This window comes from Cavia porcellus, unplaced genomic scaffold (assembly GCF_034190915.1).
Source record: "Cavia porcellus strain 051 isolate PalLab524CR breed Dunkin Hartley unplaced genomic scaffold, mCavPor4.1 scaffold_7, whole genome shotgun sequence".
NCBI lineage: Eukaryota > Metazoa > Chordata > Mammalia > Rodentia > Caviidae > Cavia > Cavia porcellus.
The window spans coordinates 29961308-30033396 of NW_026947490.1; the positions used below are offsets into that span (position 1 = coordinate 29961308).

At 39.0% G+C, this 72089-nt stretch overlaps 3 protein-coding genes and 1 long non-coding RNA gene across 10 annotated transcripts; 3 read left to right on the top strand and 1 right to left on the bottom strand.

Moving 5' to 3' along the window:
* Positions 1–16978: 16978 nt before the first annotated feature.
* Positions 16979–28598, bottom strand: LOC111755539 (uncharacterized). 5 transcript variants are annotated; one of them, XR_010048712.1, is made up of 8 exons: positions 27865–28598; positions 27035–27206; positions 26318–26468; positions 25662–25830; positions 23079–23178; positions 22578–22701; positions 22209–22304; positions 16979–19146 (listed from the first exon to the last, which is right to left on the bottom strand). It is a non-coding gene; the product is annotated as an uncharacterized LOC111755539 (long non-coding RNA). The 5 variants fall into 5 exon arrangements; XR_010048711.1 differs by lacking the exon at positions 26318–26468 and having other exon boundaries at positions 27865–28073; positions 28339–28594; XR_010048713.1 differs by lacking the exon at positions 26318–26468 and having other exon boundaries at positions 22504–22701; positions 27865–28596.
* Positions 28599–41569: 12971 nt separating this feature from the next.
* Positions 41570–42085, top strand: LOC100734885 (zinc finger protein 613). Its single transcript, XM_063253248.1, has 2 exons — positions 41570–41718; positions 41962–42085. The coding sequence occupies exons 1-2, from the start codon at positions 41586–41588 to the stop codon at positions 42060–42062; spliced, it is 234 nt and encodes a 77-aa protein (XP_063109318.1). The 5' UTR covers positions 41570–41585; the 3' UTR covers positions 42063–42085.
* A 4975-nt stretch (positions 42086–47060) lies between these two features.
* Positions 47061–48487, top strand: LOC134477082 (zinc finger protein 613-like). The gene has a single exon (XM_063254030.1). It carries the CDS (start codon positions 47061–47063, stop codon positions 48096–48098), a length of 1038 nt encoding a protein of 345 aa, XP_063110100.1. The 3' UTR covers positions 48099–48487.
* A 3623-nt stretch (positions 48488–52110) lies between these two features.
* Positions 52111–64437, top strand: Znf432 (zinc finger protein 432). Of its 3 annotated transcripts, none has more exons than XM_063253246.1 (5): positions 52111–52616; positions 54191–54626; positions 57127–57253; positions 57510–57599; positions 61229–64437. In XM_063253246.1, the coding sequence occupies exons 2-5, from the start codon at positions 54624–54626 to the stop codon at positions 62914–62916; spliced, it is 1908 nt and encodes a 635-aa protein (XP_063109316.1). In that variant the 5' UTR covers positions 52111–52616; positions 54191–54623; the 3' UTR covers positions 62917–64437. The 3 variants fall into 3 exon arrangements, with proteins under 3 accessions (XP_063109316.1, XP_013003294.1, XP_013003295.1); XM_013147840.3 differs by having other exon boundaries at positions 52112–52616; positions 54191–54365; XM_013147841.3 differs by having other exon boundaries at positions 52112–52316; positions 54191–54365.
* The last annotated feature ends 7652 nt before the right edge of the window (positions 64438–72089 follow it).

The following is a 72089-nucleotide window of genomic DNA, read 5'->3' on the forward strand; positions in this document are numbered from 1 at the left end:
CAGCTTGATGGGACTTCAAAACAAGATGATATTAAACCAGCACTAGCTTTTATGATGTGTTGTTTTCTTCAGAATAGCTATTCATACTATCACTGATACTAAAATCGAACAACCCATGTTACAAAACCATTGCAATTAATGAGTGAGAACATTATATGGATTAAAACCAATATGATTGGGATTCATGTTTACCATATAATTTTATGTACTCTTATCATTTCTTACACTAGGGAAACTATTTGGTATTTATACAGGTGAGTTTGATTTATTTCACTTATGAGTATGGTCTCAAGCTGCGTCCATTTATTTATAAATATTTCAATGTGATCATTCTTTATAGCTGAGTAGTACTCCATTGTATAAAAATACCACAACCTTTCTATCCATTCCTCAGTTGATGGACACTTAGGTTGTTTCCAAGATCTGGCTATTACAAATTGTGCTGCTATAAACATGGATGCACATATATCACTGTGGTATGATGCTTTCAGTTCTGGGAATATGCCTAGAAGTGGAATAGCTGGGTCAAATGGGGCTTCCAGTCCCAGCTTTTTGAGAAATCTCCAGACTGAACTCCACAATGGTTGTACTAGTCTAAACTCCCACCAACACTGTAGGAGAGCTCCTTTTGCGCACAGCCTCTCCAGCATTTGTTGTTGTTGGTTTTCTTGATCTTGGCCATTCTTTCAGGAGTAAGATGAAATCTCAGTGTGGTTTTAATTTGCATTTCTCTAATGACCAGTGATGGTGAGCATTTTTTCATGTATTTATTTGCCATTTCAATTTCTTCATCTGAAAATTGTTTATTCATCTCAGATGCCCATTTTTGGATTGGGTCTTTGAATTTTGGGGGTCTGATTTTTTAAAATTCTTTATATGTTTTAGACAGAAGTCCTTTGTCTGAGGGGCAGTTCACTAAGATTTTTTCCCAGTTTGCGGGGTTTTTTTTCACTATGTTGGAGATTTCTTTTGATGTGCAGAAACTTTTTAATAAGAGGCAATCCCAGTTATTGATTCAGGGAAATATTTCCCATGCGGTTTGAGTCTTGTTCATGAATTCTTTACCTACTCCTATGTCTTCAAGGTTTTTACCCAATTTGTCTTCCAATAGATTTAGTGTTTCTGTTTTAATATTAAGATCTTTGTCCATTTAGATTTTATTTTAGTACATGGTGATAGGCATGGGTCTAGTTTTAGTTTTCAGCATATGCAGAGCCAGTTTTTCCAACACCATTTATTAAAGAGACTGTCGTTTTTCCAGTGAACATGTTTGGCCCCTTTATCAAAGATAAGGTAGTTGAGTGTGTTTTTAGTTGTGGATGTGTCTTCTAATGTATTCCACTGATCTTTGGCTCCATTTTGGTTCCAGTACTATGTTGACTTTACTACAGTTGCCTTGTAGTATAACTTCAAGTCAGGGATTGTGATACCTCCTGCCTTGCCTTTGTTGCTGAGAACTGTCTTTGCTATTCTAGGTCTCTTCTCACTCCAGATAAATTTTAGGAGTGATTTCTCGAGTTCTATGAGGTATGTTAATGGTATCTTTATTGGGATTGCATTGAATCTGTGTAAAAGCTTTGGGAGGATGGCCATTTTCACGATATTTATTCTTCCTATCCATGAGCAAGGGATGTTTTTCCATTTTCTGAGATCATCTTCAATTTCATTTTTCAGTGTATTATAATTTTCCCTGTATAGGTCTTTCACTTCTTTCATAATTCCTAAATATTTCATTTTTTTGGTTGCTAGTGTGAAGGGTGCTGCCTCTCTTATTTCTCTCTCTGTGACTTTGCTGTTAGTGTATAGGAATGCTATTGATTTTTGAGTATTGATTTTATATCCAACTACATTACTGAATTTATTTATTATATCTAGGAGTCTTTCAATGGAGTTTAGTGGGTCTTCTATATAGAGTATCATGTCATCTGCAAATAATGACAATTTAACTTCTTCTTTTCCTATCTTTACACCTTTTATTTTTCTCTCTTGTCTAATTGCTCTGGCCAGTATTTCCAGTACTATATTAAATAGGAGTGGTGATAAGGGACATCCTTGTCTTGTGCCTGATTTTAAACTAAAGGCCTTCAATTTTTGGCCATTTAGTGTGGTACTGGCTGTTGGTTTGTCATAGATGGCCTTAATTATATTGAGGTAAAAGCCATCTATTTCAATGTTCTGTAAGGTTCTTATCATGAATGAATGTTGGACCTTATTGAAGGCTTTTTCTGCATCTATAGAAATGATCATGTGATTCTTACTTTTGGCTTTATTGATATGGTGGATTACATTTATTGATTTACGTATGTTTAACCATCCCTGCATGCCTGGGATGAATCCCGCTTGTTCAGGGTATATGATCTTCTTGATGATTTGCTGCATTCTATTTGCCAATATTTTATTGAGGATTTTTGCATCTGTGTTCATTAGGGAGATTGGTCTGTAGTTCTCTTTTTCAGTTGGGTCCTTCTATGTTTTTGGTACTAGAGTAATATTTGCTTCTAGGAATGATTTAGGAACGAATGCTTCCCTTTCAATTTCGTTGAAGAGTTTGAGGAGTGTTGCAATTAGGTCATCTTTGTATTTCTTGTAGAATTCTGCAGTGAATCCATCTGGGCCTGGGCTCTTCTTTGTAGGTAAAGATTTAATTATGTTTTTTATTTCATTAATAGAAATTGGGTTATTCAGTAGTTTTACATCTTCATGACCTAGCTTTGGTACTTGGTATGCTTCTAGGAATCTGTCTATTTCCTCTGTATTATCAAACCTTTGAGAGTAGAGGTTTTCGAAATAGGTGTTGATGATCTTCTATATTTCTATAGGATCTGTAGTAATTTCACCTCTTTCACTCCTTATTGCATGAATTTGAGCTTTTTCTTCTCTTTTTTTTTTAATAAGGTTGGCTAGGGGTTTGTCTATTTTATTTATTCATTCAAAGAACCAGCTCTTTAATTCGTTGATTTTTTTGGATTGTTCTTTTGGTCTCTATTGCATTGATTTCCGTTCTGATTTTTATAATTTCCTCTCTTTATTTGGCTTTGGGCTTCACTTGCTCTTCTTCTTCTAGATGTTTGAGGTGTAACATCAGATTATTTATTTGTATTCGTTCTGTTTTCCTGATGTGGGAACTCAGCGAAATAAATTTTCCTCTGAGGACAGCTTTCATTGCATCCCACAGATATCCAGTAAGTTGTATTTGTGTTTTCATTTGTTTGTAGGTATTGTTTAATTTCTTCTTTAATTTCCTCTGTGACCCACTAATTATTCAAGAGTGTGTTATTCAGTTTCCATGTGTTTGTGGGATTTTTGCAGTATCTTTTATTATTAATTTCTAATTCCACAGTGCTATCGTCCGATAGCATGCAAGGGATAATTTTGACCCTTCTGCATTTATTTAAATATGTTCTGTGAATTAATATATGATCTATTTTAGAGAAGGACCCATGTACTGCTGAGAAGAATGTGTATTCTGTTGTTGTTATCTGTTTATGTCTATTATGTTCATTTGTTCACAGGTGTGATTCAGTTCTTTTATTTCTTTGTTGATTTTCTGTCTAGTTGATCTGTCCATTGGTGTCAATGATGTGTTAAGATCTCCTGTTAGAATTGTGTTACTGCTAATTTGGTTTTTCATTTCTGTTTGTACTTGTTTTATATAACAGGGTGCTCTGGAGTTTGGTGCATATATATTTAAGATAGTTATCTCTTCCTCTTCAAGTTTTCCCCTAACCGGTATGTAGTCTCCTTCTTTAGCCCTTCTGATCATTATTGGTTTGAAATACAGGTTATCTGCAAACAGAATAGCTACCCCCACTTTTTAGGGTTCCTGTTGCATGAAGTATTGTTTTCCATCCTTTGACTTTTAGTCTGTGAGTATACTTTTGGGTTAGATGGGTTTCTTGTAGACAGCATATGGTTGGATTCTGTTTCTTGATCTATTCTGCCAGTCTGTTTCTTTTAATTGGTGCATTGAGACCATTTATATTAATGGTTATAACTGTTATATATTGGTTTGTTGTTGACATGTTATCTTTTTGCTGTTGCATCTTTATCTTTCTGCTCTGTTTAATTGTCTGCTTTTTTTTAGTGGTTTTTTCCTAAATGTATCTAGGCTGTCTTTCAGTATTCTTTGCAGTGTTGGCTTGGTGATCATGAAGTTTTTCAGCTGTTCTTGTTATGGAAGTATCTTATTTCTCCATCGATTTTGAAGGACAGTTTTGCAGGGTACATCAGCCTACGTTGGAAATCATTTTGCTTTAGGATCTGGAATACTTCACTCCATGCTCTTCTTGACTGTATTGTTTGTGCTGAGAAGTCTGTTGTGATTCTGATAGGTTTTCCTTTATAGGTGATCTGTCTTTTCTCTCTGACAGCTTTTAATATTCTATTCTTTTGTTCAATTTTTGGGATGTTCATTATTATATGTCTGGCTGTAGATTTATTTTGGGTATGGCTAATTGGAGTTCTATATGCTTCATTGATCTTGATCTCAGTTTCTAATCTTGTGTTTGGGAAATTTTCAGCTATTAGTTCTCTAAATATCCTCTTGACATCCTTTATGTTGACCCCTTCTTTTTCATTTATCCCTATCAACCTTATGTTGTTCCACTTTGCATCATCTTGCAGGTGTTGAATTGTTATTTCCTGCTTTCTTGTTAGTTTTAAAAGATCTTTCCTTTCCTGTTTGCTAGCTGCAATCTTGTCTTCGAGGTCTGAGATTCTATCTTCAGATTCATTGAGGTGGTTTTTACAACTTTCAGTGGAGTTTCTGATTTCCTGTATATCTCTTTGCATCTGCTTTATGTATTCTGTTTGTTTCTTATATTGTTCGTCCAGGGATTCTGTCTTTTTGTTTAGGTCCTCCAATTTTTTAACTGTGTCTTCTTTAGATATGTTCAGCATTTCCTTCATTTCTTTTATCATTGTTTCTTTTACCTGAGAGATTATTTCTAGTTTGAATTCCTTTAAGATTTCCCAGAGTTGCTTCTTTATTATTTCAGGTATTTCAGGTATGTGGAATGTGTTTTCTTCTATGCATGTGGTTCCTAGCCTTTCTTGAGATGGGCTGGATGTTTGATGTTGCATTTTGGCCTTTAGTTTTGTCATTTCCCTATTTTTTCCAAGCTTTAAGTGTTGTTCCAAGTGAGGGAGAGAGTTCCCCCAGACTGTGCCTAGGCCCCACAGGCTGCGCCCAGCAGTAAACCGCGCTGGTCCCCAGGTGACAAAGAGAGTTCCCCTAGACTGGGGCGGGATTCTGTGCCTACTGGACTCCCTGGTTCCAGCAGGAAACCACAGGCAGATTTCCCAGGCAACAAAGAGAGTTCCCTCAGACCTGGGCAGGATTCCTGGGGCAGGATTCCTTGCCTGGGCCCCACTGGCTGGTCCTGGCAGGAAACCGCAGGCAGATCCCCAGGCAATGAAGAGAGTTCCCCCAGACCAGGGTGGGATTCCTTCATACTGTTTTTAATTCAGCCCATTGACTACTTTTTCCTTCACCTGTGTCTAAGCAGATGCTGCGTACTGCTACTCCTGCCAATTCTTGTTTCATGACATCAGTATATTAAGAAAGGGACAATGTCTCTTCTAGCATCATATTTCATCCTACTGATTCAGCTGCTGGAGGTGGTTCAGTAAGTTGGAAGGATACTTTTTTCAATATGGCCTGCATGACATGTGTCACAAGGCTTGCAGATAAGTCTCTATGTTGCTGCAACGATGTATGTCACTTTTGTAAACTCTGATTTTGTGCTACCCCCCAAACAGGTGTAGCCAAAAGACTTTCATCCCAACTCTTTGATATATGTTGTCTGCTGTTGATTCTGTAATGAATGTCACCTGCTGCCAAGTCTTATGTAAAGCTAACAACTGGTGTTCCCATGCCATATATTGGACCTTGATTCATTTCCATGATTGGTGCCAGCAAAACCCCCATTGTAACGGTCTATTCAGGCTGTTTCTTCTCTAGAAAAAATCATCATAGAACTTTTTAGTCTGCCCAGCAAGAACCTTAACATGCTCAAAATCTCATATTTTTGTCCCAATCCTAAATATTACTTTTATCAAGTTGTATATGAGCAGGAAGCAGGGTCGGGTATGAAAGTGTACCAGTATCCTGAGTTCTAGAATAGTCATGCTTGCTTTACATTTTGGTAAGTTTGTTGTAAAATTTCAGTGACCTCAGAGTTCATGCCTTTTTGTACTCAACCACAGCACTCCAAAAACTTTTACAGCTATGGCAAACCCTTGCACATTATGGGAACTGGTCTCCCATCCCTGTTGCTTTGGGTGTGCTTGTTATCCTCCAGCTGTTTTTCTAAACTTGTGACACTGAGAGTTAAGTGTATCTTCCACATACCAAAATATTTTCACAGTAGGGGGGTAGGATAACAAATTAAGGTCCTAAGCCACCACTCCATGGCAAGTGCTGGGACTGTGCAGAAAGCATTTGGGGAGTAATTGAATGAGTCCATTCCAGGTGAATGCAAACAGTTCCTGGGACTTAGGGCTAAAGGAATCCTGAAGAAAGCATTAACAAGATCCAAAATAGCAAGGTAAGATAATAGCAAGAGAGCTTTCACCAGATCTTCAGAAAAGGGATCAGTGTTGTGTACAGCAGCATGGATGGTAGGTACAAGGCTCCTTTTAATCCACATTCCCCAGGAGTTACAACTTATTTACTGGCCATATGGCAATTGTTTAAATAACTGTAGTCTGGAAAGATGATTTCTTTTTCAATTCCTTGACATTAGTCATGGTTTATACATATTTCCTATCAGTCTATGCTGCTTTTTATGAGCTATTCTGCTTTAGGCAAGCAGGTAACCAGCTCCCATGGAAGGGTAATTGCCCTTCCCTTGGTACTGTAAGATAGGCATCAACCAAAGCTTCAACACTAACCAGGACATGGTTCAGGTGCACACGCTCCAAATGCCACTCACCATAATGGCTCGGGATTGGACTTCAGCTTTGATCCCAGTCAATGCTCTAACTGTCCTCTACCTCCATTTTCTTAGTGGCATCCACACCCAACACTAGCACTTTAACAGGTGTGTTGCAGTGTTCTTCCTCCTAAACATACTTAGTATGGGCTGGGTCCTCCTGTAACTCCTGGGAAGGGTTTTTATATGCATATCGTTAAGCATAGCAATCAAGAGAGTTGCAGCTCCCAGTCACATTTGCCTTTTTCACTGATAAAAGTTCCTACATTCCTTGTTATGCACACACAATGATGGTATTTGTGTTTAGAGAAAAACCCATACTCTTCAGCACCTGTGCTTTGACATCTGTGAGCTGTTCCAGTTGGGCTGAGACTCAGCCTGGATGAGAGTGGAGACCATGTGCTTCTGGAACCTGGCAAATAGTCATAGTGAAATATGACCGAAAAGTTCTGTAAGCCTCATAGAGTGGAGGAGCAATTAGGCAAATAAATTCCATATTGGACAACATACTCTATAACTGTCCACCTCAGGTACACTGATTACCTTACCAAGTCCACTGCTTTCTTCCCAGTTATTGAGGGCTCAGCTACCTAAACTGTCTACTGCTCTCCCCAATGTAACCTGTGCTCCTCAGTGCTGAAACTTCTCAGCAAGATCTTCCTCCACAATGCCTTCAGCCAAGACTATCTCATGTGGCCATTACCCACACAGTCAGTGTAGTAGACCATCCACCAAGAGCCCCAACTGTGATTGTTCCATGGGAGGGAGTAGTCCCTGATATCAAGACCTTCTCAACAGTGCTTCTGATTGTAGCACTATGAGAACCTGCAAGGTCCTATGCCAGGTTGTTGCACGGGAGGATACATTCAGACCTAATTCCCCAACCAGGATAAAATCTTGTATAACCATGGCTTTCCCCCAGATAGCATCACTGGGTTTGCTTAAATTGTTCACTTACTTTAATCTTGCAGCTCAGTGATTACAGCTCGGGTTGAAGTTACAAATGTTACTCTGTACACTTCTTGCCAATGCTTCTAAGGATTTCCATGCAGTTAATATCATCTTACACTTCCCAGAACACTTCCTTGCTTTCACTGTGTGGCAAAAATTTCTTTCTTGGCCTGAAAAAAGTGCTTAGTCACACAACAGTTACTTCTATTCTGTTATCTTCCTCTTCATTTTTATAGGTGGCTTTTTCACAATCTGAGCAAGTATATGGTTTCTTTCCTCTGATGTGCAATGAAGTGTGTCTGAACCACAAAGTCCTGATTACAGAACTTACATTGAATGATCCTGATTTCCCTGACATAAAATGATTTTTGACTTCCAGGACTCAAATTTCTCCTATATATTGCATAAGTAGACTTTCTCTTCTCTGTGATCTGATGATAGATGAGTAGTGGATTTGTACTAAAAGGATTCTCAGCAGACTTCAGCTCCTGTCATTCTCTAAGAGTTTAATGCAGAGTTGGAAGCTGTAATTCATTGTCTGTGGCTCTCCTATCCTTTTATGTATATACTTTTCTATATATAGTTAAATCAAAACATTTTCAATAAGTAAACAAACTGTTTAAGAATCATGAGCCCTTGAAAGAGGAGCCTGATAAAATTTGAGTCCTGTGCAAATAGTAACAGGATGTCATTCATAGTGATAGGGGGATGATGAGACACACTGGTTTTGAACTCAGAAACAGTGCTGTGTGTATGTATATCAGTCATCACACTGACAGATTCTTAAATACTATGACAGGAATACTACCTTTTAGGCTGTGAAATATGCCTAAGAATCACTAAATATGTGCCATTATCTCAGTAATCCAGCTTTCTGTCTTCCAACTCAGAAAACTAATCTTTCTACATGATGCTTTAAATTATCACTGATAACTTTTTTCCTACCAACTCATGACCAAAAAACCTGATGTGTTTAAGAACCCAGATATTTATGATGTTAATTTCATTTTCAAGAATTTGGGGTATTAAGGGTTAGAAAAAGTGGCTCATATTTACTTTACATATATAAAACTTCTTCAACATTGATGATGTGTCTCAGTGGTACAGCGCCTTGTCTAAAACACACAAGGCCCTGGGTTCACTCCCCAGCATCATGAAAACTAGAGAAAATTTAAAAGTCATTCTATCATGTCAAGAATAGACACAAAAGAAAGAAGGAAGAATATATCTGAGGAGAGTATCATAACTTTGGAAGAAATAATGAACACAGGCTAAAATGAAGAGTTAAAAGAACAGATGACCTCAGAATATAATGTGAAGATAACTAGTGTTGCTAGATTACATGTCTGGGGTGAGCAAAAAGGAAGAACTGAGAGTTATGTGGGTGCTTGAATCAGCTATTAGATCTCTAATACCTGAAGTCAAGCATGGTGGTGCGTGCCTCATCTCAGCACTTGAGAGGTTGTGGCAAGATTGCCACAAGTCTGAGGACAGTTTGAACTCATAGTGAGGTCGCTAGTCTAAACTACGTAACAAATCCTGCCTCCCCAAAAAGGTAGGGGCAATATCCAGGTAGGTGAATGTACAGAGATAAGGAAAGGAATGGCTTGTAGATATAAATTCGAAAGTTCTCAACATACAAATAGTACAGTTAGAGCTGTGAAAACCAAATGAGATTACACTGGGAAATGACAGAAATTCGCAATGACAAATTTTTATATACTTTGAGCCCAAATACTTTAGAAGGATATGTTCAAAGAATAGAGAAAATCCATCAGGTTCAAATAATGACTGCCAGGAAAGATGCTAACTTGTTCTAAGAACAAATATCTGTGAGAAGCTGACTAGAATGAAAGATCCTTGGCTCCCCACTTATAGGTAAGTGCATCTGGCTTACATTACTGAGGAGTTTTTCCTCTAATTTTCATATGCACAATGAAACTTCTCAAAGTTTTCTAGTATTATATATACAAGAACACCTGTGGTTAACATCTCCAAAATCTGCCTCATTTTTGCAGTCTCAATAATGTTCCCCTAACATCTAACTGAAATATAAAAACCATTCCCAGGACCAAATGCTCTGTATCCATGTGTCTCTTGTGACAATTTCTTGATCATGGTGAAAGGTGTGAAGAGCTGTGGGTATTTCTACAGTGAGATTTTCAGAGAAAGGATGAGGAAATCTGGGGAATTTTACGCAAAGAAAACAATATTCTAATGAACATCAATACAAAAGTGTTTTTAAAACACTAAGTACTTAAGAGGGTTGTCAAATAAAGTTTGGATAGAAAGGGACAAGAGGATAGATCTCTGGCAACAGGGAAGTGCAACAAGAAGAGGAAGGAAAATTACAGGAATAAAGGTGTGTATTCTATAGGAACTTAATAACCCCAATTAATGTAAACAATATATGCCATAACATGAGCTAAGACAAATAACATCAAAAAGGGGGTAGGGGAACTGGATGAGGAGAAGTGAGGGGTGAAATGAGCCCTGAAATGCATGGGCTTTGCACAGCATCTTCTCTTCAGCAGGGCTAGTTTCCATGTTTAAAATTAATGTTCACACCTGATTTTGTAGCTTGGTAGCCTGTATCCAGGCAATAACAAAAACATGGACACTTTTTTTTTTTTGTAGACAGGGTTTCACTGTATAGCTCAGGGTTACTGTTAACTCACTATGTAGCTCAGGCTGGCCTCAAACTCACAGTAACTCTCCTGCCTCAGACTCCCGAGTGCTGAGATTATAGGCATGCACCACCATGCCCAACACAGGCACTTTTATGATTGGATTTGCTGGAGAGGTGTCTATGAAAAGGACAGAATGCTTCAAATGGACACTGTTTTGACTTTACAGATAAAAGATCCATCATTCTGGAGGTAAAAGCACTATTTGGGAACAGAAAAGGGACTAAAACTCTATTGCTATTAAACAAGTTCAGTATCAGAAAGCAATTGGATGTCGCATCATCAAAGACACAGGTCAACTGTCATTAGCAGCATCATCAGGTCACTACAATTCTCCACAGTCACATGCTGGCAGAAGTTCTGAGAAGGACCAGTATTAATCCAAACAATAACACATTCCTCTTAAATTTGAGGTTAACATTACTGACATCAAAAAGAACTAAAGGTATATATTTCAGTTGTTTTTGTCATAAGTTATAAAGGCTATTAGGTTTAACATAATTTTCAATATGCATTATGAAAAGAATTTAAATGATATTAAGTATATTTTCAGTATGCACTTATTAGTAAGTTTGAAAATTAAGTTTTTGAAAACTGAATATGTTAAATCCTACAAGAAAAGTATTTCTAAGATTAAAACTTCTGAAAAATATTTTTAAATTCTATTTCAAAGGCGGAGAACTAAGTGTGAGATACATAAGTGTGGCACATACCTGTCATCAAACAGCTTTTATGAAGATCATGTTTCAACAGAAATAAGAGAATTAGATAACCAATCTATAGATAGGGAACAAGATATCATTAAACTGACCAGATACATGCTTGCAAATACACCTATTTGCTTAAATTTGTCTATGACCCCCAAATGATCATAGCACTTTCATAATCATTTTAAGACACGCAGAATAATGAAAGCTTTTAACTGTTCAATGTGGATCTGTCTTCTTCTGCACAAACTGAATAAGCTTGTAGATTTTTCCAGAGCCCTCTAGCCCCACATCCTGACTTAAGTTTTATGAAACACTGAGCAATCAGTCAAGCAAACCCAATTAAGCAAACTCCTAAAGAATTATGAGATAATAGGTCTACTGAAAGTTTTTGAGACCTGTCTTGGCACCAACAGAAAACTAACCCATTATGAAGCTAGGAGTATCAGCTTCAATATCTCATATGTTATTACTTACTTGTTCACCTGTATTTAAATTTGACGTACATAGTATGAACACTATGACTTGCATTTCCCCATTCTACATTTGTCCCATCACTTATCTTAAAGTTTATATTTACTGTTTCCCAAGGTTTGAATTTAACAATGTGTAAGTTTCCACCTGCATTAAGACTTTGCAAATCCATCAGGAAATGAGACAAAACAGAGAAACAAACAAACTTACAGAAGTCTTGTTCATTTTCTTCTGCTGTGAGGAAATGACCAACATTTCTAAGGTGTGATCTATGATGTAGTCTTTTCTGATTCTACAAATCTAACAGAAGATCTCTGCTCAAAGATAAAGGTGCCATTTTTTAAAAGTGGTTAGCTTTCAGACTTATTACTATTACTGAAATCTTCTGTATCAATTAGCTTTTTATCTCTGTGATCAAGTGCCCAATGGACACTTAATTCCAGTTAGAGAAAAACGCAATTCACTGCCAGCATTCAACCTTACATAAACATGCTCAGAGTCTGAAGCAAATATGACTAGTTTTCAACATGAACTTAAAATGAAACCAAACAAAACAGTGAGAAAATTCACATCTAGCTGTGAAGTAAATTTGGAAAACTGTGTTCCTAAAGAAGTTATTATGTAAAGTAACAATGATCCAAGTAATTAGCCTAGTTTTTATGACAGACTTTTACTCTGATTGGGAACATTGTAGAATGTCCTTGAAATGTATATATTACTAGCACTAGCAAAGGACCCATAAGTGTCTTAAAAGAATGTGCAATTTATCCTGTTTAAAATATTGCCAAACATAAATTTGCATCTATTTTGAAATTGTATAAATTAACATCAAGTCTGAATATGAAATCCATATACACTAGCACACTTTATTATTGACCAATATCTTTTTTTTTTTTTTTGCATTGGGAATTGAACTCAGGACCTTGCACTTGTCAGGCAGGTGCTGTGCTACTGAACCACATGCCTGACCCTTGACCAATATCTTTCAAAGCCAATTTTAATCACCCTTTTTCTTTAACAGCGAATTTCTAATGTGTATATCCTTCAACCTTGAACACTGAAAAATAAAATGTAAGCACTGGGCAAGAGGGAGCCAGGGACAGCTTTCCCAGAGACAAAGGACACAAATCAAATGAGACTTACAATTGCCTCAGTTTAGTATCTGGAGAACTTCTGATCAGAAGCACACAGAGGAAAAACCAAAACAGATCCCAGCTGTGTCTCTGAATTGAGTAAGAATTTCTGGGGATGTCAGCAGCTTAAATTCATGGATCATATTTACTGGAGCAGAGATATTTACACTGAATGAAGCATTCTATGGAAAAATTGTTAGGGTTAGGGTGGCAACAAGGTTAGTCAGGGACCAACGTGAAAAGCGAAGGCAGAAAGAACCTGAAATCAACCTGAGAAGAGACAGATTTCTCTTAAATATTAAGGCCCAACTGATTAATTAACCGATGAATTCAAAGGGCCAAACCTCCCCCTACAGTTATATAATTATAAAACTGTGCTCAGATAGTCTTTAAATTGACCCAATGTATAGTCTACTCAACATTTGTATCACCTTTGTACTCAACATGTATTTGTACTCATTTGTACTCAACATGTATCGCCTTTCTGTATGCTGGGTATATGAAAACTATGAACAGATAAAAGATCCCTTATGTATAGTATTTAAATTCTAGTAGAAATTTCAGATGAAATTGCTGGTTGAGTTTCATTATAGCAAATGTGTTGATTCCCACTAAAATGACAAGCAGGCAAAAAGGTAAATCACTGTCATGGTTTATGTCTGTGTCCCCCAGGCCTCATGAGTTTGTATTGTGTATTTGTGATTGGTTCATTGTCTAGTGCTTGGATTGATGGTGTCAGTGCTCCACCCACATAGGGGTGGAGCCAGGATGTGATGTAATGGCAGGAAGAAGGTGTGTCTTGCTCTTCTCTGGTTCTGGCTTGCTGTTTGCAGCTGCCATGAACTGCGGCCCAGCCATGCCCGCCTGTCTTGGAGCCAACTGAGTATGGACTGAAACCTCCAAAATCTTTCCTTTCCCAACTTTGGACTTCAGGTATTTTGTCTGAGTGATGAGTAAAAAGTAACTAAGACAATCACTTTAATATCATTCATGGACTGACTGCTAGTCTTTTCTCAAAACCAACTCCAATCAAACACACACCCACCCAAAACAATAAAAGGTCAAATTTAGAAGAAATCAAGAGTCACAGGTGAAAAGCCAACTGAGGAGATACAATATAATCATAAAACATATTTAGTTACTCTAGAAGATGGTAGAAAAAAGAAAAAATATAAAGAACAAACTGGATAAACAAAAAGCAACTAATTTTAACCTAAGCACATCAATATTCACATTAAATATAAATGAGCTAAATAACCAACTAAAGAGATGGCTAACTGGAACAAAATCAAGGCCACTATGTGCTGCCTACTACATACTCATTTTCAGTATGAAATTTAAAATAGGTTAAAAATTGAGGGGCTGTCAGCTCTCGAGCCTCCTCCCACATTTCATGATAGCTCTCTGTCCTTTCTTTTCCATCTTTTCCCCCCAAAAAACTTTTGTTATATTAAAAAAATTGAACCACACTAAAGAGATGTAAAAGAGATAAAAAGGAAAGGCCAGGGGCTGGGGATTTAGCTCAGCGGCATAAGCACCTGCCTTGCAAGCAGGCAGTCGTGAGTTCAATCCCTGGTACCGATAAAAAGGAAAAAGACAAAAAAAAAAAAAAAAAAAAAAGGAATGGCCAGTGTCAAGTTTCTAGAGATTAAAATATACAATTTCTGAAACTACGTACTGAATGAGATTAATGACACCTTGGATATTGCAGAAAAATATTGATAGTTCATATTGGATTGTTTTTCAGATGTCTTAAAGTTACTATTTGTGGTGTTGCTGGTATAACAAATCTACTACTTTGGCAGTCATACCAATATACTTATATGTATTTTACGTCACACAGTACCTGATAATAGCCATGTTACTGGTTGTATTATAATATTTATCATTTATTTTGTGGCACTGGAGATTGAACCCAGGACTTTGTTCATGCTAGGCAAGCACTTTACCATAGAAGCACACCTCAGCCTTTATCATTATTTCAGTGTTTCCTCCCTTTAATTAAAAAAAAAAAAAAACTACATCCCTGGCCCCACTTTGGCCCTTTTAGATATTTTTATCTTTATTAAAGAAGATCTGATTGCTTACTAAACAAGATTTGATCAAATAATATAACTATATACTGAATACATATTCAATGCATGGCAAATTTCTAGATATCTAACAAGGATGAACAAGTTTCTATCATGAAGTCTTTAGACTTAACAGTCTGTTACTTATGCTGAAGACTATATTTAAGAGCTAAAATTCAGCAATGGGAGATGCTCTGAAAGTAATGATTTTTTCATTATTAGCCTATGTAATCTATATAAAAATATTTAGAAAACATTTGAGATATTAACTCCCATGTGTTTCGAAGCATGGTAAATTGATTTTTTAAAACGACCTATGAAATCACCCTGACTACAATTCCATTCATCTATTTATAGGCCTAAAATATTTCAACACTTTCTTGAAATCTGTGTCCCAGAAACCGACTTAGCCTGAGCCTTACGCTGACATTAGCTTTGTGCCATTGCTTACTGACATTACCCATCGCATAATTCCATAATCACAGATCAGCCCCTGAACATATTCTAAAGGCCTGTATGCAGTACTCCAAGCTACTGTTAGGTTCAGCCCACTCATCCGGATCTCATTTGCCTCTCCCTATTCTAATAAATCTCATCAGCTCTCTATAGTGAGCTATGAGAACAAAGCTGTTTCACCTGTGAAGCTCCACTCCCCTAACTCAGTACTAGGATATGCAAGACTCCTTCAGAGCACCCCTGGATTGAGGCTGACAGGAAGAATGCTGAAGTTCCTGCATTAGAGGACTAAGGGTTCCACCAGAAAAAGTGCAGCTTCTTAACTGTTCAAGAGTTAAAACTTCTTATTCTGAGATCTCTGGCTACAATTTCAAAGACAGGGTAAAAGGAGATAGAAATTAAGAGTCTGAGAACTGATAATAGTTACCAATCTGTCTGAGTCTGGTGAAATAAAACTATACACATTATATGAAGTCAGCTTATTACTAACCGACAGTGGGGACCTATCAAAGCCCAGTGCGAGCCAGTATTCCAAGGCTCAGAAAAAATGTGGGTTGGGGGAGGGTCTCATCCACACATGTCCCACTTGCACTGCAGCTGAGGGACCCAAGAAAGCGTGCTTGGTTTAAAATTGCAGAAGATAGGACATTCTGGGCTACACAAGACGAAGGACATCTTGTTTGTACAGAAAGACTGGAACAGTATGCTTCATGAAGCTCCACAAGTAACTACCAACAATCCTGTCCTTTTGGTTTCACTGTTCCCACTGAGACACTCTTCTGGGTAAGGTGATACACTACAGTACCAGCCCACCTAGGTAGGTCTTGCTAGTTGTGGCTGTGACATTCTGCCACAGAACCAGGTAAGTTAAAGACAGGCACACCCAGCCCCCTTGTTTGAGGGGCAGGTGTGACTGTCATTTTGGCAAGCTTTGTTGGGTCTGTGAGTTGACACTGTGGTACTGGGAATGCTGGTGACATTTACCATGTTCATATGGTAGATCCAGCACTTTGCCAGGATATCTGAGACTGTCATTTTGGGATTAGCTAACAAAGAAATGCTGCAAGGTTTCTACTGCTATGGCCTTGTTGACAGATTAGTACCCATCCTCAAGACCCTATACATCAGGGGTTGGGCTAAATTACTGTGGTGTCTGTACCAGTTCCATTGCCTAATCCCAACATTTATGCATGTTGTATAGCTCAGTACATCACCCCTGTACACCTTTGTCTGATGACATCACCTACCTGATGATGTCAACACCAGAGGAGTTCCAGCAATGTAGTGTTCTCTGATTCTGTTCCTCACCCCATTTATTCAAAGGATTTCCAGTCTTGAAATATTGAGAGTTTAAGAAATGGAAGAGCTGAGTCAGGGGTTTAGCTCAGCAGCACAAGCACCTGCCTGGCAAGCATGAGATTGTGATTTCAATCCCCAGGACCAGAAAAAAAAGCACTGCTAGAAATATGAGCTAATTGAATCATCTTTGGTGAGGATGAGTAATTGAGAGGAAAAAATACAAAAGAACCCACAAATAGAAATGAATACAAAATGATAACCAAATAGTGGGAAATAGAGGTTTTCTTATTTTTGCAGTACTGACAGTCAAATACAAGGCCTTGGGCATGGTGGGCAAGGGCAAGAGCTGTATCTGAATTGTACTTCCTGTCTCTGAGGCTCTTAAATTATGGAATCACCAACATAGTAATAGGAATATATTTCAGTTATTCTGTTCAGAATAATTAGGTTTGGAAAAGAACAGAGTTTAAACATTTCTCCTTTTCACAGGATGTTTGTATCAAGATCACTTTAGAATTTTGCTAAAGGCTCTCCAGTTAATGTTTTCTTTGTAGTTTTTGGTACCAGGGATTGAACTCATGACCCTGTGCTTCCCAGGCAGATGCTTATGCCACTGAGCTAAATCCCTGACCCTGTTTTTTGTTTTTTAAATATGGTTTTATCTGCTAATGGGAACAGAAGGTATCACTTTAGTCCCTACCAGTCTGGTTTACTGCCTTCCCAGTTTCTCTCTGGTATGTAACACCACCTCTGGAAGGCAAAGGCTTTCTCACAATCAATTCATTATCATAAGCTCCACCATAATCCACAGTGATTATTCACTATAAGGTCCAGCTTCTAGAAAACTTTCCTAGTTTCCGTTTTCACAGGATTTCAAAGGTAGCACTTCAGTAAACATTCAGCAAGTTTTTTCCAAATTAATATACAGGCTTTTTTCTTACATGTTTGAGATATAAAATTAGACATAATTAATGACTGGAGGTACAACCACATTCATCACATTCAAGAGGTTTCTCTCAGGTATTGTTTTCTCCTGAGGGCAGACATTTGGCCTCTGGACGGTCCCACAGGCACCACATTCCTATTTCCTAGGAACCCACTGATATTTGACACCTTAGGGACCACAGAAGGTATTTGCACAGTTGTATTAACAAGGTTTTTCCCTTGCAGGAGTTTACTTCTGTCAGAGACGGTGTGACTCACTGAGGAATTAGCACCTTCTCTGCATCTCTGTAGTTCTCCCTGCTGTGTGTTCTTTTGTGTTTAACAAGGCAAGACATGTAGGAGTAAGCTCTCTCACACTCCTTACATGCATAGGGTTGCTCTCCCGCATGAGCTCTATGATGGGTAATCAGCTTGGCCTTTCCTACAGTCACTGCATTCATAGAGTTTCTCTCGGTGTGACCTCTCTGATGTCTAATGTGCACTGACTTCTGTGAATAGGACTGTCCACACTCTATACATACAAAAGATGTCTTTCCTGTGTGGTATCTCTGATGAGCTATGAGGCAGACCTTCTGGCTGAAGGCCTTACCACAGTCGGTACATCCATAGGGCTTCTCTCCCATGACAGTTTGCTGATGTATCAGAAGAATGCCCTTCTGCTGAATGAACCCTCTTCCACATTCACCACATAAGTGAGGCTTCTCTCCTATATGAATCCACATATGCACAATGAGTGGCGATTTCACGGCAAACTTTTCCCACATTTGGGGCACACATGGGGCTTACTTCCAGTATCTTCTGATGCTGAAAACCTGAGATTTCCTGAAGAAGGCTTTCGCACATTTACCAGTCAGAGTTTCTCTCTTGTGAACATTCAGATGTTTAGAGAACTTCTTGTAGGTTTTCCCATAGATACTACATTCACGAGATTTCTTTCCTAAATGAATCTTTTTATGTCCAGCGAGCTGAGACTTTTTTTTTTTTTCGTCTTTTTCCTTTTTATTGGTACCAGGAATCGAACTCACGACCCCCTGCTTGCAAGGCAGGTGCTTATGCCGCTGAGCTAAATCCCCAATCCCAAAGCTGAGACTTCTTGAGGAAAGCTTTCCCATATTTAGCACATGCATGTGCTTTCCCTATTTTATGTATTTCCTGGTCTTTAAAGAACTATGACTCAGTGATGATAGATTTTCTACTTTCATGGGGTTTAATTTTAGTATGAGTTTGCTCATGAGTATCATACAGAAAGGCTCTCCTCTCTACATTTAACTCAGCAAGCTCTTTTATGGTACATTTTCTATCCTGGTTGGATAAACCTAAATAAAGTTTCAAACTTTTTCCATGTAAATCAAACATATCCTGATTTGGGCCTAAAAGAAAATGGTGTTTATTTCCAAGTGCATTCTGTTCACAACACTGTTCCAGCGTCTTTGGTCTTCTTCAGTTTTATAATTGCTGCTGCAGATGATCATCAGCTTTCTTGCTTTCTAGGAAAGAAAGAACAATGAATCCTTTTGTGAACATCATTATGGAATAAAACTAAAGATTGCTGGCACTTCAGTGAAAACTATATGCTATTACCTGAAAGTAATTCCATATATAAATGTTTTTTATCTCCTTTCTAAAAAACTTTTTTATTACGGTTAGATACAACATTTGCCACTTAACCAGTTTTAAATGTGCAGACCTGTGCTAATAAGCACACTCACAATCATCGCCACCAGCCAACTCCAGAATATTTTCCTGCTTCTGAGGTAAGAAACTATAGCCATTAAATACAAAGCACTTTATCTCCTGGACATGGAAAAAACAGTGATATTCATGATAAACAATCACTAGTATAAAACACAGCCAGACAGTACTGGTTGCTTTCCAAAGAGGGCTTTGGCATTAACAACATACAAGAAAGTCACTGTGAGCACTGTACCACAGAGCTGGATCCAAAAGAGTGAGGGATTCATTCACTCAACAGTTTCTCATGAAGTGACTACTGCAAAATTCAGGTGTGGTGCGAGCACTGGAAAAACACACTATTCCTTAACCTCACCGAAGTGCTACCCTAGGGATAGAGAGAAAAACAAGATAAACAGAAAGAAAAGGCTAGGCAGTTGCAAATGTGATAACTGAAGAAAACGAAGTGATGGGAAATAGATGAAATCAGGATTTATGTGAGAAGATGAGAAGACTCACTCTGGGATGAGGGGCCATGAAGTAATGACACGGAATCAAAGGGGTCTCCTACATAGTTGGCTGGAGCTGAAGGGTAAGTGGGTGGTGCTTAACAGGATGAGACGGGAATGCAATGCATTACTGAATCCCAGCTATGCGAAGGCTATCGTGGGAGGATTCTAAGTTTAAGGCCAGTCTGGCAAGCTAGTGAGATCTTGTCTAAAAATTCAGAAAATAAAAAGTAAATGGTAGGAGTATAGCTAGTGGTAAAATGTTTCCCTAGCATGCAGAAGGCACTGGGTTCAATCTCCAACACCAGGAGAAAAAAAAAAAAAAAGACAGTGAGGAATATTGAGGATACCTGTGCTATATTTGACTTTGTCAATTACAACCATATCACAACCTCAGGCCCCCTAGCTTAACCACCTGCAACTATTTGTACTGTTCACACATGTTGTCCTTTTTTTGTATAGTTCATATGGTTTACACAATACTGTAATTTTTGCTGGCTGTACTGTATAGTACAACACTGTAGTTTTATGTCCTGTTACACATTACACAAAGCTGCATACAAATAAAACAAGGTCATCAAGTTGGAGTTTCCTTTGGCCATCTTTTGTTCTGAATATTATAATATACACACTATACATATAGACAGCTCCTCATTTAGCAACCAGTTCATTTAAGATCGTATGTCTAATTTTGTCATCAAACTGCAAAAACACGGGTCAGACCAACATTTATTCTTTAGAATATTTCTACTGATTAATCATTAATCTTAATTCTATGAGTTTTATTAGGAAATGAGTAGTAAGCAGAAAAAATATCACAAAAATAAAGTATTGAATTTCTATTTTTTATTATTATATTATTCACTGAGTGTTTATAAAAAGCACCAAAAAGTTCAACATCAACTGTTTTTTGGTGTACTAAGTCTAAAATAGAACAATAAAAATAAATTCTTATATGAACTACAATGAAAATACTGATAGCACTTTTCAAAAAAAAATAATCTTTACTTCAATTGTCACACCTGAGGCGGTCTGCACACATGACAACAGCATGATCCATACATATCCCTTACGCTGACAGCAAATGTGCTTTGATTTCCTGGCCTTTTTGGAGGACATCTGTGGTATCTCCATGGGCTAGCTGTTCTGTCAAGAGGTTTTTATTACACTATACAGTGTGTGGTTAACAAACATAACATATCAACTAAGAACGAGGAATCTTATGAAATCTTTCCTAATTACAAAGAATAGGAATAGCAGAGAACTCAAATATGGGACCCCAGAGAGCAGAAAATAGTCAAGAAAATACTAGGAATGCCAAAACAAGTACAAGAAAAATTCATTTTACAAAAGGATGAGGAAAGGAGTGCTGGGGACCATTCCATACCATTGTTGGGGAAAAAATCATTTTATAATGAAACTGTGATAGTGCTTGTCTGCAGCCTAGCACCTGGCCACATGGGCCTGCTGTGGTATTTGGGAACATAATTCCCTGTGCTTCCGGTCACAGTTGAGGCCTCAAAGGTCCTGTGATGATGTGATGCCCCAAAGCAAGATTATCATCAGCTGAAGACATCCTGGTTCCTTGAGAACCCAGTAGTAATGAAATAGTTTCACCCTGGGGAAAGGACAAACTCCATAGCCTGCAATCTCTTCAACATAAAGATCCTCCCTCATCAACATAAAGATCCACAGCAGCGTAAGGTCACTCTCTATGTCATCCAAAGTGACCCTCGTCAGCATAAGGCCTTCTCAGCATAGTCTCCGCCCTGAGTCATCTGTAAATCCTGATTATTATGTTCACCAAAAAAAAGAGTGGCCAGACCTATCTCTGCCCATCCTGTGGCATTGACCTCCCAGGCCTCCTGTCACAAAGTATTAAATTTGTCTGTTTCTTTCACTGTACCCCTCACAAGACAGATCAGGGGACTGATCGGCCCCTGATAAAGGCCTTTTCCCGTGAGGAAGATGATTCTCATTCCTCACATTAACAGTGTAACCTCAAGGGTAGTTGCCATGGAGATAGTTACATGGTACTAACTTTCGGATAGGACGATGTTAAGAAAGATATGGCTTGGGAAACCCCATGGGAAAACAGCTTATTACACACATGCAATGAGATCTTTTAAGACCTATGAGACAGAGCAGAGGGTGAAAACAGAACCTTTGGAAAAGCTCAGAGTATGGAGCAGCAGACTAAGAAGGCAGATAAATAGAATTAAAATTCCTACAGAGAAAAAGAACTCTCCTCTGGGGGGAAGGTTGTATGGAGGCTGTTTTGTATCTTCACACACTCATGAGTGCGTTGAGTTTTCCAATGAGCAGGAGGCAATGCGGCCTCCCCCTCCTGCTGCTCCGCTCTCACTTACCCAGATGGATCTGACTGCGGATTTCATCTTCTGATGTCCAGAGTGGCTCTCCTCATTCCAACGTGCAGAACGCATCTGGCCTGCTGGCTTGAAACACTGAAAGTGGGAAATGAACGAAGACGTGGGCTCACTTAGATGCAAGCGGCATCTCTGGTGAAAACATGGTACATTTTAGGGAATATACGAGGTATCTGGAGATTAAAAGCTTTTTCTAACATGAGGGAGGACTCCACCTCCGCCTTTGGGCCCAGATAATGGGCTGAGAATTTACAACTTGAAAGCATAGCAGACATACCAAAGCTTCCAGAAGCTAGGAAAGAAAGGCCACTGTCAGGCACCCTCCACGGGACATGGGAGAGCGGTCCTCACCCACTGACACTGGCTGCTGTAGTTCTCCAGCATCACATCCTGGTACAGGTCCTTCTGAGCAGGGCCCAGGAGCTGCCACTGCTCCCATATGAACCTCCTGGCCACGTCCTCCAGTCAGTGACTCCTGTAACAACACAGCCTATTAATGAGCGGTTCTCTACTTATGGAAGTGGAAGGAATATCAAAGAACTGTTTGCTCATCTTCATCATGTAGGCCACATGGATGAGCCTGGTAATTCCTATTTTGTGTAATATATTGTAAAAGACGCAGTTAAGACACTTTGTAATTGGGTGGTCACCCATTAATGCAATAAATCAAATTTTCTAGTGGACCCTCTTGTAGACCTGAACCACAGGCTACCAAGATATTCACATAGTCATATGGTCCACATAAAAAGACACAGTGTGACCCTATCATGTAAATAAAGCTATAGTATCAAGTTAAATGACAAGTATTCGCTAGCCATAAAGAAGTCATACCACATGCAAGTGACTACATACCTGGATGCATGTGTAAGAACATAAGCACACATGTGTACAGATACACACACACATAGATATGTACAGAAAGGCAGACCCAGGTATCCATGCAGATAACCACCTAGAGCAAAGGAAGGACAGGCATCTGTTAAATGAGCTACTAAAGAATGTGTACTATGTAATTTGAGTCTTTCCACTGACAATGTACCCATGAGTCTGCAGTTCTGACATCATGCAGTGCCTTCGCACAGCAGTTCTCCAATTCTGCCTCTCTGATGCCAACTGGGTGATGTACACTTTGACACTATTCTAACACTGCCTGGCATCATCACTCCACAGGTTTAATGGCTGCGTCCTACCAGACTGCAGTTCCATCAGATGCCAGTAGAAGCACTTTGGTCCAACTCCCTACAAATTTGAGGGTTCTGTCCCCTTAGGATATAAAATGACCTATAAAACTCAGGAAAATGTTCTACCTTCTGCTCTATACTACTATATGTAAGCAGATGAACAGGTAAGTAGGGTAAGGTCCCAAAAGGTCCCAAAAAGTCCCAAATGCATGGGGCTTGCTTTTGTGGAGTTGGGCTCCACCTCCCACGTGTTCCCCAATTCAGAAGCTCTCTGAATGCCCAGGAAGTTTACTTAGGGTAGGCAGGATTGATAAAATCAGGGACCACTGATGGTCCCTGGTATGAACCAGGGCAGGGGTGAGACTGACAGTTCCAAACTTCTGATGTTTCCACTGACAATGTACCCATGCCTTCAGGCTGCACTTCCCAGGGAGCCACCCTGAGTCCACTCAGGTATGGATAAAAGGGGCTGTTTTGTTTTTGTTAGGGTTGGTTTTATGACACCAGGGATTGAACACATGGTCTTTACACTGAACTGCCTCCAGCCTTTATTTTTTTAAATTTTGAGACAAGGTCTCACTAAATCACTGTTTCCCAGGCTGGTTTCAAATTTGTATTCCTCCTGTCTCAGGCTCTCAGAGTACTGGGATTACAGGCCAGGTCTGGGGGGCACATATTATGAATAAAGAAAGATACTCTTTCCAGGAATGGTAGTACATGCTTGTAATTCCAGCACTTGGAAAGCTGAGGCAGGAGGATCACCATGAGTTCAAGGCCACCCTGAGCTACATATGTGAGCACTATCTCAAAACAGTAACAAAAATCTATGCTTACCATTCAGGAAATTCCAAAGATTTTGTCAGAAGACAAAGACAAAGATATGTGTCTGTGCATGCATAAATACATAATGTATACATTTTATTGTACTGCAATGCGTTATTCATGTAATTTTAAAAATAAGGGCAATGAATGGGCTGCTATGATTTTGACGTGTTCCCAGGACTGTGCGTGTTAAAGGCTGGCACCACAGAGAGGGAGCAGAGCCATAAAGAGGTGGGCCCCAGCAGAAGGAAGTTAGATATTTTGCTATAGCAATGAAAAGCTGCCTAACATAAGACAGCAGAGGTTCACAACTGGATCTGAACACAAGGAAGGGCTTGCTCTGCATTTCCAAGACAAGGATCTAAAGCTAAAGCTCTGGATTAACAATGCAAGCCATTACCACACAGAACTTTTACCTCCTCGTGGCCAGGACTGTGTTCAGCACCAGCTCAGTAACGTTTTCATACAGAACCTATTGAAGCCAGTGAACCCTCTGTTTTCTAGGTAACTAGGTTTTATTCATGGATAAACCAAGGGGATACAGGTCACCAGGCTGTGTTTTCTTGCAAAACTGTGTCCAGTGAATTCCTCACCATTCAGTCCCCTTAGGAATATATGATAATCATCACGTAAAAGAAGGGCTGGAGGGACAGGTGGAGGCAAAAAAATTAAGATGTGTTGTACAAGTGTACAAATTCTACGTGATGAATGTGATCACTGTATATTGCAAACACAAACTAAAAAAAGTAAAATATAGGTTGGGCATGGTGGTGCACGCCTGTAATCCCAGCACTCAGGACACTGAGGCAGGAGGATCACTATGAGTTCGAGACCAGCCTGGGCTACAAAGTGAGCTCAAGGCCAGCTTGAACAGCATAGCAAGACCCTGTCTCAAAAAGACAAAAATAAGTAAGTAAAATAAAAAAAATTAAACAGCCAAACAAAACCTGCTTGTATGACTTTTACAAGAATGCTGTTAGGGACAGCCTACCACATCATATCTAGGGAAAACCAGAAAATATGACACCCTGTAACTTATGGTGATTCTCTGGTGGTAACAGCTGTTAGAGACACCAGATGCAAGCTGATTAATATAACAGGGTCCTGCAGTCACACATTATATTCCAATACACAGAGGTCACACAGCATTAACTCCGTGGAAAAATATACTTCTCTGTGTACACACCCATGTATGTATGTGTTTCTCTGGGGATGGAAGCCAGGGCCTCATGTACGCTAGGCAAGTGCTCCCCCACTGAGTTACAGCCCAAAAATATATTCCTCACCCTACTTTTTAAATTTTAAATATAGGTTATTTCTATTCACAGCTCATTTTCTCCACTGTAGACTTTTCATTTAATGAAGTGGTTTCTTTGGGCTACAACAAACCCATCAAGGAATCAAGTTAAGAATAAAAGAAACCAAAAGTCACCTGGGCCTTTGTCATTTTCCTCTGCTTCAGGAACAGCCAGGAACTGAGATGCTCTGTCTTTAGCGTCTTCTGGATCTGCCTTAAATTTTTACTTAAGCCAAGGATATCCCACGAAATGATATGCACATCCAGGAACCCCCTCTTCTCTTTCTTTACTCAAATGTTCTTGCTGTGGGATAAACAGCAAGTTCAGCTGGTGACACATTCCCCACGGCCCAGTACTGCTGCTGCTGCTAATACAATCTGAGTGAAGTCCAGTATTTCCAACCATTCCCTTTATTTAATGCCCTAAAATCTTGGGACAATAAAACATGGCAAACTGAACATGGGAGAGGTGTGCTTTGCTTCTAAGGACCAGAAGTAGTGTAAACGAGAAAGGAAAGGTGGAAAACAAGAAGCCAAATACCAGGAAGCCTCAAATGCAGGACTTCAGTTGGGCATGGTAGTACAGGCCCATAATGCTAGCTCTAGGGAGGCCGAGGCACGAGTGTGACAAGTCTGAGCCTGTCTCAAAACAGCGAGCCCCTTTCTCATGACAAAATAAAACAAAGGAAGGGAGAGGCAGGACTTCTCAGCCACATCAACTTGGGGAATCTTAGAAAAGATGAAAATCTGAGCTTTTCTTTTCTTTAAATCACATGTGCCCACATACTCACTTGTATGGGTGAAATGGTAGCTGCCCAAAAGATAGGTCCATGTCCTAACTCCCACAAACCTCTGGATGTGGCCTTTGGAATCTACACCTTTGCAGATATAACTGAGTTAAGGATCCCAAGATTAGTTTATCCCACTGATGGGCTCCATGTCCTTGTAAGAGACAGACAGACACAGCTCTCAGGAGAAAAGAAAACAGCAGGTAAAGACAAAAGCAGAGACTGGAGTGATGATGCCATAAAGCAAGGAACACTAGAGAATCTGCTACAAAAGGAGAAAGGTGAATGTTGGGCAGGGTTTTTCAGGACCTCCAAGGCCACTTGTAGGCACAGTGATACATGAAGAGGCCTCATAAGTCTCAGTAGATAACCCTATTCCTGCCTATGATGTACTCAATGACAGGATACAAAACAAAATAGCAAAGGCTAAAATTACACTTGAAGCCTGGAGGTCACCAGACACGTGTTCCAAAAGTCCTCTTTTCTTCAAGTAACACAGAACACATTTAATTCCCCAGCAATGAATTGTGACAATACTTGTGAAATGATGAAAACCATGGAAGCTTCTTACAGACGCAGTGACCCAGGGCTTTTTATCAGGGGCTGGTGATGTACGAAGTCACCTAACACACCAAAATGCCAGAATCTTGAGGGAAAGCAGGTGCTCAGCATAAAGCACACTGCTTGAAAGAACAACTGGACACAGTGAGCCACTCTTACCAGGGAAGGGCAGGAACATCTCCAAACATCTAAATTCCCAACCACTGCTGTGGATGGAAAGTTTGCATTCCTCTGGAATTCAGGCTGAAATGTAACTCCAGTGCAGTAGTGGGAGGAAGTAGGGCCTTTAGGAGATTGGGTCATGAAGGCTCCATAGGACTGGGATGACGGCCTGAAAGGGAGTGATAAACACATTCTCATGAAGAGGGAAGGTGGTAGTGATACAACACAATTATTATTTTTCACTTCTTAAAATGTTTGACAAGAGGAAGACGAATGATTGAATGGAAGACAAGGTAATCAATCAACTTATGAAGTGGAGGTCAGAAGCCAAAACAATCAGAAGACTTTCACACCAGGAGAGTAAATTCAACACTAACTCTTTATTCTTTTCATGTATAACTTACAGAGCAAGTGTAGAAGGCTCACCACTTCAGACTGGTTTAATCCTGGCTCTCCCTAACTTTCCCATCTGTGGGCTTGAAGAACAGAGGAGGAACACCCCCTTTACAGGGGTCAGTCCCAGGTAGGACAAGAAATAAGTAAAAAGAAAAGGGGAATTTTTCAAAACTTAAAACACACACACATTGTTAAGACTGCAACTTCTAGAACCAGCCAAAGTTACCCAGAGCAATATATGAACAGTCCTCTGGTCAAATAAGACTCCTTACCTACCAGACTCATCACACCCAAAATTCCTTGGGAATGCCAGTCTATAAATTGAATTAATAGAACAAGGGGCGGGAACCCGATCCCAAGAAAAAGAGCAGGTTGAGTAAATTCAAAGAATGTTCAAATTACTTACTATTTAAAAAAAAAATCATCCATACCTGTAGACGGGCTGACGTGTGGGAGGCGGGTATCTTTTGCCAAGACGAAAGACACAGATGGTCCCAGTTCCAACCTTGTAAAGCGCCTCATTTCTCCACCCCTGGGTGCGTCCTCCATCTCCATCCTAATGATCCTTTTTAGGGACTCCACTGATGCATCCTGAAAATTCTTTTTCCACGACGGGGGTCAGCAAGCCTGCAAATCTACGCTACAAAACGGTGGGACAGGCTGCTGATTTCAGGCTGGGGAGACCGCATACTTAGCCAGGCAGCCTGAGCCTGAGCCTTAACCCGACCCCCAGCCCGACTGCACCGAGACCTCCCGGGCCACGTGGCCTCCGATCTGCAATCCCCGGCCCCGGGATCCCGGGACGCTGCCCCCTTCGGACCCACAAACCCCCACAGGGAGGGCGCCGCCCCCGGCGTAATCGCGAAGTCCTAGGTGGAACCCAAACTAGGTTTGCATTGACATACTCGGATCCTCCGCAGTCTCCCACCTCGGCGCCCTTTTGAGGGACCCGCAAATCTGACCTGTGACCTCGCACCCCCGACTGCAGGGCGCCCCAACTTCCTTTCTACACAACCTCTCCGCTTCTAAACCTTCACCAGGGAAAAATTCACTTTCCTTCCCTCTGAACCCGCCACAATCTTCAAGAAGCTAAAGCGAGTCCTGAGAACACTTCCGATTTTTTGGCATTTAAACCCAGCGAGCCTACGGCGGCCGACGAGAGCGTAAAGACTTCGATTATTGGATTTCCTGTGCTCCTTAGCGAGCAATATGTCCACTCCCTCAGTGCGCCTCCCTGGGGGCGGCCATGTTGCAAGATTTTCCGTACAAAAGTGAAGCGAACAGATAACAGAGTCTTGGAGAGAATAAACTATGAGCTCTCGCTGTTGACTTGCCTGGGCTTTGTCCCCGTTTTGTAAGGTTTGAGTGTCATTTTCCTAGCCTAACAATCGGCTCCCAGCAGTAATCCTTGAGGACAAGCAGGGCCCTGTGTGAGGGTGAGATTTCTCAGAGCATCACTGAGCCAGGAGGGGAGAGGAGTGTGGGAAGATTCCGGCAAACGGAAGTCCACAGACAGGCAGAGAAGGCAAGGGCCACACTGGAGGGACCTTGAGAAGGAGAGATGGGCAGTGACATATGGCCTCATGGCATGGCTAACACGGCAGACGATTATAGAAAAGACCACCTGCTTAGGGAAATTGCCCTTTGTGAAACCTTTACAGGTGTAGAACAGTTATTTTTACACACCCACTTGTCTGCATTCACTGGAAAGGCCCAAGACCCCAAAACTTAGTTTACCCTAGCAACAGCTCATCCCAGCAAAGAAGGCTGGGATTCTGATGGGCCTAAAGCACATCAAACAGTGAGGACCCCATAATCCTTAACTCACCCCATACCTGTTTATCCCTCAAAGAGTGTCCAGAAACCCCATATATGGGCAAAAAATCCCAGCAGAGAAGCTCATTTCAAGCTTCTGCCTGCCCTGTGGCTTGCTGTTCAGCAGGCATCTCCCCACACTACTTCTGTTTCTGAGTTCCTTGTTCTGTGGCCAACGACCTGATTATCTCATTCTCCATTTGGGAGATCTTGAGATATCAGACAACCTACCCCGACCCTTGGATTCCTCACCTGGGAGAGGACAAGAAATCCAGAAAGATAGCGGGTCTTTTCAGAAGACCCCTAGGTTGCCTGACGTCCTACCTGGTGCCATACTTTCTGCTCTGGCTCTGCAATAAATACTTTGCTGTGTCCTCTTCTGACTCTTCCTTGTAATTCTTTCTGGGCTGAGAGAAGAACCCACCAGCTTGAAGGTAACAGAAAGGAAATGAATTTTTATGTCACTAACCTGGAATGTCTTATGTTAAAACTGAAACCTGAAGTACAATGAAAGTATCTTGCATTTATCTGAACAAAATAAATTCATGAATTAGGAAGCATCTGATCAAAAGAGCATAATGCTCATACACCTAAACATTAGAGGAATAACATGAATCAGGAAATGAAACAAATTATCTAATTGGTTAGCTATAAAACTGGCCCTTTTTAGCTTTGTTGACAAGAATAGAATTACGTGTCAATTATATATCAGCTTCTGATTGGCTAAAGTTACATTTTGCTTTCCTCTACTGCAAGCATTTGCTAGAAATGACTCAAGTTAAGTCTCTCTGATGTTTGTAGTTTAAGAAAAGTCAAGGATATTTTTAATGCCTGCTTTTGTTTAGTCAGGAATTTTTTCAGACCTAGTCTCCATTCTAACTTTGCTTTGCCTGAAGACAGTGAAAAGGCATTGAAGCAGTGCTTACTCGGATGCTTTGGCCCCTACCCTGGAAAGGCAGAAGGTCAGCAAGGCAAAGATTGCATGGATTCTCTGGCTGGAGCTTATCCAAAGCAAACATGACTTCTTCTTACCCCAATCTTGTACTATTGCCTGCTTGTCTTGATGCAGCTGAGTTTCTATCCTAACCCAATTTGATTATCTTTGAGGCCAGGATGATTTCTCTTTAAGTTGGCAAGCAGAATCTGGTTGAACCCAAAATGTCTTCCAGGATGACCTCCAGACAATCTTGAATTTCACTAGCATGCTAAATGACAAAATCCCCAGGACTGTGATAGAAATTGCCATGAAAATGATCAGAAAAAATATAAAAGCAACAGAAAGAGGTGGCCCAAATTTTCAGAAAATCCAGGATCCTTTCCCCACTATTAGCCTGTCCTTCCCTCTCAGTTCTTTTATCCTATATATGTCATCTCTTCACCCCAGTGGGCTGAAAAATTGAGTTGGGAATTTTATTTTTACTAACTTTTGGACACATATAGTATTCTCCTTTGTTGCTCTTTGGGGCTTGGTCTTGTTATTGGCTTCATATTTCCTTTTGTCACCCCAGGTACTGGGGATTGAACCCAGCACCTTCATACTGAGTTACATTTTTAGCACAATGAACTCCAAGGTCAATAATTCTTGTGTGTTTACTTTTTTGTTTGTCTATATTCTTTATTTAGAGACGAGGTTTTGCTAAATTGTCATGTTGCCCAGGCTGGGCTCAAACTTGCAACACACACACATCAGAAGACTTCCTGCATCAGTCTTCTAAGGGTGCTAGGATTACAGGCATGCGCCACCACCAGTAGAGTCCACAATTCCAAGAGAGAAAAAGAGCTGATTTTAGGGTTAAAAATTTATAGCATTACTACCAAGAAATTCCTAGACTTGGTCCAATGAGCATGACCATTTTAGAGGGATTAAGTTATCCTTACAACAGAGAACATGGATTGAGAAAGGAAAAATGGAAGATCAATTGGCTCAGGTTACAAAGCCTCATAGCAAGTCTAATCTCAGCCAGCGAGGTTGTGACATCAGAAAAGTTGACTTAGGAAGACATAGAACCAAGGAGGTCTGGGAGACAGCAATTTATTACACTGGTGGACCTGACTGGGATCACTCCCAAAGAGTCAAAGCCCTGATTGGCTGGGTTTCGGGGCTGTTATGGAGCACAGCAAGTAGGATGTACAGAAGCATACCTAAACAATTATGATTGGAGGGTTGGATGATATCACTGGTTGCCAAGAAAGTTGAACGGTCTAAGGTTACATTGCAAAGCCATCAGTTAAACAAGCAAGAGTTACAACCAAGACAGGGAAAGAATGCTGCTGTCAGACTTGTTCAGACATATCCCTTTGGTTTTGGTGGGCTATTTTGACTGGGATTTGTTTAAAATTTTAATTCTTCTTCAAGGTCAGACTTAGGAAGTATAGGTGATGATATATATATATATATATATGTGTGTGTGTGTGTGTGTGTGTGTGTGTCTGTAAATTATCTTTTTGATTCAAGCCTGTTTTGAAAACACACAGTATAAAATATTACATCATAGTCTATGAAATATATTGAACCAAAATCCTTGATAGAAAAAGATATCTGGTATAAGCCATGACAGGTGTGAAACAAACAAACAAAAAAAAGCAGTAGTCCTGGGAAAATTCCCTGAGCCTTCAGCAGCAAGACTAGATAGAATGTGGAGAAATATCTACTGGATCTAAAATCCCAGAGTATCTGCTAATGAAAATTAGAAGAGGAGAAAGCATAAACTGTTGACATTGAAACCACATTGTCTATAGGTAAGAAGAATGAGACAATTCAAAGAAAGCAAAGTTTTGAGATGAGAGGATAGTCCATATGAAGTGTAATATACAGGGAGAGAAAGGATATACCAGAAGAGACCACCATGCTTTTGTTAATGAAACTTGGTGTCATGATTTATTTCGGTGGCCTCCAAGCCTCATGCTATTATGGATGCAACCAAATGTAGGGTTTGTGATTGGTTGATTGTTCAGATTTGTGGTGTGAGTGTTTCACTTGCCTATGGGTGTAGAGCTAGGATATGATGTAACGAAGGGAAGGAGGTCTCTCTCTCTCTCTCTCTCTCTCTCTCTCTTGTAGGTTTGTACCTTGCTATTTGCAGCCAGCCGTGAATGGCACCTCACCATGCCACGCTGCCTTGGAGCCAACTGAGTATAGACTGAAACCTCCAAGAACTGTAAGAAATAAATCTTGCCTTCATTAACTTTGGGCATCAGGTATTTTGTACCAGCAATGAGTGAAAAGTAACTAAGACACATAGAATGGCGTGGAATCTATTTTTTCCTCCATGTAGGCAGGCAGAAAGCGATACAGCTGTCTGCAGGGAACAAAGAGAAGTGTGTCCCTTTTATAGGGATGGAAAGAAGGCAGAGGACATTGGGTGGAAAAATTTTAATAAACATCTGTGATCAAAGTTCTCTGGCAGTCTTGCACCTCAGCAGGCAAAGTCCTGGTAGCATACAGTGTAAATTTTCAGGTGTCTTCAGAGGTCTCAGATGTTCCCATACGTCCCAGAACCTGAAAAGTTTCTTGTTCTATCTTATCTTCTTTCCTGTGATTGCCCATGACAGCTTTGGTGCTGACTTTGGTGCAGAGAGTAGTGCTTCTGCTGGCAAGCAGTTTGGGAGCTAAGGGGAGTCAGGACCAATTGAAGCCTTTCAGGAAGTACTTGTTGCCTCAAGCCAAGCATAGTGGTGAATGCCAGTAGTTCCAGAATTTGAGAAACTGATGCAGGAGAATTGCTCTGAGTTTAAGGCCAACCTGGACTATATAGTGAAAGACTTTGTCTCAAAAAAATAAGTATTTATTGTTTCTTGATTGCTTGGGGTGAGCAAAATGTGATGGCACTTTGACGGTGAGCCTCAGGTTCAGGGTCAAGGAGGGGAGCCTAGAGCTACTGGCTCCCCTACATCCTCTGGTTTTATTAGTAAATTTAGTACTGTTAGGCAGGTGGCTATTAGCAGACCTGAAGGACAAAGAGCATCAAAATAACACACTTTGTCAGTTACAGTTAAAAAAGGACATAATGACCTGTGCATATAATACATATATAATCATCTTTTAGGTCTCAAAGTTGTCCCCACACAGCAAACTGCAATCTTAAGGTCAGACAGTGTGTGAAACTGCACTGTGTAATCAGCCAGAACTTGAGGGTCCTTTATTCTTGTTTTTTTGTTTTTTTTTGTAGTGCTGGAGATTGAAAAATGACCATTTATTTTTAAATAAGACATTCATCACTCCTGATTGCTAAGGCCAACATCCTACTGATAACAACAACAAAAATATGAAAACAAAAATATCATTCCAAGATCTACTTACAGTACACACATGGGCTCTACCAGTGACACTGGTGTGTGTGTGGGTGTGTGTGTGTGTGTGTGTGTGTGAGAGAGAGAGAGAGAGAGAGAGAGAGAGAGAGAGAGAGAATGTGATGACCCACCCAGGAAATTATTTCCAATTCACAAGATAGAAAATATTCCTCTAAGGAACTTCATACTCAGGGCAAAGTATATACTTTCTTTTTATGTTTAAGTGATGAATTGTATCTACCATTTCCAACAACTCTTACAATGCTATCTTTCCACTTCTATGCTATGAGCTGGGCCTATGTGCTTCTCCTTGTATCTGGCTGGTCTCAGAGACTTGCTTGAACGGAGCAAAGCAGAAGTGACAGTGCATATACATAGCCACTGGGGGAATATATAAAAGGCCATTCAGAATCCAGTATTGTGTGTGGGAAGCCCAAACTGTATAGAGAGGGCCCTGTGCATCGATGTTGTGGCTAACAGCCTCGGCTAATCCCCAGTTTTAGAGTTTAGCCCAGCCTAGACAACAGTCATGGAAATGAAAAAGCCTTCAGAGCATTTGATCGATTCCCACCTGACTGAGAGCACAGTCAGCTTGGTAATGGTTAAAAACTATGCCATGATAATGCATAACTCCTTCTTCCCAGAAGCCACCATGGCTTCTCCCTCCCAAAAGTCTGTGCCAAAAGTTCAGGCATATAAAGGTTTACCCAGGCCCCTGCACTCTCACTAAATAAATCAGCTCACATCAATCCCCAGAGCCCTACCCCATCAGAGCCTATACCATTTGGAGAACTGACAGATTGCATTCCAAAGTGGCTGCACTTACAGTCCCAGCAGCAGCGCATCTGGGTGACAGTTCTTCCATACACTCACCAACACCTGTTAATCCATTAAAGTACAGTCGTGGAGGATTACTTTTGTTTTCTCTGGCTTCTTCTTGTATGCATGTATAGCTTGCTTTTGAAATTATTGCTGAGAACCATAGAGTATGAACATTCTTGTGAGGACTGACTGATTGGAGACAGGGTCTCACTATGTAATTCAGGCCTTACTCGAAACTCATAGCAATCTTCCTGCCTCAGCTTCCTGATTGCTGTGATTATGGGCATGAAACAGCCATCACACCCAGCTCATTTGTTATTTTTAAGTAATACGTTAGTGGATTTTCTTTATCTGTAGGGTTGTTCTTTGCAATTCTTCCAAGGAGTCAAACACTTTCCTAAGGCAAAACATTTCTCACGTTTTTTGTTTTAAATTAACATGGATGTAGTGCTGATAAGTAGTTTTCATTTGGGGGCAACTGTCTACAGGTTTATCATGAAGGAGATTTTAAAAAGTAAAAAACGGAAAAAATCCTTCCAAATGCAAACACCCCATCACACAAGGATTCGGTCTCATTCTTGGAGTAGAGTTAGATGTTAATATGGTTAGAATAGAACTACAATTTTCATTCTAATGATTAAATACTACATTTAGCTCAGCACGTAGTATATATGATTACTGGTCCTTTCTTGCTCTTTCTAATTTTTTGGAGTTAATCTTCCTGAACTTGAAGAATTTCTGATCTTTGATCTTCAGATACCTCGGCACTTAACACTGGCTCCATCCGAATTTCCTGAAAGAAAAGCACGAATGGCCTCCTCATTAGATTTTTTTCTTCAGTTGGCTTCTTGCTACACTCTTTCCTGAAAGGTGTAAAGAAGGTTCTTCTGACTCCTTTGCTTCCCTTTAATATTGTGGGTATCTAGCGCAGTTGCGTTTCCAGGTCCTTTTTTGTCTTCAAATTCTTCCTCTTGCCCTCAACGCGCAGCGCAACACGTTCCTGCAGTATTTTTGTTCCTTTTACCATCCTCAGATGGTTTCATTTGTACGTGCAGTTAACTTCCAAAATGGCTGCGCCCATTGTAATGTTTCAAACGTTTGGCTTGCTGAAGTGGACGTAACACACCTCATGTTTACCAGGATAGACCCTATGAAACTTAACTTAATCCGGAGTGCAATGACAAGGTGTCAAAAAATTGAGGAGCTAGTGTATCCTTCCACCACTACCAGCCTTGCCAGGCAAAATAGACAAAAATAAGCCACTATGCATCCTGTACAGCTCCCGGTTTTGAAAGATGGCCGCCCCACCTTCTGTGACAATAGGGCGCGGACATATTACTTCCCTAATAGTCCAAGTCCAGAGGTTTGCGCTCTGCTAAAAATCACTTTCTGTACTTGTCGGCCGCCGTAGGCAGGACGCAAAGGCTACAAGAGGTCCTAGAACATTAAGAGTTTGCGGAAATGCAGCTTGTGAAAAGTCCTTAGGTTCAGCAAAAACTCAGGTCTGTATTTGGGTTGCTCCATGGAACAGATCGAGGGGATGGGGAGTCTGTGCGTGACCGTGTGGGGTAACCCGGAGACCAGCAATGACTGGTTGTCAGAATTCTGGATTTGCGGGTGACCGCGGGGAGAACTGGGGGGAGGAGTGCTTTTGCCCCTGGAAGGTGTCGAATTCGGGTTTTAAAGTGTGGCTTAGGGTTGGGATTTGGGGAGTGTTGTCAGTGAACGCAGGGTGCCGTCCAAAATTGGGGAAAGCGCGGAGAGGGGTGGCCAGTGTTTGGAGGTTCGCAGAGCGGCTTCTGAAGGCTTAACCTTTGGAGGTGCAGGGTGGGCACCTGTTCTGAAGCTCACCCCTGGCAATCCGCCAGTTTGCGTTATTTTTCCCTCTTTGCTGACACAAAATACCTGACACCCAGAGTTAAAGGGGAAAGGTTTGTTTGCTTCATAATCTGTGAATGTTTCAGTTCATAACTGGTTGACTCCAAGGCAGGATGGCACGGCCGACAAGCATCGCAGAGGAGAATGGTTCATGGCCAGCAGAAGGCAGCAAAGGAAGCAAGGGAAAAGATGAGCTTCTTTCTGTGTCTTGTTTTTTATCTAGGATACTGGGATCACAGAGGTGCCAAACTAATCAGTGGACTGGTTTAATAATCACACCCTCAATCCTAGCACCCATAATCCTAGCAATGCACTGTAAATCATTACACACAGTAAATCCAGCCACCTCTGAAAAAGCCCCACTTGGGACTGCATGAGGCTTTGAGGTGACATCTAGACACAAATCATAACACTCCCTGAGGCTCAAAACAAATACTACTGTACAAATCCCCTGTGGCTTCTCATGTTTCTTCCTTTTGTCCCCTTCAGTAGGAAAACTATGGAGGAAGTCAAGAATGAATCAAATCTAAAATGGTAAGGAACATCCAATCCCCAAGTGACTTTTGATAGTATTTTTATATTCTTTCAATTTCAGTCTTTATTTTTCAGTGCTGGATTTTTGTAATTCAAGTTGCTGATCATTGTATAATTTTTCTTAACTTGATTTCATGTTGTGAACATTTATATAATGAATGTTATAATGAGTATGGAAATTGTTTAAAACTTTTTGTTTAGAGATTTCTGTGGTAGTAAACCATCAGTAGGCAAACGTGTGCCATAATAGATCAAGCCACTAAGTATATTCATATATTTAATACAATTTAAATGTTTAAAAGTTCAATTATGAAATCATTGCTTTTTGTTCGTTTATTTTTGTTTTTCGAGACAGGGTTTTGTATGTAGTTGAGACTGGCCTTCTATTCTCAGTTAGCCTTCTAAGCAGTGGGGGTATAGGCATGGCTCACCTAACTCTCTAGAATACATTATGCTTCTGTGTTTCATCAAGGGTGTTGCTCCCTGTGGGCAGTCTTTCTGTCTTTCTTTTGTTGCAATAGTAAATTGTTTCTTTTTGTATGTCTCTGTTTTGGGCTTTTTTGTTCTCATCTAATTTTCTATCATATAGAAGAGTAGTTTAAAAATATTCTTGTTTCTAGTTACATGCATGAGTTCGTTTTAGTACAAGCTTTCTCATCCTCTAACATATGAAAGTTTAAACACATAACAATGCTTGAAGAATTTTATAGCTGAATATCTGTACCTACCGCCTAAATTTTATCATTTGTTTCCTTTATCATATATCTGTATATCAAACTTACTCATTATTAATACAGCTATTAAATATTGTTTTAGTTTTTGATACATTTCTAAGTAAGTTGCAGGCATCTAAACATTTGCCATTAAATATTTCAGTAGATATATAGTAATTAAGTTCTACTGGTGGATTCTTTTAAATAATAGCTTTGTTATTCACATATCATATAATTCATTCATTCAACATGTACAGTTCAATTGGGCTAGGTGGTAGGCACTTGTAATTCCAGCTGTTTGGGTGGTTGAAGCACAGAGATCAACACTACTTATTCAGCAAAGCAAAATCTCACTAAACAAGCAAATAAATGAAATGTGTAGTTCAATGGTGTTTAATATGTGCAGCCATTACCAAGTCAAAATATAACTTTTGTGCATGTATGTGTGAGTGTGTGTGGTACTGGGAATTAAACTAGGGACTTATATGTGCTAGATAAGTTATCTAGCATATCTAGCTATCTATCACTGAGCTATATCCCTAGCTCTAATATTAGAATATTTTTATCAACTCAGAAACATCATACTTTTTTTTTACTAGTTTGTCTATTCCTCCATTCCTCCACCTTTAGGCAACCACAAAAGTATTCTCTGCCTCTATAGGTTTGCCTGTTCTGGACATTTAGTATAAATATAACTGTATAATATGTGGTCTTTTGTGAGTGACTTTTTTCATACAGCCTAATGATTTTTTTATTTTAAAGAGAAAAAACAATGATATAGAATTTCAAAACAAAGTAATAGGGGCTTAATAATGGGTTAATATATTATGTATTGTTATTTTCAAAGTAGTGCTCAGATTGTAAGATATAGGTATAAAAAACTGATCAAACAATATAAGCACAAGCCATTCTTTTCAATGAACTAATAGAAATTAATAGTATAATTGTCTTAGGTTTTATATATATATGTTTTCCTTTTCCTTCCCCCCCCCCAAGTTCTTTCCTTTTAAGTAATTTCTTCCCCTTTCACAATATCTATTGTACATTTTGAATCTTATTTGCTCTTTCAGTTTTCTTACACTAGGGAGACAATATGAAGTGTATACCTGTGAGTCTGATTTATTTCACTTTATGAGTATGGTCCCAATTTGCTTTCATTTACCTATGAAAGCATCCAAGTTTATCCTTCTTTATAACTGAGTAGTACTACATTGTATAAAAATACTTCATGTTTTTTTATCTATTCCTCAGTTGACGGGCATTTGGGTTGTTTCCAAGATTTAGCTATTACAAATTGTGCTGCTATAAACATGGGTACACATATATCACTGTGCTATACTGTTTGTAATTCTTCTCAGAAAATACTCAGAAAGGGAAAAACTGAGTCAAGTGGGAGCTTTAATCCTAGTTTTCTGAGGAATCTCCACACTGATTTCCACAGTGATTGAACTGGTGGTCTACACTCCCACCAACAGTCGAGAAGGGTTCTTTTCTCCCTGTAGCCTCTCCAGCATTTGTTATTGATTTATTTCTTGATGCTAGCCAGTTTTAATTTGCATTTCTCAAATGACCAATGATATTGGACAGTCTTCTATATATTTATTTGCAATTTGTATTTCTTCATTTGATAAGGGCGTATTCATCTCAGATGTCCATTTTTGGATTGGGCCTTTGAATTTGAGGGAGTCCGATTTTTTCAGGTCTTTATATTCTAAAGATCCTTTGTCTGAGGGACATTTGCCTAAAATTTATTCCCATCTGTGGGTTTTCTTTTCACTCTGCTGGTGATGTTTTTTGACATGCTAATCTTTTTAATAAGATGAGATTCCACTTGTTAATTCTTTGAAGTACTGTGCCATGTGGAAAGCCAGTTTTCCCAGAATCTTTATTAAAGAGGCTATCTTTCTTCTAGGGGACATGTTTGACCCCTTTGTCAAAGATAAGGTGACAGCTTAAATTACTTGAAGTTTTGTCCATTTTATAGCATGTTGTTTTTGTACTTCAGCAGCTGATGGATATTTGTATTGTTCATTTCACTTTTTTATTATAAGTGATGCTTTTATAAACATTTGTGTGCAAATATGTGTTTTTTTATTTCTCTTGTATATAAACTTGGGAATAGAATTGCTAAGTCATCTAGGAAATATGTGTGTCCCTTTGAGTAACTACCATACTGTCTTCCAAAGGGGCTGTACCATTTAATATGCCCACCATCAATATATGGAGGCTTCCATTTCTTCGTATATTCACCAATACTTGTTTTCATTTTTTTATTGTAGTCATCTTAGTGATATAAAGTTGTATATCATGATTTTCTCTGAAGCCACTGTAGTGGTGTGCAACTAGTCATGTACTTATACACATAACTTTTAGATATGTGCTTTTCTTCACTAAACATAGATTTTTGGTTTCTTGTTTTTTGTGCATGTGAATGTGTGTGTGGTGCTACACAGGACCTTGAACATGTTAAGTAAACATCCTGTCCGCTAAGCTACATCCCCACATCTAGATTTTTAATCACTGCATAGTATTTCATTGGGTCTGCAGGTAATATAGAGTTTCTTTTTTTTTGTCCTTGTTATGGCCTGAGAAGTTTATATTTGTAATCCCATAGAAACATTATTGGAATCCTGGCAAATTAATTTTAATCTACCATCTCCAGTGCAACCCATGGTGAGAATAAAGATACCAATACTTATTTATAGTTAAGGGAAGCCAAGGAGTCCTGAGTCTTGTCCAGATGAGAATTTATGGAACAAAGGCTTTGACCCAGGGCATAACCCAGATTTTATTTATTCATAAGGGAGTGGCTAAAGGGTGAGTCACTATGAGAATTGCAGTAATTATGTGAGTACTGTGAGCTGGGCTAGCTAGGAGGCCAGACACAGTTGAGGTAGCATTTAATGTTTAGAAGGGTGCTTTAGTTTTGATGTATCAATCTTTTCTACCGTGGGAAGTCATAGCCTCTTATCGCAAGACTTGAACCCAGTTGACAGCCCTGGAGCTGTGTGGCCCTGCTCTTTTGCTGCGCTCAACCATTTAGATGGAGACACCAAGGCAAGGAAACAGGACTCGCAACTGGCTTCAAAGATTATGCATCAGTACTTCAGCTGGCCCTATTTATATTGCTTAGAGCCAATTGATAGGAAAAGGGAATACCTTAGCCAGCTCTGCACATACCAGTACATGGAGATAGGGTCAGGTTTAGCCAAAGTGGAGGTAATTGCTCTTTCTTCAAGAAGAGCTGTCCAGGTGATCCACTATAAGGTAACTTTGAGTTTGTTTTATTTTTTATTCGTTCTGTGATTAATTTCTGACAACCTTTAAAAGTGAAGTAAGTGGAAAAAGTCTAAAATGGAATTTGTGCCAAAATACCCTTAAACTCTAATTTCAACATCAAGGCAAAGTAGAATCAGGAGTATATTGTTCCTAGTGTGGTGTCATAGAAAGGTATTTGATCTTTATCCTTACTTTCTGGCATAGAGCTCCTAAAAGCCTTGGACTAGTTTGATATCACTGATACAGTTCATAGGCTCTGCTTTTGTTATAGTAAAGTGACTTTTTGTGGCTCTCTAGATAGCTTCAGGATGGATGAGACTGATTATCTGAAACATCAAGCCTTTTTAAAAGCTTGAAACTTTTGGCCTTATACCCAACTTCCACTGAGAGTAGTGAGGCTAGAGATTGCGTTCATTCCCCACTGACCAGTGTAAAATCCGTCATTTCTAATCATGAAACCTGCATGAACTCCTTTAAGTAATGGAGTTGGTGTACACATTGAGGTACTGATAGTGTAGTACACCGAGAGAGGGCATGGCTGCACACTGCTAAATCTTGCCATATGTGTCTCTTCTATTTGACTGTTCCTGAGTGACATATTTGCTACCAGTAAATTCTAAACATGACAGAAATTCTTATTTGGATGTATGATTGGGGAGCAAATAATTAGGGAATGTTTTTATAGGAATTTACTTCCACAGTGCATTAAACAACAACAGATAGGTGTATAGATGAAGAAAGAAAAAGTAACTTTTTTCCCATTATCATTGCAAGGAAATCATGGGACTTTGTTGTTACAGGAGTCACTGACACTGGAGGACATGGCCGTGAGGTTCACCCAGGAGGAGTGGCAGCTCCTGGTCCCTGTTCAGAAGGACCTGTACCGGGACGTGTTGCTGGAGAACTACAGGAGCCTGGTGTCAGTGGGTGAGGATGGCTGCTCCATGTTAAAAGGTACCCATCTGTGCCTTTTCTTCCTCAGCTCCTAGAATCCCTGGATGGCCTGTGGTGTCTTGAATGGTAGATGTGTAGTTTCTCTCTGGCCTCAGGTAGAGAATGTAATGTGGCCTCTTCTGCTAGAAGAGTCTTTGATTTTCAGGCATAAGCTACATAGTTCCTAAAAGAGAATGTTCTCCCACGGTGACAGATCACAGCCAGTTTGATGAGCCTAAGATTTCTGTCATTTCCCATGAACAGGGTGTCAAACCAGCAAGCCGGATGCCCTCTCCAGGTTGCTACATGGAGAACCATGGACAGTGGAGGATGAAATCCACAGTCAGATCTACGCAGGTGAGTGAGGAATACCTGCAAGGATGGTGGCCCAGAGAATATATTCTGTTTGTTAGAAGTGTCGCAACTGTGAGTGTCTGATGATGTATAAATGGAGCCGCCATGTCTCCTCTGCAAGTAAAATCTTTCTTTTAAGGTGTTTATAAGCATGTATACCTCTACTTGGAGTTGGTCATTGTTTATTTCTGCTAGGTCTTGACTTTTTTCTCTAGGTTTTTTCTTTTTGGGATTCTCAAAGCCTGCCATTCTTTTTCTTCCACCAGTGTCCCTAGCTGTGTCTTTTTTTTTCTTGTTATGAAACTTTGCTATCCATGCCTTTCTTCTGTGAAATTTTTGATTTTATAGTGTCTTCTTACTGTATTTTCCTGCCTTTTTGCACAACATTGCTTTCCTTTGCTGACATTTACCACTCCCCTTTGATTGTATGCCTCCATAGTGACCTGGTCTGCTGCTTTCCATGTTTCTGTTTCCTGAGCATCTCTGTCCCCACTCTGAGACCCTGAAAAGGACTGTTTTTCATGTTTTGTTCCATTAAAAATTGTATAAATTTTCATCATTCCAATTTCTCAAGCTCATGTCTTTTGAGATTTTTCAGGATGATATGTCTCAATACTTCTTCACTTACTTTTTTGGACTATGAAATCACTCTCTCCCATGGCATCTCTTTAATCTGTGGTGGCCATTGTGGAGGTACCTTGAAACTTCCCTGCTGCCTCAGATCCCTTATATTTTTAAAAAATTCTCATCTTTTGAGGTTCATGCTTGCTTTGCTTGTATATCTCTGTGCAGTTATTAACTGATCACCATTTGTTTCCTTTGAATGATATTACTGTACTCATTCTCTTAAAGCTTTCCTTAATTCTATACTTTGATAGAATTAAGTCCCAGTTAATCATAATGGTAATCTAAGCAAAATTTCTCTTCTGTTAAATGATATTTTAGTCAAACCTCAAACTTCCTTTTAGAATTTGCTCTCCTCTTCCTTTTCCTAACTCAAGGTCATCTGCCTTTAAGGCAGTTTCCCCAATGTGTTCTACATGTGTGTGAATCTTTATTTCATTTCCTTAAATACTTTTTGATTGCCTTAAATATTTTTATAGTCTATCACACACTGAACTGTTCCTGACAACTGTGAACAAAAACAACAACAAAAAGTCTTCTTGGAATAATATTTAACAACAAGGAGGCAGAAAAGTAATCAAAATAAATGTCTTAAGCTGGACATGGTATCTTGTGCCTATAATCCTGGAATTCAGAAGGTTGAAACAGGATTGCTGAGAGTTCAAAAGTAATCTGGGATGGGGCTGGGGATTTAGCTCAGCGGCATAAGCAACTGCCTTGCAAGCACACGGTTGTGAGTTCGATCCCCGGTACCAATAAAAAAAAAATAAAAGTAATCTGGACTATGCAAGTCAAGGCCAGCCAGTAGTACATGCAGGGACCCTGTCCCAAAACACCAAAAACAAGTAAATGTCTTATGAAAAGTGCTGGGAAGATCAATAAAATGACATAAAGGAGCAGTGTGGGAAGGGGCTGGGAGCGCTGCTTTGGGATAGGAGTGGCTGTTTGGGAAGGTGTTTTTGAGCAGCAGTATGAACCACATGAGCAGATCACCTGGGTGAATTACTTTCCATGTGAGCTGAAGCACATATATACTTTAGGATCTTGTAGGAAACTTATTTTAAATTAGTGGAGTAAGAAGAGGAAGTGGTTAGAGATAAGATCAGTGTGGTAGTAGCTAGAATGTAGAATTGACAGGCCATGTAGGAACTTTCAAGGACTTTTTTTTCCTTTAAAAATGAAAAGAGACGAGAAACATGAGAGTTTTAAGTAGAGGAGTGGTGTGTTACAATTTATGCTAAAAAGATCAAGTTGGTTCCTTTGTAATAGGAAGATGAGGTTTAAGCCTGAAATTCACATGGGAGACAATAGCTATAGTACCAGAATGGTCATCTTTGACTTGGGTAGAAAGGGTGAGCATTAGCAGTTGCTAAATATGCTTACAAAAGAACACAGATGCGAATTTTCTATTGAAGTACTCGGTAGTAGCAGTACAGCTGAAGACATTTGAACAAAATTGTGATTGGAAAGATGAGCATTTGTCACATATGTAGCTATCATGTTTACCAGCACCTCTTCCTCTGAGTCCGTTTGTGTGAGATTAGGGATGACAGCCTGGGCCAGTCAAATATATGAGTGTAAGTAGGCCCTCTTGAGCCTAGTTTGTGAACCACAGTCCTAACATGCTAGAAGACATTGTATTTACTGGGAAGTAAAATTTTCCAGGAAAACAAAAATAATAACAAAGGAATAGAACATAGACAAGATGTATATTTAGTTACAAGGGGAACCAGAATGGTTAGAGTCAGAGAAAGACTAAGACCATGAGACGCTGTGTCCCTGGCCTTCGTTAGGTGTACTAGGGGGTGTGCTGGTGGGCTTCAGGAGGTGATGGGGTGAACTGCTGATTTAGACAAGGCTCAAGGATTCAAAGAACAAATAATTTTTGGAAAAGCACACAGGAACAGATCACAGTTAACGAGAAACCTGATTATCTGCTAACTGAAAGAAATTTGGATGTGAGTCACATAGTCCTTAGCTGTAGTGTTTCTTCCCTTTGAGGTGCCAGGACTTCATGAACCAGTGGCTGGTTTCAGCTCTGGCCTTTGGTCTGGGGATTAATTTCATCCTATGCCAGCGACAGGCCTCACTACAAGTCACATATGCCTAGGACAGACTCAATTTATTTTATGCCAATTTATTATCACTGCCTGCCTGCTTTGCACCATGTCAGGCTGTCCTCAGCAGAGGTCAAATAATATATATAACTCTTATCATAAACCAGCTACTGAATTTGAGATACCATTTGCTACAGTTCATAGCTGTAGGAAGTAAACTGTCCAAATAAACAAGAGAAGTAGGGAATGCTTTAGAAATTTATGGAAACAGAGATTGCATTCATCTAGGACAGGGAATGGAAGTATGATTTAGAGGAGGCATAGGTAGGATTTGAATAAAGAAAATGATGAAGGGCAAGGAAAGAAGGGGATACACATACAGTAACTGTATGGCAGCAATAGATATGTTAATTACCTGCATTTATATTTATAGATATGTTAATTAGCTGATGATAATTTTACAATTTGTGCATACAGTAAGACATCAAATTATACTTCAAATGTATTCATTTTTATGCATCAGTGATGTCTCCAGAAAGCTATTGGAAAAAAAAATGTAGGTGCAAAGTTGAAAATATGCAATTCCTTGTGAGACACTGTCAAAATACTGGTTTAAACCTGGCCACTTACAAGTTAGAAGGTATTTTTAGGGAACTAAGTGAGCATGAGCATGGGGTAAGGAATATAACCATGGTTCATTTTTTCCCCAGGCTGTTGCAGATGTTTATGTGTAGCCGAAATAGAACTAGGGTGTGAGTTTGTTTTGCGTTATCTTTGGATGTATAGTCTTATGTTTTACATGTGTGTCAAGTACACAATGAGACTGAAAAAGATGATAGTTGCTGCAGCACGTGTTCTAGGGACTAGGTGGTCTGAATTCCATGAAGAATCACCGTTTTTCTTTCTCATATAGAATGGTTCATAACAACTGTATTTGTTATAGAAGTTTTCCTTTAAATGTGAAATGTGAAATGTTTCCTTTAAATGTGAAAGCCATGATGCTTTAGTAATTTGCTTTGAATGGTGGTCTACAGAATAAAGGATTAAAAGACTAAGATGATCACCCAACCCAAGAATTTATTATCTATAAATCATATGTTGGATTTACAACATTCTAACTCACTTCTTTGGGAATATAGTTCCTAAAACCTATATACTGATATGTCTTCTCATTTTCCTGGTCATTTTAGTGTTTGATACCCTCAGTGGGCTTTTCAAAAACCGAACTCTTTATTATTGTAACAATAATAAGTTTAAGATTAACAATGATTTTGTCTCATTTCAGTCTACATGGTTTTCTAAACATGATCTCATTGAATCACCTGTTTATCATGCTGGTGATTTATACTTTTTCCATTATTAATAATGGTAATTTTCATGATCTCCAGGCTAGACCTTTCTCAATTTATATATTCAACTAGACTTTTAATGCTTGTACTTGAATATTTAAAACCAATCTCAAGGACAATACTCTTTAAAATGCCGATTTGATTTCCCCAATATTCAGAACCTCATGAAAAGGGCAGTATTCCACTATTAACCTGTAGTAGCTTAACACAAATTATTAGCAGTCATCCTTAATTCTTCACTTTTATTAATCTCCCCATATTGAAACCATGGGTGAACCATATCTTTTTCCAGTTTATATCTTGATTTCCTCTACTTTCCTCTTCACTGTTCCCACCAGCCACTTTTCATAGTTTGTATTTAGCACTAACTTTATACTCTGCTCTTTTTAAGTTGCTGTATTTTACATTTGTCCAAATGACAATGAAAATGTCTATGGGAATTTCTTTGACTTGTAATAGTGTTAACCAATAAAAAACCAATCTTGTGAATTAGTTGTATTGTGTTCTATTCTCATGGAATGATTTGTTATTCTCTTTCCTAGAAATCAAGAAAGCTAATATACAGTCACGCTCACAAACTAAAAGATGGCTAAAAAGAACAGAATGCCATAAACATAATGCATTTGGAAATGTCATTCATTAGAGGAAAAGTAATTTCCTTTTAAAGCAAAGCCATGATGTATATGACTTACATGAGAAAACACTAAATCAAATTTAAATGTAGTTAAACAGCACAGAAGCTATGAAGTAAAGAATCCTGTTGAGATTAATGGAGATGGAGAGTCATTCCTCCTTGCCCAGCATGAAAAATTTAATACTGAAATTAAATTCCCTGAGTGTGGAAATTCTGTGAATATAGTTTCACATCAAATAACTCAAAAGATAGCTAAATCCTATATATGCACTGAATGTGGGAAGGTCTTCCTCAAGAGATCTCGCCTCATTGATCACCAAAGAGTTCATACAGGAGAGAAACCTCATGGATGCAGTATATGTGGGAGAGCCTTTTCCAGAAAGTCCCAACTCACTGAACATCAGAAAACTCATATACAAGAGAAACGATATGAATGCACTGAATGTGATAAAACATTCTGCTGTAAATCACAGTTCATTGCACATCAGAAAATTCTTACAGGAGAGAAATCCTATGTATGCAGTGACTGTGGAAAGGGCTTCACTAAGAAATCTCAGCTTATTAATCACCAGCGAGTTTATACAGGGGAAAAACCTCATGGATGCAGTCTGTGAGAAAGCATTCTCCAGAAAATCCAGGCTTATTGAACATCAGAGAACTCATACAGGAGAAAAACCATATGAATGTGCTGACTGTGATAAGGCATTCCACTGGAAATCACAGCTCAATGCACATCTGAAAACTCATACAGGAGAGAAATCATATATATGCAGTGACTGTGGAAAAGGCTTCATTCAGAAAGGCAATCTTACTGTACATCAGCAAACCCATATTGGAGAGAAGCCTTATACATGTAACGAGTTTGGAAGAGGCTTCATCCAGAAGGGCAATCTCTGTATACATCAGCGTATTCATACTGGAGAAAAACCTTACATATGTAATGTATGTGGTAAAGGTTTCAGCCAGAAGACATGCTTGATATCAGATCAAAGATTTCACACAGGGAAGACTCCTTGTGTATGTCATGAGTGTGGAAAATCCTGTTTACACAAATCAGGTCTCATTAACCATCAGAGAATTCACACAGGAGAGAAGCCCTATAGATGCGGTGACTGTAGGAAAGCTTTCAGGAATAAGTCATGCCTCAATAGACATCGGAGAACTCACACAGGAGAGAGACCCTATGGGTGCTCTGATTGTGGGAAAGCCTTCTCCCACTTGTCATGCCTTGTTTATCACAAAGGAATGCTGCATGCAAGAGAGAAATGTGTTGATTTAGTGAAGTTGAAAAATACTTTCTCAAGTAGTCACAGCTTATCCCATATAAGTGATCTCCTACAGGAGAAAAATACTATCAGCGCAGTGACTGCAAAAGCCTTCTGAGGCTTCATTAAACCACAGTGATTTTCAAGCAAATAGGAATAGAGCCATTGCGAGACAGAGATGCTAGGTGTTCAGCCTCACCAGAGAATATAATTTGCACTGAAGGGAAAACATGAACGCAGTGAATGTAATCATGCTGTTAGTGATTAGTTATATGTCATAAAAAACACAAAGGAATAAACCATGATACACTTGAGGTAAAAGACCCTTGAGTAAAAACCTAGCTCACTTTGTTCAGTAAGTGTATGTTGAGAAAAATAAGAATACAGACACCAGGAAAGTCTTTTATGGGAAGATACACCCTGTCATCAATGATGATACATCACAAAAATGAGCTTATGTTTGGTAGAAATACATTGAACATGGAAAAGTCCTTGTGCAGAAATAAGTTCTCTGCAGGTATCAAGAGTTGATGCAAAAAAAATGTAGTTGAAAGACCTTCAATAGCAGTGAATGTGGCAGGTTGCCAGTGTTATGACTCAGTTATCAGAAAATTAAATAGAAATAAAACTATGAATACACTAACTGGAACATCTGCAGCAAAATATTAAAGAAGCAAATAAGCCCTGTGAGAATGAGGAGTTCAGAGGTTTCTGTCACAAGTCTAAATTATAGATGAGATTCATGATTTGCATTTTATGACAATATGTTAGTGGCTCCTTACTAGTTTGCATTGCCATCTCTGGTCAAAGTTATAACACTGTACTTCTCTCCTTTTTGGCATGAGTTTTGTTTCCACCCAGGATCATTATATGATTAACACTTGTATTTCTTTGGTTCTAAGAAATGAAGTCATTCAAAAGAAGGTGAAATATGCGTAGACATGTTTATCATGTCAGGGAATGAAATTCCAATGAGTATTAAATGAGTAATCAGCTACATGCTTACCCTAGCACATAGTTCTCATCCTGTGGTTTGTCTCATCACTGGTAAACACACTACTCAGAAAAAAATTTTATCAACTGTATTACCTGGTGCTGTTCTAGAAAGCGTAGGTGATGACAGTGATGAACAAGACAAAAACTCTTGCTAGTTTTGAGTCACCATTTCATTTAAACTAGATTTTATACATGTAGAAATTTTACCCTCCTGCTGTGTGTGGTTGTTATGGCCTATACTCCCAGCACATGGAAGGCTGAAGCCATGAGTTCAAGGCTAGGCTGGGCTACACAGTGAGAGCTTATGTCAAAAAAATAAGGAAAGTTTGTCCTCTAGCACATGTACTTAAAGGATGTATATAGCTATTCTGCATGCAGTGGTATCAAAGTGTCCTTACAATTTCTTGTTCAAGGGGCATATTGTCATTTGGAGTAGGAGGGAGAAAGGATTAATTTTATATAAAATAAGGTACGACTACTTCTAAAATGTTCATATCTACCTAAATTTTGAATTCCTTCACACTTTATAGATAATTGTATATTCTGCAGCAGGTAGCAAAAATAGAAATTATATATAGAGTTGGAAGGTAAATGAAGGTGTATGAATGATTTAGTGGACTAATCACTAACTTCTGTCATGGAAGGAAAGGAGTTAGTGGAAAGAAATTTTAAGGATCAGTAACCCACCAACACTCCCCCACCCAAAAAACAAAACCCTTGAGATTGGTGAAGGTGTGATTCTTCTGGAGATGTTGAAGAATTGGAGATGTTGGAGAAAAATATCCACAGATCTATCAATTTTGACCGTTGTCATGGTCTCAAAATTCCTGACTCCACTCTCCTGTTGAATTGAGAAATGTGCTTTGTCTTCATCATTTGCCCTCACCATCTCTCCTATACACAAATTCTTTTCCTTAATCAGTAAAGCTAGACCTAGCTTAGAAACATTAAGCCCTGTTTATAAGGAGAAAGCCAAAATTTACTGTAAAATTGCTGTCTCCCAGTGAAATCCTGCATGCTGGACTATTAGGTAATTCACTATACTTAGGACCAGCATTGTTTCAGGCACTATTGTAGACACTAGTGAACAAAATAGGTAAAGTAATAGCCTGTATGGTGCATTCAAGACAGATGGCTTTATAGCAAATAAGAAATGGACTCAATACAGATTTCAAATCCTCTTATGTCTTGTGATTCTACACATTCTGTCTTGTTATACTCCTCAAGTCATTAGCCAGTGTCCTCAAATAAGGTGTCCTGAGGACCAGATGCTGAATTTATGCCAGGTAAATACAAAGTTTTAACTAAATAGATGATTCCAAATTGCTTTAAGGAGGCCAAGTTAAATCTTTTACTGCTTTACATCTTTATCATAGAAGCTATAGCTAATATATATTAGTGGTGTTTGCCAAATACTGCATTATTTAATAATTTAATAGTTTCACATGCTTCATGCCTATCTTCATCTGTTTTAGAAAATAACTGGTTACATCTGAAATGACAAAGCTTCATTTCTCCTACCTCCATATCCTATGCAGCTGCACACATTCAGGATAAATATTTTCAGTTTCTGTTGGACATGCTAACCATCAATTACTTTTTTCATTTTGGCTGCTGCCTCCATCTTCCTCAGACATCTCATCTTGCATAAACTTGCAGGTTCTCATTCCTGCCTTTTCTGACCTATGTGGGATCAAAACTGGTTGAATCCAGCTGAAATGCTGATTTGTTGGTGGCTACTATATTTTTATTTTAAATGTTATTGGAATGCATGTGTTCTTACAAAAATAATTTTCATTGAATTAGTTTGTTCATGTGTCTAGTATAGACATTCCTTATTTAACACCTCTTTAACAACTGCTGGCACTTATAACTTGCTGCTTATGACATCTTGATACAGTTCTGCACATTGTATTAATAGAGCCTCAATTTTTTTGTACATCAGACCTCATTTATACAGTACTGTATTTTTGCTTATTATACTGCGCAATATTGTAACTTTATGTTTTGTTATACATTACAGTACTCCATGTAAGAGTTAAGCAAATAAGAGCAACCTCATCGTTGGCGTTGTCTTTCGATCATTTGTTCTGAATATTTTACATACTACATACAATTCCTCATTTAGTGACCAAGTCAATTAACGACGAAGTCACTGGCACGGAGCTAAGCAGGGTCCTTAAATGAGGAGTGTCTGTCCAATAGAATATTAAGCAACAAGTAAATAATTGAAACACAAAAGCTGTTGAATTTTAAAACTATCATGCTGAAGCACAAAAGCTGTTCAATTTAAAAACAATCGTGTGGAGCCAGATTTTTAAAAATAACACATTGGACGTGTCCACTTACAAAATGTAGACTATAATAACAAAAGACCAGTTCATGGGATGTGTTCTGTACCTGAGCAGGGTAAAGCACGGTTGGAAAGACACAAGAAAGCTGTCACCCCTGTGATTGGCACATCTCTCATACCATCATTTTCCAGGTCCTGTTTTTCTTCTAAAGTCATTTCCATTCGCCACATCCACTCCAGAGTGCCCCAGAGAATACTTGTTATGCAGCAGAGACAGTGAATTTCCCCTATGATAACCCTGTCCAGTTTACCTACCTATAGGCCCAAATACTACATGGCTAGAGCATACCACCAGCTTTTTGGGACCAGCTTAAAATAAGACTTGTAAAATGTTTCACATTTAGAGTAATGAAGAGTTTAACGTATTTTAACTTCCCTCCGAAGTCAGACATCGCGGCCTTAAAGGTCGCCTTTAAAGAAACGCGTGAGGCGCTTCTGAAGCGTGAGTCAATCTCAGCGGCCGACAAGAAGCGATCAGCTTCGCGACTCTGTCCTTTTCCTCACACGCCTTGCCTGCTTTGCGTGACCTCGAACCTCTGCATTTCTCTCCCAATTTCCGTTAGAGACAGGGCACCTGGGACGACACCGTGTCACTGTTTTTTCTCAAGGCTACTCACGCCAACCATTCATTGGTCACAGACGCAGAAGCGACCGCTACGCCTCTGTACCTCAGGCGTCAAGATGGCCGCCGAGACCAGGTAGGCGGGGATACGTCATCAGGGAGAGCCGGAAGTCCACTTCCATTCTGGATAGGGGCACTGACCGCTTTAACTAATGTTTTCGGCAGAGGGGGCAGGGCGAGGAGGGGCGGACCTTGAAGTTGGGGAAGTGAGTTCCTCCCTTAAGAGGTCGCGGGCTCTGGAGTGTAGGTCAGGTCGATACCCGAGGCGAGGGAGGGATCTTTCCTAGGCATCTATTTAAGAGGGCTTTTGCTGTCCCGCGGTTGGAGGAAAACTTGTAGGAGTTCGCGGGACGATTGTAAATGAGGTACCTTTGTGTTCGGTCATACTGTGCTCTGATTGTCAATGATTAAAACTCTGAACGTAAACCAAGAATCCTGAGGTTTGGGATTCAGGTCTTCGCGGGTCACTCTCTCTGTTTCAATGGTTGAAAACTTGTTGGGTGATGTTTGCCAGTAAGGATCTAGATTAATTGAGAGATCCATGACTTAGAGGTCGTTAAGGGAGGTCAGTATACCTGTGAATCAAGTCCAGATTTTGGAGTAGTGGTCACTATCTGGCGCACAAATTGAAAAGTTGAACTTTGGAGACTCAGAAGCTCTGGCTGGTGAGTTTGTTGAACTCAGACTTTGGCTGCGGTAACACACTTAATTGACACTGACATTTCCCCAAATGTTCAGGTCCAAGACCCTTCTCCATGACTAATTTTCTAATCCTGTTTTCCTACGAAATCCTATCTTCTTGAACACTCAGAAATAAAGTTTGGGGGGGGGGGGAGGAATGGCTCAGCATATTTAAAACTAATAGGCTTTCTAAATAACAATCTTTTTATCTTTTTAAGTTTATTGTAAAATATTCCTTTCAATTCTATTTATGAGTATAAATACGCTATTCAAGCGTTTATTTATTTTTGAGTTTTTAAGTCAGGGCCTCACAGTATAATTCAGGTTGGCCTCAAACTCCTGGTAATTCTTGTGCTTTAGCCTCCTATGTGCTGGGATTATACACATGTGTACCACAGCCAACTCCAGTGTTTATATTTTTTCAAAAAGTGGGGTTTTTATCCTGCTTTGTTTGATTTTATTATCTGTGAATAGTATGAAGAGCTATTTTGAAGAAAACAAGACATTATAATAGCCAGTGCTGATTTAATATCATCTTACTCTGAAGTCCTACCATGCTTTTGTTCTTGTTTCCATTGGTTCTATCAAGTTTTATTTTACTGGATTTTATTATGTGTGATAGTATAAACATTTTCTATGGAAAATGAGATAATGTAGTAGCCATTGTTTGTTCTCTGTTATTTGGTTCTGAATTCCCTATAATACTTTCATTCTCTTGAATGGTTTTGTAGAATTTTGTTATGTTTGATACTATTGTATATTAAGTTATGCTCTATTATTTCAAAGAAAGAGACATTATGGTAATTACTGTTAATTACGGATTGTCTTGTGAAATACTGTGTTGCTTACATTGTTCTGTTCTGATCTGCTTTATGTTCTCTTTTGTCTTAATTTCTTTAAAATAAAAAATTATAAAAAAGTGGGGTTTTTGTTTGATTTGTGTATATGTGTGTGTATGTGTGTGTGTGTGGTGTTGGGGCCCAGATCTTCACAATGAGCTACATCTCAGCCCCATTTTTAAAATTTTGAGATAGGGTCAATGCTGAGTTGTCCAGTTTAGGATCAAACTCCCAATCCTCCTGCCCCTGCTTCCCAGAATGCTGGGGTTACAGGCATGCGCTATACTGGCTGACTTAAATTTTTAAAATTGGTATTTATAGCATGTTAATTTCTATCCCCGGCCTCTGGTGTCCAGTTTTTCATACTGCAGTCTGTATAGTTATATAAAGACTTTACAAAGAGTCACAAAGGCAACATACTTTAAAAATAATAGCTCCTTAGTGTCTTTCTGACCTCATTTCTAAAATTGATCTGGGAATTACTTGTGACCAAGACATGGTACTGGCTGGGCTCCATTACCATTTATACTTTCACATTTGTACTACTTCCAACTTCCGAGAACAAATGCAGATCTTCCTTGCATTCAAAAGTTTTTTGGTTTGGTTAGCCTGAGGTATGAAATTGTCTGGGGAACCAAATAAAGAGAAATGTGTGTTTAGCTGAGTGCACAGACGGAGGGAATGTGTCCTTAAAACTTGTTTTGCTCTTCATTTTGCAGGTCCTGGCCATTCATGTAAGGGATAAGAAGTGAATGAGGAAAGACTTCCAGGACCTAGATACCATTTCTGGAGAGACTTCATCAGTGACAGAGATTTTTAGGGCATCTACAGAAGAGACACAGAGCATCTCAGCTGACCATTTTCCCTAAGCAGAAGAAAATGACCAGTGTTCAGGTGATTTTTATCTGAGTTCGTGCTCTCTTTTATTTGCTAATGGATTTGTAAATGCCTATGAAAATCATTTCAGAAATTATCTAGCGAGGAGTACATTTTGTGTCTAATGTGGCAAAGTACAATCAGGAATATAGTGTTCACATGATTTCCACTAAAGGCTTAATGTTGGAACTTCATGTGTAAAAGAAAGAATTTTGTAGGTAGCAGTAGTTTTCAGCTTGTGCCTAATATCTTAGAAGCCAGCGCAGCAAGCGGATCATGGTAAGTTATATACAATACACAATGACTAAAGAACATTTCGTTGGTACTTAGGAAATTCACTCAGAGTGTTCAACTTGAGTCTGACTAAGCTTATGTAGGAATATAACCCCAATGGCCTAGGAAAATGGAGGAATTGTAGGGTTCTCAGCTGTATTAAAAAGGTGGCTGAACTGGCATTTAAGTACAGACAGGTGTAGTATTAGGGAGTCCAATAAGGACTTGAATTACTGGACTCTTCAGTGTTTCCTTTCTAACTTTGTCACAGAATATACAGATCCTGTTTCATTTTCAGACCAGTTCTGACCTACTTTTATTTTTTATAATTGTACACATTATTCACTGATACACTTTATTTCATTTTACTTTGTGGTTTTTTCTTTTAGAACAGCTGGCATTGAATGATAGTGGTCCTCCTACCTCAGCTGCCCAAGTGCTGGAGTTACAGATGAGCACAAGCATGCGTGGCTTCACTGATACAATGCAAAAGGAAATTATTTAATAGTGAAGTGTATTGGATTAAAGTAAATTATGCCTTCAGCTGGGTGCAGTGATGTGCATGCCTCTGTAATCCAGTTTCGTGGGAGGCTGAGGTAGAAGGAATATTTGAACTCAGGAGTTCAAGACTACCTTGAACTCTATAGTGAAACTCCATTTCAGAAAAAAAAAAACCTTTTTATTCTAAATTTCTGCCTTCTGCATTTCTCATCCTGGTTTAGCAATTGTTTAGTAGTTAATTATTTCTGAATTTGCATATGCATTTACATATGTATATTTACAAATATATGTTTGTTTATGTACATATCTATACATAAATACATACAGTGGTACCTTGGCCACGTTTGTGTTTGTATGGGAAAGATGGCCATGATCATATTTGTTCCCTGATGTAAACAAAATAAAATTTTGTCACATACTTTTCTTTGTGAACCAAATTGTTCTCAAACAAAAGCATTTGTGAACTGAAGTATTGGTGTATAACATTTTTTTTTTTGCGCCAATAGAATCATACTCCAAAGAACATAACCTGTTGGTTTGAGATGGTATCATGTAAAGGTGTAAAGGAATAATGGCTACAGTGAACTGAATATTCACTATTAAAATTCTGTTTGTCTATAGTCACACTAAAAGAAATGAGTTAATGTAAGTAGTTAAATCGAGATAAGTACCCATTACGTAGTAAGTGATGTGTGAACTGGTCCATACTTTAAACTATTGCCAATACTTAATGAGATTTCCAGCCATCAGAGTGGTCTGATATTCTTTTGCCTCATTTTTCATTTTTTTCATTGGAAGTAAAAGTGAAACCCTTTCTATATTGTTGTTTAGTTGTTTATTTCTTTAAGTTTTTTTTTTTTTTAAAATTTTGGAAGTGATATAAGGGGTCCTTATTTTTACATAAAAATCTTTTTACTTATTGCTTTATAGAAGTTATTTGTATCTACCATATACTGATCCATTCTTTGGTTTATTGCAAATATATTTCTAGCCTGTCAACTTTTCTTTTAGCTTTGTTTGTGGTATCACTTTCAGCATAGGTATTATTTTTCCTTTCAAGGTTTGTCAGTTTTTTCCATTTTGTGACTTTTGGCCATGCGTTTAGATAGATTTCCAAATGGTGACATGTGAAATAATTCAAAATGTGATAAGATCAGTAGCATTTGGATTTTGCAACCCCAAGCTGGGAATTGTATTACACAACTGTTGTCCAAGCTCTCTGGAGGATGAGAGGCAGAAGGATCAGTTGAGCCCAGGAGTATAAGAAACCAACGCAAGCCTCCATTTTATTAAAAATAAATAAATAAAAGGCTCTAGAAGATCTGTTCCCTTCTCTAGGTAGTAATCTCTGCAGTAACACGGGGTTTTCCCCTAGGGTCTTCCCTGCCTCATTTTCTCACACTGCCGTATGATTGTAAGCCATGGGGAGACAGAAAAGTGGCAGTCAGCAAACAGGTCTCAGTTCATTCTCTAGTGGCATTCAGGCTAGGCAGCTTTGCCACGTGATCAGACATTGAAAATACTACTGTATTTGCAGAAGTCACCTGTCAACACATTTTATTTTATTTATTTATTGATTTATTTGGCTTTTAGAGACAGGGTCTTGGGGTCTCACTATGTAGTTCAGACTGGCCTTCAACTCACTATATAGTCCAGGCTGGCCTGAAACTTGCAGTGATCCTCTTACTTTAGCCTCCTGAATCCTGGGATTACAGGAATGTGTCACCGCATATGGCTTTTTCTTTTGATGCTAATATCTTTCTAGTTTCCACAATTTCACGTTTGCATCTGATATTCTACAATTTCCATTTGATGTATCTAAATGAAGATTTCCTGCTTGGCTTTACTGGTTTACTGATTCTGAGTTGTAGGGTATTTTATCAGTTCTGAAAGCTTCTTACTCCTTAGATGTTTATACATGCAGTCTATATTGTTAATATAAGCAGTACAACTTCCTTTACATTTCTTATGAATAAAAGAAGAAACTCATCAGACATTATTATAGGAGCCATTGACACTGGAGGACGTGACTGTGACATTCATGCAGGAGGAATGGCAGCTGTTGGATCCTGCACAAAAGAATCTGTACAGAAATGTGATGTTGGAGAACTACAGCAATCTGGTGTCAGTGGGTAAGGACAGTTGACCTGTGTCACCCAAGTGTGTCTTATGTAGCCTTTCCTTGAACAGCTACCTAGTATGTCCCAACGTCCACAGTGATTTCATGTGGCAGGCTCTTGGCTTCCAAGAGAGACCATTGTGCTCTCTCCTGTGAGAAAAGCCTTTGCTCTGCAGATGCAAAAACTGTCTTTAGAAATAACGCTCCTGTGTAGATGTATCCCAACCTAATCAGTGTGTCCAAGTCGATTCTCATTTGCCCATAAACAGGGTATGAAGGCAGCAAGCCCGATGCACTCTTCAGGTTGGAACAAGGAGGTCCTTGGATAATAGATGAAATATACAGTCATATCTGTCCAGGTGAGTAAATGAGGAGGACAAATATACATAACCATTCAATCATATTTTAGTCAGTCCGAGCCTATGAAGGTGTCTGAAGATACAGAAACAGCCTCTGGATTCCTCTTCCAATTTTAGAACATTTCTTTGAGGTCTTTAGAGGGTAGTAAAACTGCTTGTTGTTGTTGTTTTTTTTTTTTTTTTTTTTTTGCTTATCTTATATATTCCTTTTCATTTGTTTGCCTAGTTTCTTCTTCCTTGGATTCTCTCATCTTCCTCTTCTTTAAATTCCGTCTCTTCCTATTCATTCCACTCCCTTTGAAGGTTCTTCCTCTTGTAGACCACACTCTCTAGAGATCTTTGAATTCTGACTTATGCTTTCCTGCCCTCCTGGCAAATTGATCCCCTTCCTAAAAACCAACCACATCTTGAATATTGTGCCTTCACAGTAAGCCTGATCTTTATGCACATTTATCTGGTTCTTAGCTGCTTTTTCTTCCCTCTTTGATTCTTCAGTGTTCACTTTCTAATCCTTAAATTTTGTTTTCTCTTGTGTAAGCTTTGTCTATTCTCTAGATGATAGCTAAATTGATAGGTCCCTAATATTGCCTGAATGTACACTTCACTTCTGTATATTTTAATATTCTCTATGGCAACCGGCTATGGCTTTCTGTATGCTCTACAAAGAATAGTAATCTTGTTCCCTCCATAAAACACCTTTTCCACCATCCTGATTTAAAGTTAAAAGTATCTTTAACTGTCATATATCTTTGCTTTCTTCATGTTGATGATATGTTTTGCATATTTTCTACTACAAAGTCCTCTTCTGCAAAATCCTCCTTTGCTATTTCTATTGACTATTTAATTTAAAAGGACTTTTATATCCTACACCAGTTCCAATCTAAACTTGATCATCACTTATGTCTTAGTTTATTTCCTCTTTATACTTGATAGATTGATTTTTCTTCTATTTGTCTTAGATTTTGAGATTGCATTCATTTCCCTAAGCCACTTGGTTTTGCCTTTGATTTTTATGTTTTAAAACAACTTTATTGAGGTACTGTACATATCATATAACTTACCAATTTAACATTCACAATGTAGTACCTTCTAGAATATTAACAAGATCATTTAACCATTTCCCTAATTTTGGAGGGCTTTGGCACACTTACAACCCACTTCTGTCACCCAGCATAGTGGCTACACAGTAGTCAGGAGGCTAAGGCATAAGCTTGAAGCCAACGTGGGCTACATAGTGAATTCAAGTGAATTGACTATGCAGCAAGACCATGTCTCAAAAACCAGAATTAAAACAAAACAACCCTTTTCACCCCAGGCTTTTATCCCTAGGCATCGCAAAACTACTTTTTAATCAATAAATTTTCTTGTTTTAGACATTTCTTAAAAACAGAATCATAAAATATGTGGTCCTTTTTCAAATTAGTTATGTTTGTGACATTTTTCCATGTTTTCACATGTATCAATACTTCATTCTTGTTCCAGGTAATATTCCACTATATGGAAATATCACATTTTTCTATTCACCTGTCGATGAACATTTGAGTTGTTTCAATTTATTAGCTTTTATGAATCATACTACTCTGAAAATTTATGTACAAGCTTCTGTGAACATATGTTTTCATTTTTTTTTTTTTTTGATCTTTACTGTGATTAGAATTCTGGATCGTATGGAGTGCACGAAAGATCCATATTCAGTGCTTCTTTTTGTCTTCCCCCATTAGACAAATAGATACATTATTTCTTCCTGGTTACTGGGTGAAACCCTATACCCAGAGGACTATGAACCAAGGAAGCTCACATGAACCTTTTGTGTCCTGAACATTTATTAGGCTTCACATATTTCCCACACAGCTGATCTTTAATCTTGAATATCCAAAGTCAGACCTGTAGTTTCTGGTTCCTTGAAAGCATAGAACTGTATGGCATGGCCCACAGCCCCTGTCATAAATTTCAGAGCCTAGGGGGCTGGGGATTTAGCTCAGCGGCATAAGCACCTGCCTTGCAAGCAGGCGGTCGCGAGTTCGATCCCCAGTACCGATAAAAAGGAAAAAGAAAAAAAAATGTAAAAAAAAAAATTTCATAGCCTATTAGACACAGGCAGTGGTCACACCTCTCTTTGGGTGAGGTTAAATCTTCACAATACTGGGGTAACAATAAAAATGAATAATAAGGAACGAGGTAATTTAGAAATACAGAGGAAATAAGTCTTACTGTGGTATAATAGAAAGAATGACATGATATGTACACAGTGTATCTAGATTTTGAATTTGGAATATTAGGAATAAAGGCATGAAGTGTGTGAGGTCATGGTGCAATAGATTGTGCTGCAGCTGGCCAAATGAGGACCCGTGTTAGAAAATGCAATAGTCAGGGTAGTGGAAACCTTATTGCCAGGATAACTGTTTAAATTTTAGATTGTATATGTAAATGAGGTAAGATGATGAAGTTTGGCTTTGTGTTTTTACATCTGTAAGTAGTTTTGTCTTTCACATGGATGGTAGCAGTGTAGTGCAGTAATAAACAACATTCAAATCTAAGAAAAACTGAAGGTAAAATTGGCATAACTTTAGTTCAGAAGGGAGAGGTTTAGTGTAGCTTAACCAATGCTAAAATGAACAGTGTACAGTATTATGGACTTTGAAATGGGAAAAGTTGGGCTCTGAGTTTGCGACTGTATGTAGAGAATGTGAGTGAAGATGACAGTTTTGATATTCTGTGCAGTAACACATTAGCTTCTGAAGAAATCTACATGGTATACCAGGTACTTGCAAAATTCTCCAATAATCATTGTTTCTCTGTTTCGTTAAAGTGTAATGTATTGTAACAGGACACAGCTAGGCCAAAGGTTAAAATGTTAAATCTTCTATTAATTGTGTTGATATTTTGGGAAAGTTAATTTTTAGTGGTTTACATATCAAAAGACAAATTTAGAAATAGCATTACCACATAGAAGTCTGTTTCAGTTCATTTGAAGTGAAATTCTATGGCTCTCACATTTTCACTTGTTAGATAACAAGTATATTCTACACATTTTATTTTGCATGTTTTTTCCTGATATCTATAGTCAAGAGTTATATTCTTTTAATTGGGATTAAAGAATCTCCAAACTCAAATGCATGAATGTCTAAAATCTTGATTTTATACCTTCATCATTTTTCATTTTACATGTCCTCCCAACATGTCATCCAGCCCTCTTTTTTTCCCTTTATGGTGCTGAGGATCAAACCCAGGGTCACATGTAGGCAAAGCTTGTGATTCTATAAGTGAACCACACTCCCAGCCCAGATTCTGTTTTCTTGAATAATGAATATATATTACTTTCACATGATTATCTCCATTTATATTTCAAGTTAGATTCTTGATGTTAGTATTACATATTTAAAGTCAGTCCCATAGTTCCCCTTTCACAATGCATATTTCATCCTGGTCTTAGCCATATTCCTATTTTGAGAGTCGTCTACCTCCTCATTGCCTCAAACCATATAGTTAGTGAAATAATCCTTAATTTGTCACTTTCACTAACTATTCTTCCCTTTGAAGCCATCATTTAACTTCATATTTTCTTTTTACCAGTATATATACAATATAAAAACTTTTTCCTCCATCTTTATTATTCTCTTCTTTTGTAGAAAATGACCAAGTTGGTAATCATCTACAGGGTCACATGAAAAATCAAAGAATGCTAAAGAGTATGGAACAATATCATAAACACAATGCATTTGGAAACACAGTTTTTCAAAGCAAAAGTCATCTTGTGTTTCATATAAAAACTTTCAAGTCAAAGTTAAATTTTGAAAATCAGAACAAAAACTATGAAATTAAGAATGCTACTAAATTTAAGGAAAATGTGGAGACATTTATGAATGGCAAGAGTGAACAATTTCATTCTGTTAAATTCCCTGTAAGTAGAAAACCCATTAACAAGTCCCAAGTCATTAAGCCTCAGAAAATTCATAAAATAGAGAAAAACCATGTATGCAGTGAATGTGGAAAAGCCTTTGTCAAGAAGTCTCAGCTTACTGATCATGAGAGAGTTCATACAGGAGAGAAACCTTATGGGTGCAGTATGTGTGCAAAAGTATTCTCCAGAAAGTCCAGACTCAATGAACATCAGAGAATTCATAAGAAAGAGAATTCATTTACATGCAGTGAATGTGGAAAAGTCTTCACCATGAAGAGCCGTCTGATTGAACATCAACGAATTCACACTGGAGAGAAACCCTATATATGCAGTGAGTGTGGAAAAGGGTTCCCGGGTAAGCGTAATCTCATTGTACATCAGCGAAATCATTCTGGAGAGAAGTCCTTTGTATGTAGTGAGTGTGGAAAAGGCTTCACTGGGAAAAGCATGCTTATCATACACCAGCGAACTCATACAGGAGAGAAGCCCTACATCTGCAGTGAATGTGGGAAAGGCTTCACCACAAAGCACTATGCTATCATACACCAGCGAAATCATACAGGAGAGAAACCATATATATGCAATGAATGTGGGAAAGGTTTTACCATAAAACATCGTCTGATTGAACATCAGCGAATTCATACAGGAGAGAAACCATATGTGTGTAGTGAATGTGGAAAAGGATTTCTCAGGAACAGTAATCTCATTGTACATCAGCGAAATCATATAGTAGAGAAATCTTATGTATGTAATGAATGTGGAAAAGGCTTCACTGTCAAGACCGCACTCATCATACATCAGCGAACTCATACAGGTGAGAAACCCTTCATTTGCAGTGAATGTGGGAGAGGCTTCCCCTTGAAAAGTCGACTGATTGTACATCAGCGAACACATACTGGAGAGAAACCTTACAAATGTAGTGAATGTGGGAAAGGTTTCATTGTTAATAGTGGACTAATGGTACATCAGCGAACTCACACTGGAGAGAAACCCTATGTATGCAATAAATGTGGGAAAGGTTTTGCCTTTAAGAGCAATCTTGTTGTACATTGGCGAACTCATACTGGAGAAAAGCCTTTTATGTGCAGTGAATGTGGGAAAGGCTTCACCATGAAACGTTATCTTATTGTACATCAGCAGATCCATGTAAGAGAGAAGTCCCATACATGTAGTGAATGTGGAAAAGGCTTTGTCATGGAAACTGAGCTCATTTTACATAAGCAGGTTCATACTGGAGAGAAACCATATGCATGCAATGAGTGTGGTAAAGGCTTCACTGTGAAAAGTCGCCTAATTGTTCATCAAAGAACACATACAGGAGAGAAACCTTTTATTTGCAGTGACTGTGGAAAAGCCTTCACCTCAAAGAGAAATCTTATTGTACATCAGCAAACTCATAGTGGAATCAAACTCTGACAATGCAATGAATAATGCTTATGTCGTCAGGAAGAAAGTATGTCTTCTACGACATCATGTTTCACACAGAATAGACTTTCTTTATGTATAGTGAGTTTGGAGAATTCTACACTGTGAAGTCTTCACCAGAGAATTTATTAAAAAATGCAGTTGTGGGAAAATCTTCAACATGAATTGTCTATTTTAATTCTTTGGTGCACCCAGTATAATCAAAGAATTTCTACTAGAGAAGAGATTATGGATTTAGCAAGTGGAGCTAATGTCATTTATCATGTTTCATTAAAAATACACTACACATTATAAGCAATGTGTTATGTCAAGGCACATAATCTTTTGCACATAATTTGAATTCATGACATGGAAGCAAGCTTAGGAGGGCCAAACCATATTAGTACTTGAACTCATGTATTAATGTGCTCCTAGCATACATGAGTACCATTTTGTGTAGAGCAGCAGTATAGAAGTAAAATTAAATGACTATAGACAATATACTAGTGCCTTCACTGATTAACACATACTGTATGTCAAATGTGGGAAAACCCTCCTGATACATTCAAAGTAGAAAAGTGTTGAAGAATTTCTAAGTAAATACATGTCTTGAATATGTGGAGCTACAGTACATGTGAATAGGGAGACTAAGAAACCCTTGTATGGGAAGAAAGACACTATCTCATTGATGAACAAAATAGATTATCAGTGAGCTGAAACAGTGCCATAGTGATCATAGGAAGGTATTTTGCCCAAAAATGTGTTGCGAGCTGCTGAGCTAGTGATTCTTGACGTGCGGAGCCAAAGAGGTGAACAGGTGTTCTAAACACGAGAACACAGATCTTAGCTAGTTAAGCAAAGGGGCGTTTCATGGCAAATGTACAAATAAACACATTGCAGTGGATGAGCAGTCTTTTCTGCCCATCAGGAGAAAGGGATCCACGTGACCTTAGCTTTCTGTCTCTATCTTTAATTTCTTTATCCTCTTGATGGTCTTCTACCCAGGAACTTAAGAGAGCTTCTGTGGACATGACAGAAATAAAACCTTTGTAATGAACTATTTCACACTGAAGAAAGGACATTTCAGATGGTAATACATATGACAGGACTTATAGTGCTATATTCTACCTCATCATTTATCCTTAAAACATACAGAAACAAAACTACTAAGAACACACTAAAAGTGTAGTAACTAGCAAGGTGTCAGACATTCATAGAAGTCAAAAGCCCACATTAAAATAATGTATTTTAAAGGACTGTCTTATCACAAGGCTATAGTTACAACACCTGGTAATCACTTTGAAACACAGTTTTCTCAATGATTCTACCAGTTTAAAATGGATTGTTCTCAGCTGCGTGTGGTGGTTCACACCTGTAATCCCAGCACTTGGTAGCAGAGGCAGGAGGATTACCATGAGTTCAAGGCCAACCTGAGTTACATAAACAAATTCAAGGGCAACCTGCAGTATATACCAAGACACTGTTTCAAACAAAGATTGTTCTCAGTTGATTAAATTTTAATATGAAAGGCAAGTGTGTTCTATGCCTGTTTTGTATCATATCATTAGCTCTTGCAGACTTGAGTTTTTCAGTGTATAGGATAGGATGTTTTTTGTGTGTGTATGTAGAACTATAAAAAATTTTACAATGTACAGATTTCTGTGAATTCCACCAAAATCATAAGCTGTACAAGAAAACCTCCCCTATTACCTTTTAATACTCAAACCCTCTCCTCCCAACTTGATCACGTGGTAATTGCTGATCAGTACTTAAGCATTCTAATTTTGTTGAGTATGCTATAAATGGGAATCATGTGATATGTAACCCTTACTACAGGTGCCTTTTCTCAGCAGATTTAAGATCATCCAAAACTGCTGAATGTATAGGGGTTTTTTTTAAATTGTTACTGAATAGTAGTTTTTGTGAGTGTGCCATAGTTTATTTTTTCATTCATTATTGATAGATGTTCAGGTTGTTTTCAACATTTTTCTGTTACAAAGATGCTGTAAATATTTGTATGCCTAATTTCGTGTGAATGTAAGTTCTTGCTTTTCTGAGTTGAACACCCAAGAGCATGATGGCCTTTTCACAGGATAAATTTGGGTTTAATTTAATAAGAAACTGCCAAACTTTTCCATACTGGCTGTCCTAATTTACATTCCCACCACCAGGATGAGCATTCTGTTTGTTCCATATTACCTTTTAGCAATTGGCACTATCTTAGCCTTCCTATTAGATCTGTGATGTATGTAATCATTGTCTTAACACATTCCTGTTGGTTGGAATCACTGGTAGTACATGAACGACTGTCCCATGCCAGTCAATGGGAAAGTCATGCATGTACCACCACTGGTTGAGAGCTGCCCATCAGCAAGACAGGAATTACAGGCTGCATTATGATCATGTTAACTTACATTTTGCTGACCGCTAATGATGGTCAAAGCATCTATAAATTTTGCTGCCAACAAATACAGTTTTTAAAAGTCAAAAGCATTATTCAGTGCTTGCTAATATTATGTTTCCTTTTTATCAGAGCTTTATCAGTTTTTTTGAGCAAATCTTCTGGCAAATATATTCTTAATTTTTATGAAAGTCTTATTGTTCCCTCTTCTCTAGCCAGAATTATTTCCCTTTATAGCTAAAGAAGTGGGTATTTGCCATGTAGCGTTGTGTCAGAATTCAATCCACAACTCTGACCCAGATCCACGGGGCAGTTTCCTGAAGAAGGAATGGATATTAACACAGACAGGGCCGGAGACAGAGAGACGGAGACAAGTCGAGAAAGTCTGATCAAGCCTCATTTATTGATAAAGTGGGCACTGCTTTTATAGAGCAGGGGCAGGCTGATGGGACAGGAAGAGGCTATGGGGTGATCTCTGATGGGTCATCGTCATGTCCATGTACTTGACATAAGTAGGAGAGGATTATGGCTAATGTAGGCAGGCACATTATGTGCCCATAGGAGGGAGAGGCGGGGAGACAGCAGCGGGGTGGTCGCACCGCTCCCTACACAACTCCATGTTTAGTAATTTCATCATTGAAAGAAAGTGTTTTTGAGCTTCTGCCATTTGCCAGGCACTTTTGCAGACCCTGGGGATACATCAGTGAACAAAACAAGACGAAGAGGTGTCCTTGATAGAACTGAAAGAACCTTGAATAAAATAAGTACAAAAAGAATTCAGCTTTGCTTACTGCTAGGAAGAACTATAAAGCCTGATAAATGCATAGATTGTAACTGAAGGGGCAGTGTAGTCATTTTCAGGCCAGATATTTCTGAGCAGATATAATTTGAGCTAAAGTTCAAGTGTGAGAGTACCACACAATTGTTTTGCAGGGTTTTTTTTCTGGGACCCTGATACAGCATCCTCTGAGAAATAAAAGAGCAAATTCATGAGTCATACTCCAGATCTAAACTAGAGCTTCTCAGGTTGGTGTCCAGGATTCTGCACTCTAAAAAGAACTTTCTAAGGGCTGGGGTATAGCTCAGTGGTAGGGCCCTTACTTAGCATGCATGAGGCCCAGGGTTCAATCCCCAGTGCTACAAAGACAAAACAGATAAAAAGAACTCTGATTTATACTTAAATCAGAACATCTCTGCCCTAAATTCTGAATTATGCCTCCCACTGCCACACCCACAATGTAATAGTGCCGATTTGGGGCAGATATTTTCCATCAAAGAATCAGATGCTGTGCTTTACCAGATGGGTTGCTGAATCCTCTCTAGATCCTGTGGATCTGCAAATCCTTCCATGGCAAGGTCCGCTCGCTGCTGGAACAGATCAGGAAAGGTTCTAGATGGGCAGTGCTGAGCTCTGTGTATTAGGTGCTGACCTTTTCAGAGGCTGGCAGTTTAGATGAACGGCTGAAATTTAATCATACTGGAGAGGACATAAAATTCAAGAAATTAGGCAAAATTTTATTGTATATTAATTAGAACATACAGCAAAGTTAAATTATATGTCACTAGAATTGTGCCTAAAGTTAAACATTAACAAAATGTTCTCTCCAAGTTTTCAAATGCATGTAAGTATATTCATCTTATAAAATTAGATACTTTTTATGTGTTTATATGATGAACTTTATTAGTCACCTAAAGCTTTTTTCTGAAATTGACACTTTCACAATAAAGCAGTTCATGATTATGATTCAAGATATTAACAGAATTACAAAAATCAATTATTTTCTGAAACATGACATTCTTACTAGCATATACGTAATGTAATCTAAGCAATATTTTTATTTAACTAGTCACAAATTTCAAAGACATGTTTATGATTTATTCCAATAACAAGCCCATAATGCATATATATTGTTCATATCATTTTTTCTTCTGAAGAATGTGTTATCACATGTACTGAAATGTAAGAAAATGGAACAGAAATGAGGCCCAACTCCTCTCATTTCCTCCTGACAGCCAAAAGGCATGATCCACTGCGGTTACATCATATCCTATGCTGCCCCTTGAGTCCTCAAGGATAGTGGTCTTCCAGCCAACCCCAGAGTTACTTCACTTTTCTTTTCTTTTTTTTTGTCCTCCAGGCCATGCTGATAGAAACCAGAGTTTGGCTGACAGCCTCAGTGCCCTCCTTTGCTTTTGCTGGTCTGGGTACTGCTGCCTCTGTCAGGAATGAACAGAAAACTACACATCCCAGGACAGATACTGGGTTGGGGTGGGCCCCATTGCTAAACACAGGCCTATTCCAGATGACTGTGTCCTGTGGCCAGTCCTTGACTCTCTTTCCCTCTGTCATTTTTATTGAAGTCCTCAGAAGGCTGGGAAATACGTAAAACCACAAGGGCAGTATGTGTTTGCCCTAAGTACCACTCCTTCACACTACTCAGGTCACTTGGAGGGGTTTGAAATGTCCCATTACCTACTCATGATTCTTACTCAGCGGGGGCTGAGTAGGCACTAAAGCTGGTAACAGCAGCAGCAGAGACTAGCAGCTCTGAAGAGCTCATTGGTGCTCATTGGTGGAGCTCTGCAGTAACCAGCAGAGAGATCAATAGCAACAACCATCAACCAGTGGTGACTGGTGCAAGTCACAAAGACCAGCAATGAGCTATGGCTCCAGAAAACAGCTTTGAGGGTCCTACAATGACACCAACAGACCAGTCTGCTGCTCAGGAGCTGATAAGTGTGGCTAGCAGCCACACACAGGATTAACACTATGGTCTGTGACACTGAAGGCAGAGAACAACTTGCAGTGTACCCCTGAGCACCTGACATCCAGGGAGCCAAGTCATGATTTCTATTCAAATTGAGCAAAAGAATCCTCAGTTGATTCGTGACAGTAAATTTTAAGTGTTACATATTTTATGCTCATATTTCACCATGCCATTCAACTATTGTACACTTTTTTAAATACAAAAGAAAACTTTTATTTTTTTTAAAGCTTAGGATTTGAATAGTGTCAAAAGAGAATGAAAAGTTCATATTGGGTCTAGGTTGCTTTCTAGAAAAGGAATATGGATAAACAGAATACTTTTTTTGAGGACCACATTAACTATGATAGCTACATTCTCATACACTCCTACGCTATCCCCTAAGGTACGACTTCACAATCTCTATGTTTTGTCAATTCTGAGCACTGCCTAAGCCTTCACTCATGCACCCTTTCCCTCTTTACAGTGGCCCTATGGCCAAGCACCTTCCCCGCTGTACAGACTCCCGCCTTCCTGTTAGAAGGCTGCCCCTGGCTATTCACAGAACATGGCGGACAGATAGCAGCAGCTACGGAGGCTCTCTGAAAGACTTGGCTTAGAATTCAGGAATGGTGCGGAATAAGGAGTCATAAGCAGGTGGAGATATGTTCTGCTGACCCAGGAACGAACTTGGCTGAGAGAAACCAACTTGGAATGCAGTCCTAGTGCTAGAACAGGAAGAGAGGGGCCTCAGTGTGGAGGCTGGAGCCTGCGCCATTGGAAGCCGCGATATGGGTTTCCCGCCGTGTGGCGGCTGCATCTACATCGTCTCAGCAGGGAGAGAGACCTGAGAATGGGAATCGGTGAACGGAGTCGAAAACAGGATGGGCGGGAGCTGTGCATTGACTTGCGGTGAGGTGAGTGAGAGAAACTGACACTCTTCAACAGTTTAATGAGGCCCCAGCGGAAGATATTCTGGGACTGGGCAGACTTGCGGGAGTGGGGTGCTGCAGTGACTTCAGCCACATATCTCCTCTCAAGCGGGATTGGTGAACAGTGCCTAGCCTACATTATGCTGCTGGCAGAGACCCAGTAGGCTAGCACAACCCAGATCCCATAGCCTGAGGATGGCCTGGAGGGGCGGGCCCCGCGTAGGCTGCCTGGTGCGTAACTCCCTGGTGTGCTGCCATGGGAGGGAACACCTAGCTGGCGCAATTCGATCAGGCTGTGGCTGACAGGGAGGGAAGCTGGGCCTCCTATATAAGCTTGCATATATAAGGAACAAAGAATATAGGAAGAGGCAGCAACAAGAAAGGCTCCTTGGCTCCCAATCCTGAGAAACAGGCATTAGCGGACACCGCACCAATAGACATAAAGCACCATCTAGAGAGCCTCATAGATCAGTTCAGGAATGAAGTTATTAATGACCCGAAGCTAGAAATAAGCAGAATAGTTAGAGAAATGCTAAGCACCACCCAAGAAAAAACAGATGGTGGAATGGAAGGACAGAAAAAGAGGGGAGAATTGTTTGATGGAGAAAATAGAGAAAGCATAGAATACATGAAGCAGATTCAAAGAGACTACCAGGAAACTAAAAACTCTATCGAAAAATGGCATAACAGCTTGAAAGAAACTAAGGACAGACTATCTGAACTGGAGGGCAGATTTGTAATATGGGAGAATGAAATGAAAAACTTCTTAAAAGTAACAAAGAAACAAACAGCAATAATACAAAGACTAGAAGATGATAAGAGGATCTATAACTTAAGAATTAAGAACATAAAAGAAGAAGTAGGGACACAAACAAATGAGCCTCAAAAGCTACTCACAGAAATAATCCAGGAGAATTTTCCTAATTTAGCAAAAGGTAAAGATACTCAGATGTATGAGGCATACAGGACCCCAGCCACCTACAACCCAAACAGAGCAACACCCAGACATATGATAAACAAAATTCCAGAAATTCAATACAAGAACAGAATATTAAAAGCTGTCAGAGACAAGAAACAGACCACTTACAAGGGAGCACCCATCAGAATTACAGCAGATTTCTCTGCACAAACCATCAAATCACGAAGAGTGTGTGGGGAAATAATTCAAGCTTTGAAAGATAATAATATGCAGCCAAGATTGATATATCCTGTACAACTATCCCTGGAAATTGATGGAAAAACAAGGTGCTTACAGGATAAAGAGGAACTAGGGGAATATGCAACCACCAGTTCAACTCTACAGAGAATACTGCAGGATATTCTAAAAAAAAATACAAAGAATCCAGAAATAGTGGCAGAGAGGCCACAATGAATGGAGCAGAAAACAAAATGAAGAAGACAAACTGACAACTAATGACAGAAAAAGATCTCAACAGAAATGAGGCAGAGAAGATTGGATGATAGGAACGGCTATTTTGGAGAAAATGACATCTTAATAGGTAATACTGATTTAGTATCATCTTGTTTTGAAGTCTCATCAAGCTTTTGTTCTTCTGTCTCCATTGGTCTACACAGGTTGTATCTTATTGGATTTTATTATGTACGATAGTATAAGCAAAAACTTTTAAAGACAAGGAGATTATACAGAAACCATTGTTCATTTTCTGTTAGTTGATTCTAAATACCCTATAATGCTATCATTCTCTTAAGTGGTTTTACATTGTTTTGATATATTTGATGCTACAGTATACAAAGTTATACTCAGAGATTTCAAGGAGAGAGAAAATATGGTAACTACTTTTATGTCAGGATTATCTTGTGGTGAAACACTATTCTGCTTAAATGGTTATGTTTTGATCTGCGCTGTTTTGCTGTTATGCCCTCTTTTATCTCAATCTCCACTTCATTATTTACTTTTTTATTTTTATCCTTTTAATTAAAGGAAAAATAAATAAAAAATAGCAGAATATATTATAGTAACCCACTTTGACTTTCCATTATCTTGATTTAAAGTCCTGTATTACTTTCACCATCTTGTTTTTGACTGATGTCCCCCTATTCTGCTTTGCTTGATAGTACCAGGTTCGAAAGTTTAGGCAACAGCTGTGAAGATAGTGAGATTCATTATGACGCCCATTCTCGTTGACTTTTATCTACTTTTGAAGACCTATAATGTCTCCAATGTTTTGGTTTTGTCAGTTATGTTCTTTACTGTTTCGTTCAATTTTATTGTGACTGATGATATAGGCAATTCTATTAGAGTTAGCGGGAGGCATTATGGTAACCATTGTTGATCACCTTGTATTATGCTTTTACATTATTTATTATGTCCACCCTTTTGATTTGATTGACTTTGTTCTGTTAGGTCACATTTGGTTCTACTCCCTTCCAAAAAAGTAATAAGAACTGTGGGAGCAACAAAACCCAAAATGTGTAATTCTCATTGTACTAAAGAGAGGACAAGAAAGTGCTCTAAACGATATAACTGCATGTATATTTAAGTGTCTAAGATAGAAAATGATATCACTGAGTTTTATTGGATTATTGAACGGAACTGTTTGCAGTCTCACTGTTGGAATGTCCACTTTACAAGCTTTAATTTTGTGACTTGAACAATTATTTCTAGGATGACAATATGTAATCCATTAACTAGTGATTTCCTACTGTTTATTTTTTTCTGTAAATCTGTATAACTTGTACCCTTTCTCTGCTTTTTTTTTCTCCTTAAGTAAAATTAAAAAAAAAAAAAAAAAAAAAAAAGAAGGCCGCCCCCACAGCCTGGGCAGAAGTGCGCGCACAGCGCAGTCATCTTTCTTTGTCTTGCCTAGCAGAGGCGGGTGTCGCGTTGCCCTTGGACATGGATAGGACTTCGCCAGCAACCAGAGGGGAAAAAGCTCTCTAGACCGAAGTTGCTGTCCCCACTGCGCGGGGTGGTAAGTGATGGGTGGGGCGTAGGGTCGGACCCTAGGGTGCCTGTGGTTTCAGGCTTAATGGCCAGAGTGCTGGGAATAAAGTGGAATGTATGTTACTGAACAAGTGTATTTTTTTTTTTGTCTCTGAGATGACCTCACTTGATTTGCGTATTTCCTCGGGGAGTCCTGTTGAGCC

What these genes read in the sequence shown, in the direction of transcription:
- LOC134477082 (XM_063254030.1), top strand. Translation starts at nt 47,061, where the DNA reads ATGGATGCAGTATATGTGGGAGAGCCTTTTCCAGAAAGTCCCAACTCA.
- LOC100734885 (XM_063253248.1), top strand. Translation starts at nt 41,586, where the DNA reads ATGGCCGTGAGGTTCACCCAGGAGGAGTGGCAGCTCCTGGTCCCTGTT. An exon ending in TGGCTGCTCCATGTTAAAAG is followed by an intron (nt 41,719 to 41,961) that starts GTACCCATCTGT and finishes TCCCATGAACAG; the next exon opens with GGTGTCAAACCAGCAAGCCG.
- Znf432 (XM_013147840.3), top strand. An exon ending in CAGCAATCTGGTGTCAGTGG is followed by an intron (nt 57,254 to 57,509) that starts GTAAGGACAGTT and finishes GCCCATAAACAG; the next exon opens with GGTATGAAGGCAGCAAGCCC. An exon ending in ATACAGTCATATCTGTCCAG is followed by an intron (nt 57,600 to 61,228) that starts GTGAGTAAATGA and finishes CTTCTTTTGTAG; the next exon opens with AAAATGACCAAGTTGGTAAT.